The sequence below is a fragment of the Bombina bombina genome, chromosome 8 (assembly GCF_027579735.1).
Source record: "Bombina bombina isolate aBomBom1 chromosome 8, aBomBom1.pri, whole genome shotgun sequence".
Lineage (NCBI taxonomy): Eukaryota > Metazoa > Chordata > Amphibia > Anura > Bombinatoridae > Bombina > Bombina bombina.
Window position 1 is genome coordinate 12,828,050 of NC_069506.1, and position 72,089 is coordinate 12,900,138.

Sequence of the window (72,089 nt, forward strand, 5' to 3'; positions counted from 1 at the left end):
AAGGATCTGTGGGAAAAAGGTAGTTGAGCTGTATAAAACAGGAAAGGGATATAAAAAGATATCCAAGGAATTGAGGATGCAAATCAGCAGTGTTCAAACTCTAATCAAGCAGTGGAAAATGAGGCGTTATGTTTGATAACATACTGCATTCATCTTGCCATCAATTCTGACCAAATTTTCTGTGCCTTTGTAGCTCACACATCCCCAAAACATCAGCGATCCACCTCCGTGTTTCGCAGTAGGAATGGTGTACCTTTCATCATAGGCCTTGTTGACTCTTCTCCAAATGTAGCGTTTATGGTTGTGGCCAAAAAGCTAAATTTTGGTCATTACTCCAAATGGCTTTGTGCCAGAAGGTTTGAGGCTTGTCTCTGTGCTGTTTGGCGTATTGTAAGCGGGATACTTTGTGGCATTTGCGTAGTAATGGCTTTCTACTGGCGACTCAACCATGCAGCCCATCTTTCTTCAAGTGCCTCCTTATTGTGCATCTTGAAACAGCCACAGCACATGTCCTGTATTTCACCTGAAGTTATTTGTGGGTTTGTCTTTGCATCCCAAACAATTTTCCTGGCAGTTGTGGCTGAAATTTTAGTTGGTCTACCTGATCGTGGTTTGGTTTCAACAGAACCCCTCATTTTCCACTTCTTTATTAGAGTTTGAACACTGCTGATTTGCATCCTCAATTCCTTGGATATCTTTTTATATCCCTTTCCTGTTTTATACAGTTAAACTGCCTTTTTCCCACAGATCCTTTGATAATTATTTTTCTTTCCCCATGACTCAGAATCCAGAAACGTCAGAGCAGCACTTGTGTGCATGTTATCAGGCCAAAATCACCAGGGTATGTAAACTTTATCTGGGTCATTTTGGTAGTTTCTGTTGTCATTATGATTTAAAAAAGAGAAAACACAGTTGACTGATAATAAATGGCTTCAGCCAAACACTAACCATGAGTGAAAGAAAAGTTTTTGTGTTATCATTAATATTCTCTGCAAAATGGCCAAGAAATCATAAATTCTGCCAGGATATGTATACTTATGAGCACAACTGTATATATATATAGATATTTACAATAAAAGGTGCATTATCCTGTAAGTGAAGAACATTGGAATGTTAAATATGTACAATACATATACAGTAAAACACATGAATACATATTTACACACACATATATATTATTTTAGACAGTGTTTACATGAATGCAATTTACTTTTACATGCATTTATGTTGTGTTTAATGCAACTTTTGTTTCTTCCCCCACCCTTTACGCAAGCTCAGTAGTCATGCTAACCCAACTATTGTAAATCCCAATTGTGCTCAAGCGAACACGTTTACTTTTAACTCGTAGTATGCCATCTATTTCCGTTGCATGCAAAAAGCTGAGAAAAACCTGATATCTCTCGTGCACTACAATTAGCACTCCACTCGTAATCTAGCCTATGTTAGTTCCGTTTTAACAAGACGAGTATCTGAATCAATGCAGCACAAAAATGAAAGAAAATTAAGGATAAATGTTGAATTCAGATCCAGGGCTCTGTGAAGAAGAAGAGCAGGTTAGCGCGGCTCTCCAGCATGCTTCGGTAATTATTTTAGTCACTACAGGTGAACTGTAACAGTGGAACATGTACATTTGTTTAACTCAATGATCCGCAAACATTTGGTATTCGATTAGTTTAAAACAAGATAAAGACCAACAGCACAGATACCAAAAATTTGAAATACAAAGTATTTTGAATACTCTGAATGAAAGATTCGGATGAACCAAAAAATTCACCTGTGCTCTTGTCTAATAATAATGTAGTTAACTCATTAAAGCTATTATCCTCTATTTCACTATATCTGTCTCCTTGTTTCCTTCAGTTTTGACCCACTTCAATCTGTCCGTGCATACATATGTCTGTAATTTGTTCATTCATTCTACTTCAATCTGTCCGTGCAAACATCGGTCTGTCATTTGTTCATTCACTCCACTTCAATCTGTTCGTGCATACATCTGTCTGTCATTTGTTCATTCATTCACTCCACTTCAATCTGTCCATGCATACATCTGTCTGTAATTTGTTCATTCATTCCACTTCAATCTGTCCGTGCATACATCGGTCTGTCATTTGTTCATTCACTCCACTTCAATCTGTCAGTGCAAAGATCGGTCTGTCATTTGTTCATTCATTCCACTTCAATCTGTCCGTGCAAAGATTGGTCTGTCATTTGTTCATTCACTCCACTTCAATCTGTCCGTGCATACATCTGTCTGTCATTTGTTTGTTCATTCCACTTCAATCTGTCCGTTCATACATCTGTCTGTCATTTGTTCATTCACTCCACTTCATTCTGTACGTGCATACATCTGTCTGTCATTTGTTCATTCACTCCACTTTAATCTGCCGTGCATACATCTGTCTGTCATTTGTTCATTCACTCCACTTCAATCTGTCCGTGCATACATCTGTCTGTCATTTGTTCATTCATTCCACTTCAAGCTGTATGTGCATACATCGGTCTGTCATTTGTTCATTCACTCCACTTCAATCTGTCCGTGCATACATCTGTCTGTCATTTGTTCATTCATTCCACCTCAATCTGTCCGTGCATGCATCGGTCTGTCATTTGTTCATTCACTCCACTTCAATCTGTTCGTGCATACATCTGTCTGTCATTTGTTCATTCACTCCACTTCAATCTGTCCATGCATACATCTGTCTGTAATTTGTTCATTCATTCCACTTCAATCTGTCCGTGCATACATCGGTCTGTCATTTGTTCATTCACTCCACTTCAATCTGTCCGTGCAAAGATCGGTCTGTCATTTGTTCATTCACTCCACTTCAATCTGTCCGTGCATACATCTGTCTGTCATTTGTTTGTTCATTCCACTTCAATCTGTCCGTTCATACATCTGTCTGTCATTTGTTCATTCACTCCACTTCATTCTGTACGTGCATACATCTGTCTGTCATTTGTTCATTCACTCCACTTTAATCTGCCGTGCATACATCTGTCTGTCATTTGTTCATTCACTCCACTTCAATCTGTCCGTGCATACATCTGTCTGTCATTTGTTCATTCATTCCACTTCAAGCTGTATGTGCATACATCGGTCTGTCATTTGTTCATTCACTCCACTTCAATCTGTCCGTGCATACATCTGTCTGTCATTTGTTCATTCATTCCACCTCAATCTGTCTGTGCATACATCGGTCTGTCATTTGTTCATTCACTCCACTTCAAACTGTCTGTGCATACATCTGTCTGTCATTTGTTCATTCACTCCACTTCAATCTGTCCATGCATACATCTGTCTGTCATTTGTTCATTTACTCCACTTCAATCTGTCCGTGCATACATCTGTCTGTCATTTGTTCATTCATTCCACTTCAAGCTGTATGTGCATACATCGGTCTGTCATTTGTTCATTCACTCCACTTTAATCTGCCGTGCATACATCTGTCTGTCATTTGTTCATTCACTCCACTTCAATCTGTCCGTGCATACATCTGTCTGTCATTTGTTCATTCATTCCACTTCAAGCTGTATGTGCATACATCGGTCTGTCATTTGTTCATTCACTCCACTTCAATCTGTCCGTGCATACATCTGTCTGTCATTTGTTCATTCATTCCACCTCAATCTGTCCGTGCATGCATCGGTCTGTCATTTGTTCATTCACTCCACTTCAATCTGTTCGTGCATACATCTGTCTGTCATTTGTTCATTCACTCCACTTCAATCTGTCCATGCATACATCTGTCTGTAATTTGTTCATTCATTCCACTTCAATCTGTCCGTGCATACATCGGTCTGTCATTTGTTCATTCACTCCACTTCAATCTGTCCGTGCAAAGATCGGTCTGTCATTTGTTCATTCACTCCACTTCAATCTGTCCATGCATACATCTGTCTGTCATTTGTTTGTTCATTCCACTTCAATCTGTCCGTTCATACATCTGTCTGTCATTTGTTCATTCACTCCACTTCATTCTGTACGTGCATACATCTGTCTGTCATTTGTTCATTCACTCCACTTTAATCTGCCGTGCATACATCTGTCTGTCATTTGTTCATTCACTCCACTTCAATCTGTCCGTGCATACATCTGTCTGTCATTTGTTCATTCATTCCACTTCAAGCTGTATGTGCATACATCGGTCTGTCATTTGTTCATTCACTCCACTTCAATCTGTCCGTGCATACATCTGTCTGTCATTTGTTCATTCATTCCACCTCAATCTGTCTGTGCATACATCGGTCTGTCATTTGTTCATTCACTCCACTTCAAACTGTCTGTGCATACATCTGTCTGTCATTTGTTCATTCACTCCACTTCAATCTGTCCATGCATACATCTGTCTGTCATTTGTTCATTTACTCCACTTCAATCTGTCCGTGCATACATCTGTCTGTCATTTGTTCATTCATTCCACTTCAAGCTGTATGTGCATACATCGGTCTGTCATTTGTTCATTCACTCCACTTCAATCTGTCCGTGCATACATCTGTCTGTCATTTGTTCATTCATTCCACCTCAATCTGTCCGTGCATACATCGGTCTGTCATTTGTTCATTCACTCCACTTCAAACTGTCTGTGCATACATCTGTCTGTCATTTGTTCATTCACTCCACTTCAATCTGTCCATGCATACATCTGTCTGTCATTTGTTCATTTACTCCACTTCAATCTGTCCATGCATACATCTGTCTGTCATTTGTTCATTTACTCCACTTCAATCTGTCCGTGCATACATCTGTCTGTCATTTGTTCATTCATTCCACTTCAAGCTGTATGTGCGTACATCGGTCTGTCATTTGTTCATTCACTCCACTTCAATCTGTCCGTGCATACATCTGTCTGTCATTTGTTCATTCATTCCACCTCAATCTGTCCGTGCATACATCGGTCTGTCATTTGTTTATTCACTCCACTTCAAACTGTCTGTGCATACATCTGTCTGTCATTTGTTCATTCACTCCACTTCAATCTGTCCATGCATACATCTGTCTGTCATTTGTTCATTTACTCCACTTCAATCTGTCCATGCATACATCTGTCTGTCATTTGTTCATTCACATTTATGTTATTCAAGGAAATAAACCCATTCTGGCCTATGTGATATGCTTTGTCGTACTCAAGGCATTTGATTGTAAGACTATACTACAAAACAGGTTTAATCCAACTATAAAATAATAAGAAGAACAAAGGGGTGCCTCATGTGTAGATCCACCAAACTAATATATGTAACAGTTATTAGTCAAATGGGTACTCACATTGCGCTGTAGCGCCCTTATGTGCTGGTAGGTATTGACTGATATATTGGAAGGTGTATCAGCAAACCCACTCAGGATTCCTCATTCAAAGGTTCTATTTCGATTGAGCACACCTATGTGCTGGTAGGAACAAGCTGATATATTTCCATATGTGTATCAGCTCACCCACTCTGAGCTCTCCAAACAGTCAGTATATAGTGCAGGACAGGCACCAATCGAAATAGCACCTTTGACAGGGGAATCCTGAGTGGATGAGCTGATACACCTTCCAATATATCAGTCTGTACCTACCAGCACATTAGGGTGCTACAGCACAATGTGAGTACCCATTTGACTAATAACTGTTACATATATTAGTTTGGTGGATCTACACATGAGGCGTCCCTTTGTTCTTCTTATCATTTTATAGTATATCTGGATGTATCTGTGAGGAGGCAGTCACCATTTCTTTTGAAGATTTCTTGCCCTTGGACAGACTGTCTCTTCATTGGCTTGGAACTCTCCATTATATCTTATTGATTTGGGACTGTGTTGTGTATGTGCTCATACTTTATTGTTATATAGTTGATGCGCCCCCTCTGGTTTTTGCTATCTTTAATCCAACTACAGTAGCTTTTATCTTCTTGCGTTGCAGCAGAGAAATAACACATTATGATACTTTAAGACAGTCTTAAAGAATCTATGAACCTTGTTTATTGTTGTAATCCTGACGGTTTGTCGCTTAGACAGGGTTCAGTAAAATTTATACTTACTTAATATCATTTTTATTACATACTTAATCACTGCGGAGGCAAGAAATTGAGGTACTGTGAAAGCCTTTATTTCATTTGCTTAATGGAGCATTCTAGAGTCAAGGGAAGAAAGTTCCCTAATAATAATTTATTTTCTTAATCTGATTTATATTTCAGTTTATTGAAAGCATCACACAGTCATTTTGTATTACAAAGGACTAGAAATGTTAACAAACAAAAATTTAAAGCCAGATATAATTAGATGCAGAGAAAAGGAACGATGGATTAAAATAGTAACTACATTTCCTTTTATGAAATCACATTTTTTACATGAGATGTTCTTTCTTGTAGTAAAATCAGATTTTTCATAAACCTGTAATGTTTTCATGGGAATTGCATGAGAAGTGGATCCAATTTCTATTAAAAAGAACAATAAAAAGGTATAAAGTATAAGAATTATCTATATTTTGGAACATAGTCTTTCCCTTTAACACTAACAGAATAAAACTCATTCTGAGATGTTTATAAAAAGTCTTTGTAATATCATACAGCTAGATTTAGAGTTTTGCAGCCAAAGGGGTGCGTTAGCTACGCATGTTTTTTCCCCCCCACACCTTTTAAATAACGCTGGTATTTAGAGTTCTCTGAAGGGCTGCGTTAGGCTCCAAAAAGGGAGCGTACAAGTATATTTATGGCCACTTCAACTCTCAATACCAGCGTTGCTTACGGTAGCGGCTAGTTTGAAAAACATGCTCATGCACAATATCCCCATAGGAAACAATGGGGCAGTTTGGGCTGAAAAAAACCTAACACCTGCAAAAAAGCAGTGTTCAGCTCCTAACGCAGCCCCATTGTTTCCTATAGGGAAACACTTTCTAAGTCTGCATCTAACACTCTAACATGTACCCCGAGTCTAAACACCCCTAACCTTACACTTATTAACCCCTAATCTGCCGCCCCTGCTATCGCTGACACCTGCATATTATTATTAACCCCTAATCTGCCGCTCCCGACACCGCCGCAACCTACATTATCCCTATGTACCCCTAATCTGCTGCCAACAACATCGCAGACACCTATATTATATTTATTAACCCTTAATCTGCCCCCCCCCCAATGTCGCCGCTACCTTACCTACACTTATTAACCCCTAATCTGCCGACCGGACTTTGCCGCCACTATAATAAATGTATTAACCCCTAAACCGCCCTCCCTAACATCTGCGACACCTAACTTCAAGTATTAACCCCTAATATGCCGACCGGACCTTGCCGCTACTCTAATAAATGTATTAACCCCTAAAGCTAAGTCTAACCCTAACACCCCCCTAAGTTAAATATAATTTTATTCTAATGAAATAAATTATTTATTATTAAAAAAATTAATCCTATTTTAAGCTAAATACTTACCTGTAAAATAAACCCTAATATAGCTACAATATAAATAATAATTACATTGTTGCTATTTTAGGATTTATATTTATTTTACATGCAACTTTGTATTTATTTTAATCAGGTACAATAGCTATTAAATAGTTATTTACTATTTAATAGCTACCTAGTTAAAATAATTCCAAAATTACCTGTAAAATAAATCTTAACCTAAGTTACAATTAAACCTAACACTACACTAGTTGAACAGGCAGATGTTAAGGGAGATGTGGAGAATAGAGTAAAGCATTTCATGTCCAAGTGGGAACCCTACCTAATGTATCTCGCTCCGGGCATCAGATGACACCTCTGGACCCCCTTTCTCAACAGCACCTACCTTATGACTGAACAACTGAGGGGCCGATGGCCCCTGACTGAAGGAAACCTCTGACTTCCAACATAGCAACCGACACTTACTCCCCTGACGACAGACGGCTGTGGCCAAGATATGGAGACTGACCACTCGCAGGCTGGCTGCTGGACCCCCGAGACCCCCCCCCTTCCTTCCCCCCCCCTCATCATCATCATCACCATCTGTATTTGCCCACCCCACCCCCACCTTCTTCTCTCTATTAATGGCAGAGGCTTTGAGGTAGGCTGAAGGATTAACCATAGCTGTTCATTGAACTGCACAAGGCATGGAACTTGTAGTCTGTAGCTTGTGGTTTATTCGTACCAGGACTGTTATCTGTACATCAATATTTTGACATGTTTGTTCACGGTTTCGTTTGAAATGAATAGTTACAAGATATTTAGTTTAATTGAACGTAATGATTGCCTGGCATTAGCCTCTATGCAAGGTTCCTAAGGATGGCATCCCAGTAATAAATGGTTAGATGGATTAAAAAAAAACTTTGACAAAAGTAACAGGTGCCACCTACTGTGAAACTAGGTTCTCAAATAGTTGTTTGCTCTCCCTTGCTTCCCCTCTCCCTCCTCCCCCCCCTCCTCTCCTACCCCTTAGACCCCACCCTGCCCCCTATTCCTGCCCTACCCCTCCACTACCTAACTTCTAACCCATCCCCAATCCCAGGTTCCCCCCTCCCCCCCCTCCTTCTCCCCCCTCCCTTCTTTTCTCCTCCCTCTCGCCCCCTCTCCCCCCTTACCCTCCCCATCTTTCCCAGTTGGTATGGTTTATTTAGAAAATGTGAACAGGCCCAGGAGTAGAGAGCTGAGTAATACTTGCAGGCACTCTTCATCACTACTTGCTGCAAGATCAATTATGTAAAAACATCTTTGTACTATGTTTACTGCGGTGATTTGTATTGTCTCTCTCTGTTTGAATCTGTGAAAATAAAGTTATTAAAAAAAAAAAAAACCTAACACTACACTATCAATAAATTAATTAACTAAACTACCTACAATTACCTACAATTAAATCAACTAAACTAAATTACAAAAAAACAAACACTAAATTACAAAAAATAACAAAAGATTACAAGAATTTTAAACTAATTATACCTACTCTAAGCCCCCTAAAAAAATAACAAAGCCCCCAAAATAAAAAAATGCCCTACCCTATTCTAAAATAAAAAGTTAACAGCTCTATTACCTTACCAGCCCTTAAAAGGGCTTTTTGCAGGGCATGCCCCAAAGAAATCAGCTCTTTTGCCTGTAAAAAACATACAATACCCCCCCAACATTACAACCCACATACCCCTAATCTAACCCACCAAAACCCCCCTTAAAAAACCTAACACTAACCCCTGAAGATCTTCCTACCTTGTCTTCACACAGCCGGGTACCATCCGATCCGTCCAGAAGAGGGTCCGAAGTCTTCATCCTATCCAGCCAGAAGAGGTCCTCCAGAGGGTCCGAAGTCTTCATCCTATCCGGCCGGAAGAGGTCCTCCAGAGGGTCCGAAGTCTTCATCCAGACGGCATCTTCTATCTTCTTCCATCCGGAGCGGAGCGTGTCCATCTTGAAGCAGCCGGCGCGGATCCATCCTCTTCTAACGACATCCTAACAGCGAATGAAGGATCCTTTAAATGACGTCATCCAAGATGGCATCCCTCGAATTCCTATTGGAACAGCCAATAGAATGCGAGCTCAATCTGATTGGCTGATTGGATCAGCCAATCGGATTGAACTTGAATCTGATTGACTGATTCAATCAGCCAATCAGATTTTTCCTACCTTAATTCCGATTGGCTGATAGAATCCTATCAGCCAATCAGAATTCAAGGGACACCATCTTGGATGACGTCACTTAAAGGAACCTTCATTCATCGGGAGTCGCCGGAAGAAGAGGATGGATCCGCGTCGGCTGCTTCAAGATGGTCCCGCTCCGCGCTGGATGGATGAAGATAGAAGACGCCGCCTGGATGAAGATGTCTACCGGTCCGGATGTCCTCTTCTTGACGGATAGGATTAAGACTTTGGAGCCTCTTCTGGACCTCTTCTTGCCGGATAGGATGAAGACTTCGGACCCTCTTCTGGACGGATCGGTGATACCCGGCGTGGTGAAGATAAGGTAGGGAGATCTTCTTGGGCTTAGTGTTAGGTTTTTTAAGGGGGGTTTGGGTTAGATTAGGGGTATGTGGGTGGTGGGTTGTAATGTTGGGGGGGTATTGTATGTTTTTTTAAAATGCAAATGAGCTGATGACTTTGGGGCATGCCCTGCAAAAGGCCCTTTTAAGGGCTGGTAAGGTAAAAGAGCTGTTAACTTTTTATTTTAGAATAGGGTAGGGCATGTTATTTTTTTAGGGGGCTTAGAGTAGGTGTAATTAGTTTAAAATTCTTGTAATCTTTTTTTATTTTTTGTAATTTAGTGTTTGTTTTTTTGGTAATTTAGTTTAGTTGATTTAATTGTAGATAATTGTAGGTAGTTTAGTTAATTAATTTATTGATAGTGTAGTGTTAGGATTAATTGTAACTTAGGTTACGATTTATTTTACAGGTAATTTTGTAATTATTTTAACTAGGTAGCTATTAAATAGTAAATAACTATTTAATAGCTATTGTACCTAGTTAAAATAAATACAAAGTTGCCTGTAAAATAAATATAAATCCTAAAATAGCTACAATGTAATTATTATTTATATTGTAGCTATATTAGGGTTTATTTTACAGGTAAGTATTTAGCTTTAAATAGGAATAATTTATTTAATAAGATTTATTTTATTTCGTTAGATTTAAATTATATTTAACTTAGGGGGGTGTTAGGGTTAGGGTTAGACTTAGCTTTAGGGGTTAATACATTTATTAGAGCAGCGGCGAGGTCCGGTCGGCAGATTAGGGGTTAATAAGTGTAGGTAAGGTAGTGGCGACGTTGGGGGCGGCAGATTAGGGGTTAATAAATATAATATAGGGGTCGGCGATGTTAGGGGCAGCAGATTAGGGGTACATAGCTATAATGTAGGTTGCGACGGTGTACGGAGCGGCAGATTAGGGGTTAATAAGTGTAGGTAAGGTAGCGGCGATGTTGGGGGTGGCAGATTAGGGGTTAATACATATAATATAGGGGTCGGCAATGTTAGGGGCAGCAGATTAGGGGTACATAGCTATAATGTAGGTTGCGGCGGTGTACAGAGCGGCAGATTAGGGGTTAATAATAAAATGCGGGGGTCAGCTATAGTGGGGGCGGCAGATTAGGGGTTAATAGGTGTAAGGTTAGGGGGGTTTAGACTCGGGGTACATGTTAGGGTGTTAGGTGCAGACATAGGAAGTGTTTCCCCATAGGAAACAATGGGGCTGCGTTAGGAGCTGAACGCTGCTTTTCTGCAGGTGTTAGGTTTTTTTTCAGCTCAAACTGCCCCATTGTTTCCTAAGGGGGAATCGTGCATGAGCACGTTTTTGAAGCTGGCCGCGTCCGTAGGCAACGCTGGTATTTAGAGTTGAAGTGGCAGTAAATTATGCTCTACGCTCCCTTTTTGGAGCCTAACGCAGCCCTTCAGAGAACTCTAAATACCAGCGTTGTTTAAAAGGTGCGGGGGGGGGGGGGGGAAGTGTAGCTAACGCACCCCTTCTAAAGCAAAACTCTAAATCTAGCCGTTAAATATTGCTCATAAAAAGCCCCCAAAGATTTGTTGAGATTTTTCTCATTGCTAGTGAGTGTTTTTTTATCACCAGGCCTCAAGTGTCAATTGCTGTGCCGTACTGCTTAATATCAGCCTTCAGACCATGTCACCAGAGCTAAACTCTAAACTTCAAAACAGCAAAAGGGATTTAAAGATAGTAAAGAAGGTAAATGACTTTGTGCCAATAAACACAAGAGAGAAAGATGACAAGGGAAGAGACAAAGATTAATTGAATTCAGTAAGATAATGAACGGGTAGATAAATTGGTGATCATTTCTGTTTTGTTGTACTCTCACATTATAATAGGCTACAATATCTCACTGCTCAGTCAGCTCCTCATATCAAGCATGGAGTCTGGTAGTCCTTCCTATTCTGCTTCCTAACCGCTCTAGCGAGAAATGTGCAAACTTACTGGGGCAACTCCACCCAACTTGGCAACAGAATTAATGTGCCCTCTAGCATTGTAGTTTAGGGCTCATAGCAGCCAATGGTTTTTAGAAAGGCCTTGTGTCCTGTGAGATGGCAGAGAATTAACATCATTGGAAAAATGCACTTAAAGGATTATTCTGTTGTCTCTAAAGAAGAGAAATACTAAGTAGATGGGTCCAACTGAGAAAAGAAAATGAGAACTCCTTATTGAGAGAAAGGTAGGAGTGATATATAATAAACTCTAACTCTATCAGATAAGAAAGAATTGCAAACAGGTTGTGGCACCTCCAATAAACCTAATTGGAATATAAGTGTCAGGGTTTTTTCCCTGCTTTGTTTGCCATGTGCTGCTGGCAGCCATTTTACTTACCTCTTACTGAATCTGGTGTCTGATGCTGCTCATTACCTGCACGCCCTCTTATGGCTGGACTGGTGTACATCATCCGTGTGAGACAGGTTGCAGTCTCAGTATTGTGATGTCATCACTTATTATTTAAAGGGCCTCTGTTCAGTATGCTTTGCCCTTGCATTGTCTCAGGCCTGTTTGTGAGTTCCTGTTCCTGTGTATTACCTGGCTGCCTGACGTCCCTTCTGGTTCCTGACTCGGCTCGTCTGAGTACTCGCTTTGGCTTTGAATTCTGTCCTGTTATTTGACTTGTGGACTTTTTATTATTTCTTTGTTATTAATAAAGGTGTGATTACTTTTGCACTTCTCATCTCAGTTTGATTCCTGGCACCCTGATATTACGCAAGGGCCATGAATCCTGATGGTGCTAATAATCCACCTTTACCTATCATCATTTTCAGGATGGATGAACATGATCACCGCTTGGATCAATTTGCACTAGCCCTGCAAACCCTGCTGACTCGCACTGCACATTTGGACCAGAGTGTCCCACAAGTTATGGCTTCTCCTGTTTCCGATGCTGCACCTAGTCCTACCAGGAGCATGTTCGGTTCTGAACTTCTACCTCAGCGATATGAAGGCGATCCTTTTCAGTGCAGAGGGTTTTTGAACCAGGTTGGCATTTACTTTGAGATGTTACCTCAGGCGTTTCCCTCTAACAGAGCTAAGGTGGGATTTCTCATTTCGTTACTCTCTGACACAGATCTTACCTGGGCTAATCCCTTGTGGGAGACTAATAAACCTGTGATTTCAAATTACCCTGAATTTGTGGCCTCCTTTCGAAGGGTTTTTGATGTTCCGGCTCGCTTCTCCTCTGCTGCTAAACGACTCATGTCCATTCCGCAAGGTACGAAATCTGTTGCTCAGTATGCCATTGAGTTCCGTACTCTTGCCGCAGAGGTAGGTTGGAATAATGAAGCCCTTGTTGCCGCCTTCTTTCATGGGCTCTCTGATGCGATTAAAGATGAAGTTGCTGCCAGAGACTTACCAGAGGATCTCGAAGCATTGGTGTCTTTTTTAATCATAATTGACATCAGACTAACTGAGAGGCCCTCTTTCAACGAGCACTTGCGAAAGCCTCCTGTTACGTTGTCATGTTCGTTCCCACTCATGCCTCCCTCTCCTCCCATGCCTCCTGGTCCCGAGTCACCAGGTACTGCTGAGCCGATGCAGTTGGGATTCACGCATCTCTCCACAGTTAAGAGGGCCTTTAGGAGAAGGGAGGGGCTCTGCCTCTATTGTGGGTGACAGGGCCACCTTTTAAAGTCTTGTCCTACACGGCCGGAAAACGCTCGTACCTAAGGTCCTGTCGGGGGCAGACTTTGGGTGGTTTATCCTCGTCCCCGGAACTGCTAAAGGAGAAACCTTTGGTGACGGTTGTCCTTTCCTGGGTGGACTCCTCCATAGTCATCCAGGCTCTTGTTGACTCTGATGCTGCGGGCTATTTTATTGACAGTGCTTTTGTATCAAAGCACTCCATTCCTGTATTGCCTCAGTTTGATCCGCTTGCTATTGAGGCCATTGATGGCAAGCCCCTTCAGCCTGCACATGTTACTCACGAAACCGCTCCGTTATCCATGGCTGTTGGGGCTCTCCATTTTGAAACCCTCCAGTTCCAGATGATAAATTCTCTGCATTTTCCGGTTGTTCTGGGTTATCCCTGGCTCCAAAAGCGCAATCCCAGTCTCGACTGGTGCAGGTCTGAAATTTTGTCATGGTCCCCGCAATGTTTCTCTACTTGTCTTCGGAAACCAGTCAAAGTCTTGTGCACTTCCTCGATATCTCAATTGCCAGAGGAGTACCGAGAGTTCCTAGATGTTTTTGACAAGGTGCGTGCCGGTACGTTGCCTCCTCACTGGTCTTACGATTGTGCCATAGACCTGCAACCCGGAGCCATTCCTCCTCGGGGAAGGTTTTACCCTCTATCTGTTGCTGAGAATTGTGCTATGGAGGAGTATGTTGCTGATGCTCTGTCACGGGGATCATCCGCAAATCCTGCTCTCCTGCAGGGGCTGGCTTCTTCTTTGTGAAGAAAAAGGGTGGCGAGTTAAGACTTTGCATTGATTATAGGGGTCTTAATCGTCTTACCATTAAGAATGCTTACCCTATCCAGCTCATTACGGAAATCTTTGACTGCCTCGAAGGAGCTACAGTCTTTTCTAAACTTGATTTGAGAGGAGCATACAATCTTGTTAGGATTAAGGAGGGCCTCAAATAGAAAACAGCATTTAACACCAGGAGCGGGCATTATGAGTATCTTGTAATGCCCTTTGGGCTATGTAATGCTCCAGCTGTTTTCCAGGAATTTATTTATGATATGAGATATGTTGCAACAGTGTGTTGTGGTGTACTTAGATGATATTCTCATACACTCACCCACTCTTAAGGCTCATCATTATGATGTTACATGGGTACTTCAGAGATTACGTTAGAATGGCCTGTTTTGTAAACTCGAGAAATGTGAGTTCCATCAGACTCAAGTAACCTTCTTAGGTTATGTAATCTCTGTTGCAGGGTTCTCCATGGATCCTGACAAGTTGTCTGCAGTCCTTCAGTGGCCTCGCCCAGTTGGTCTTCACTCTATTCAACAATTTTTGGGCTTTGCCAATTACTATAGGAAGTTTATTAAAAACTTTTCTTCCTTGGTCAAACCTATCACTGACATGACCCGTAAGGATAATGATCCACTGCATTGGTCACCTACTGCCAATAAGGCTTTTGAGAGTCTTTGCTGCCACTCCAGTTCTGGCTCATCCTAACCCTGTCCTGCCTTTCATTCTTGAGGTCAATGCATCTGAGACTGGAGTAGGTGCCCTCTTGTCTGAACGCCCTACACCTGACGGTTCCTTGCATCTGTGCGGTTTCTTCTCTAAGATATTGTCTCTGGCGGAGTGCAATTATGAAATTGGCGACAGGGAATTACTGGCCATAATTTTGGCACTCAAGGAATGGAGGCACCTTCTCGAGGGTACTAGCGTACCAGTGCTCATTCTTACTGACCACAAGAATTTGACTTATCTATTCGAAACAAAACATTTGTCGCCCCGCGAGGCAAGATGGGCGCTATTTTAGTCTTGGTTTAATTATGTGGTCTCCTACATACCTGGTAGTAAGAATGTTAGGGCTGATGCCCTTTCTCAGCGATTTTCGCCTCTGTCCAAGGAGGAGTCTGTACATATTCCAGTTATACCTCCTGACCATATTTTGGCTACCATATGTACTAATTTGACTTCTCCCTTGGGGGAGGAGATCCTGGCTGCACAAACCAATGCACCTCCTGAGAAACCTAGTGGTAAGTGCTTTGTTCCTGAGAATCTTTGAACTACTAAACTATTGCACACTTACCACTATCCTAAAGCCGCAAGTCACCCGGGCAAGAACCAAATGATTTGGTCTGTCACTCGACAATTCTGCTGGCCAGGTCTTCATTTTTTTATTCTGTTCTGCGTATGTTGCATCCTGCTCAGTCTGTGCACAGAATAAGACTCCTCGATGTCTTCCTGTGGTCTTCTTCAACCTATTTCTAATGGTGAGCGTCCTTGGACACATCTTTCCATGAACTTCATTGTCGAGCTCCTTGTTTCCAATGGCAATACTGTTATCCTAATGGTGGTTGACCGTTTTTTTAAAATGTCACATTGTATTTCCTTGAATAAGCTGCCTACCGCTCAAGAACTTGCTTCAATTTTTGCCCGGGAGGTCTTCCATTTGCATGGGTTACCTAAGGAGATAGTCTCGGTCTGGGGTAGCTAGTTTGTCTCCAGATTTTAGTGTTCCTTTTGTGCTCAAATGGGGATCCAGCTTTCATTCTCCTTGGCATATCACCCTCAATCCAATGGGGCTACGGAATGGTCTAATCAAGCTCTGGAACAGTTCCTCCATTGCTATGTCTCTGATCACCACAATAATTGATCTGAACTGTTACCTTGGGCAGAGTTCGCTCATAATAGTGCTATTATTGCTTCCTCACAGTTATCCTCGTTCATGGCGAATTATGGGTTCCAACCGTCCTTGTTGCCCGATTCATTCATGTCTGGTATTCCGGCTTTGGAGGAGCATCTCTGGCAACTTCGTTCCATGTGGGTGCAGATTCAGGATTGCCTTCATTGTTCTATGCAGCACCAAAAGTTCCAGGCTGATCATAGGCGTCTGCCCTTGCCTTCCTACCAGGTTGGTGAAAGGGTTTGGCTGTCCTCCCGCAACTTGAACCTTTGGGTACCTTCCAATAAACTTGCTCCCCGTTATGTTGGTCCTTTTCAAATACTCTGACGGGTCAATTCTGTGGCCTACGCTCTTGACCTTCCTCCTGCAATGCGCATCTCCAATGTTTTTCATGTCTCCCTCTTGAAACCATTGGTTTGTAATTGGTTTACCACTGTGTTGCCTCGTCCTCATCCTATCTCTGTTGACAACCTTGAAGAGTATGAGGTCAGCAGCATTATTGACTCTCGTATGTCCAAGGGCCGGGTACAGTATTTGGTTCACTGGAGGGGCTATGGTCTGGAGGAGCGTTCATGGGTTCCCTCCTCTGATGTTCATGTTCCTGCCCTCCTCCGTGCCTTCCATGCACGTTTCCCCAATAAGCCTTTTGTCCTCCCATGGGGGAGGGGTCATTGAGGGGAGGGTACTGTCATGGTTTTTACCCTGCTTTGTTTGCCATGTGCTGCTGGCAGCCATTTTACTTACCTCTTACTGAATCTGGTGCAGAGTGTCTGATGCTGCTCATTTCCTGCATGGCCTCTTATGGCCGGACTGGTGTACATCATCCATGTGAGACAGGTTGCAGTCTCAGTATTGTGATGTCATCACTTATTATTTAAAGGGCCTCTGTTCAGTATGCTTTGCCATTATGTTGTCTCAGACCTGTTTGTGAGCTCTTGTTCCTGTGTATTACATGGCTGTCTGACGTCCCATCTGACTACTCGCTTTGGCTCCTGACTCGACTTGTCTGACTACCAGCTCTGGCTTTGACTCCCCCAGAGTTTTCCAGGTATTTCTGAAAATCGCTGTGCCCCAATCTGTGGTTCATAGGCACATGGAATAGTGTCTGAAACTGATAATTTAAACCAATACAATAATATTCAATATATGTCAAAAAAATCTGATTACTTAAAATTTGAATAGATAATCAAGAATATACTATTATTAGTTATAATTGTAGGCTATATAGTCTGGCACTCTTTTGTTTAGAAGGTTGTGATTCCTTTTAGTGGAACAGATTATATGCAGAGCAAGATTTAGATTGCATAAACAGACAACACTTCAAAGGTATCAACTTTATGCAGTTAACTTGCTAGTTGAATAAAGTGGTCTAATATCAAAAACTACCCTAGTAATGGCAGTGTTATGTCTCCGACCAATATGGAAATAATCACTTTTCATAAAAACTCTAGTAATAAAAGTTATTCCCTGTTATCTGCAAGACAGACAGACAGACAGGCACAGACAGGCAGACAGACAGACAGACAGACAGACAGACAGACAGATATATAGATAGATAGATAGATAGATAGAAGCACAATATCTCTTTATGCAGAATTGCACAAGAATATGATATTCTAAAAGCCCAAGCTTTGTTCCTTGACGTCTGTTGAAAAGTTATGTTTTCACCTTTTTTCATGTTGAAATCATTGTGGTCTGTTTTTCTTTCATTTCATGTTGGTGTATGAGCCAACATATAAATGTAAAATATAGTCATGAATTTTCATTGCTTCCGCAGTGTGTCTACTTCCTCTCCAGAAAGGAATTCTACAATGGAAATGTTTGTATAGCCTTTATTTAATAGGGATACTTTTGTAATAAAGTTCAGTTAAAATAAACTAATGGCTAGATTACGAGTTGTGCGTTAGGCTTAAAAAGTAGCGCTGGCCGGTCCCAATGCTTCTTTTTAATGCCCGCTGGTATTACGAGCCTTGCAGGTACAGGTGTACCGCTCACTTTTTGGGCCAGACTTGGATATACTGTACCGCAAATCAACTTACGTCAATTGCGTATCCTATTTTTTCAATGGGACTTGCATAGTGCCGGTATTACGAGTCTGCCAAAAAGTGAGCGGTAGACCCTCTCCTGTCAACACTAGTACCGCATTTTAAAGTCAGTAGTTAAGAGTTTTACACTACAACGCTGTAGCATAAAACTCTTAACTAAAGTGCTAAAAAGTACACTAATACCCATAAACTACCTATTAACCCCTAAAACGAGGCCCCTCACATCGCAAACACTAAAATACATTTTTTAACCACTAATCTGCCGAACTGGATATTGCCACCACTATAATAAATATATTAACCCCTTAACTGCTGCACTCCTGCCTCGCAAACATTAGTTAAATATTATTAACCCCTAATCTGCTGGCCCTAACATCGACGCCACCTACCTACATTTATTAACCCCTAATCTGCCTCCCCCAAAATCGCTGCCACTATATTAAATTTATTAACCCCCTAAACCTAAGTCTAACCCTAACCCCCCTAACTTAAATATAATTTAAATAAATCTAAATAAAACATACTATTAATAACTACATTATTCCTATTCAAAAATAAATACTTACCTATAAAATAAACCCTAAGATAGCTACAATATAACTTATAGTTACATTGTAGCTAGCTTAGGGTTTATTTTTATTTTACAGGCAAGTTTGTATTTATTTTAACTAGGTAGAATAGTTATTATATAGTTATTAACTATTTAATAACTACCTAGCTAAAATAAATACAAAAGTACCTGTAAAATAAAACTTAACCTAAGTTACACTAACACCTAACACTACACTATAATTAAATGAATTCCCTAAATTAAATACAATTAAATAAAATTAGCTAAAGTACCAAAAAAACAAAACACTAAATTGCAGAAAATAATAACCAAATTTCAAGATTTTTGAACTAATTACACCTAATCTAATCCCCCTTACAAAATAAAAAAGCCCCCCCAAAATAAAAAAAGCCCTACCCTACACTAAATTACAAATAGTCCTTAAAGGGGCATTTTGCGGGTCATTGCCCCAAAGGAATCAGCTCTTTTACCTGTAAAAAAATTTTACAAATCCTCCCAACATTAAAACCACCACCCACACAACCAACCCTACTCTAAAACCCACCCAATACCCCCTTAAAAAAACCTAACACTAACCCCTTGAAGATCACCTTACCGGGAGAAGTCTTCACCCAACCGGGCCGAAGTCCTCAACGAATCCGGCAGAAGTGGTCCTCCAGACGGGCAGAAGTGGTCCTCCAGACGGGCAAAGTCTTCATCCAGACGGCATCTTCTATCTTCATCCATCTGTAACGGAGCGGGTACATCTTCAAGACATCAGATGCGGAGCATCCTCTTCTTCCGACGGCTATGACTGAATGAAGGTACCTTTAAGTGACGTCATCCAAGATTATGTCCCTTCAATTCTGATTGGCTGATAGAATTCTATCAGTCAATCTGAATTAAGGTAGAAAAAATCCTATTGACTGTATGGATCAGCCAATAGGATTGAGCTGGCATTCTATTGGCTGTTCCAATCAGCCAATAGAATGCCAACTCAATCCTATTGGCTGATTGCATCAGCCAATAGGATTTTTTCTACCTTAATTCCAATTGGCTGATAGAATTCTATCAGCCAATCGGAATTGAAGGGACGTCATCTTGGATGACGTCACTTAAAGGTACCTTCATTAAGTCGTAGTCGTCGGAAGAAGAGGATGCTCCGCGTCGGATGTCTTGAAGATGGACCTGCTCCGCATCAGATGGATGAAGATAGAAGATGCCGTCTGGATGAAGACTTCTGCCCATCTGGAGGACCGCTTCTGCCCATCTGGAGGACCACTTCTGCCGGATTCATTGAGGACTTCGTCCCGGTTGGGTGAAGACTTCTCCCGGTAAGGGGATCTTCAAGGGGTTAGTGTTAGGTTTTTTTTAAGGGGGTATTGGGTGGGTTTTAGAGTGGGGTTGGTTGTGTGGGTGGTGGGTTTTAATGTTGGGGGGGATTTGTAATTTGTTTACAGGTAAAAGAGCTGATTACTTTGGGGCAATGCCTCGCAAAAGGCCCTTTTAATGGCTATTTGTAATTTAGTGTAGGGTAGGGCTTTTTTAATTTGGGGGGGCTTTTTATTTTGTTAGGGGGATTAGATTAGGTGTAATTCGTTTAAAAATCTTGTAATTTGTTTATTATTTTCTGTAATTTAGTGGGCTTTTTTTTTTGTACTTTAGCTAATTTTATTTAATTGTATTTAATTGTATTTAATGTAAGGAATTAATTTAATTATAGTGTAGTGTTAAGTGTAATTATAACTTAGGTTAGGTTTTATTTTACAGGTAAATTTTTCTTTATTTGAGCAAGGTAGTTTATTAAATAGTTAATAACTATTTAATAACTATTCTACCTAGTTAAAATAAATACAAACTTGCCTGTAAAATAAAAATAAACCCTAAGCTATCTACAATGTAACTATTAGTTATATTGTAGCTATCTTAGGGTTTATTTTACAGGTAAGTATTTAGTTTTAAATAGGAATAATTTAGTTAATGATAGTAATTTTATTTAGATTTATTTAAATTATATTTGAGTTAGGGGGGGTTAGGGTTAGGGTTAGTATGTTTATTATAGTGGCAGCGACGTTGGGGGCGGCAGATTAGGGGTTAATAAATGTAGGTAGGTTGTAGTGACATTTGGGGGCGGCATATTAGGGGTTAATAAGTGTAAGAATAGGGGTGTTTAGACTTGGGGTTCATGTCAGGGTGTTAGGTGTAGACATACATTTTATTTCCCCATAGGAATAAATGGGGCTGCGTTAGGAGATAAACGCTGCTTTTTTGCAGGGTTTAGACTTTTTTTCAGCCGGCTCTCCCCGTTGATTCCTATGGGGAAATCATGCACAAGCACGTTACACCAGCTCACCGCTAACGTAAGCAGCGCTGGTATTGGAGTGAGATTTTGAGCAAAATTTTGCTCAACACTCACTTTTTGTCTTTTAACGACTGGTTTGTAAAAACCCGTAATACCAGCGCTGTCTGTAAGTGAGCAGTGAGCAGAAACTGCTCGTTAGCACCGCATAGCCTCTAACGCAAAACTCGTAATCTAGGTGTAAGTTTTTAAGAACTTCATAAAAAGTTCAAAGTGTCAAACTCAAAGAATAGAACGAGTCAGTATTATGCACAGGCAATAAAAGCACAAGTGTTATATAACCGCTAATAATGTGCTTAAAATACAAAAAAACATGAAGTGATTGCAATATAATATTTTTAATTGTTTGTAGTTAAACATGTATTTATTCCCCCCCCCTTGCTTAACTCTAAAATTGGGTGTTTTCCATTTCTGAGAATTGGAAGTGAATATTTCCAGCTGTAACCCTGCTACATATCTGTTAGTATCCCTCATTGGCCTCAGAAGAAGTCATACGATTAACTACAAAAAATAACTAATTGTTATTTAAATTGGACTTAATGAAACAAGGGTGAGAAATTGTTTAGGGGGTCTTATAGACAACAAACTAAAACATATTACTCAATGCCAGACAGCAGCTTCTAAAACTAACAAGATAATAGGATATGTAAAAAAAGGGCATGAATCCTAGGGAAGAAAGCTTAATTATGCCCCCATATAAATCTCTGGCACAACCTTATTGGCAGTGGGGAGTACAGCTTCTGTGGTTGTTAATAAAAAAGGAAAAGACAGAAAGGGTTCAGAAAAAGACGAACATGAATAAGACAAATGGAGGATTTAAGTTAATCAAACTAGGTCTAGAAAGTGACACTTGAGAGGTGATATATGACTTTATAAAATACATACATGCGGCTTATAGATAGCTGACAGGAGGACTGTTTATTCCAAAAAAAATTGATAGTGACATGAGTTCATATTCTAAGGCTAGAAGAAGTGAGATTTAGGGGCCGATTTATCAAATGTCGGGCGGACATGATTCCCTGTAGCCCGATACTGCTAAATTCCGACAGCATACGCTGTTAGCATTTATCATTGCCGCTAGCAGGGGTGTCAATCATCCCAGCCGTATCTATCGGGATGATTGCAGTCTGCCACCTAAAAGGTGGCGGACGAGTTAAGGAGCAGCGGTCTTAAGCCAGAAGGCTCACGCGGAATAAGCCGCATCCGCTGCTTGTTAAATATACTCTATTGTCTCCAGCCATTAAAATCTGTTTGTTTGCTTTAGTATGCTCCTACTGTGTGGGAGTCATTGTGTATATATTTAGTGCGAACCCAAGGTAATGATTGTTTTAAATATATAGATATTGTTATCTAGGTATGGGCACTAGTTTCGGTTTGAATGTGAATATCGAAAATACGGATATTCGTTTCATTTCAGGAAACAAATATCTGAACAAATGCACAGATTTAATTTAAAGACAATGAAGAAATACTGATGAAATTTGTCAGTATTTAATTGTTTCCTTTAAATTACCTTTAGGGGATAAATACCTCTGGCGTGCTGTAAAACAGCTCTAAAGACTGTGACACACTGCAAGCGATGCGGTGCGAGGCAAAGCAGCTACTTTGCTCCGCGTCGCATCGCTTCTGAAGTTCAAATATTTCATCTCTGAGTGCTTAGCTACGCAACCTGACACAGCAGAGTGCTCAGAGATGAAAAGGCAAGACACACTGAGCGTGCACAGCTGCATGTACACGCTGCGCGTCGCTCTGCTTACAGTGTGTCACAGCCTTAATCCTAACACTTCTGGACACAGCCCTGGACTGCTCTAATAGGAGGCATTGCAAGGAGAATAATAGCGCGTGCGTTAACTGAGACTGTACTTTAGCGCAGGTCCGGGATCCGCCTCCCAAAGCCTCCTATTAGTAGAGGATAGGAAGCCCATTTATCAAAGGTTTTGCAGACCTGATCCGACAGTGCGGATCAGGTTCGCAAGACCTCGCTGAATGTGGAGAGCAATACGCTCTCCGTATTCAGCATTGCACCAGCAGCTCACAAGAGCTGCTGGTGCAACGCCGCCCCTTGCAGACTCGCGGCCAATCAGCTGCCAGCAGGGAGGTGTCAATCAACCCGATCGTATTCGATCGGGTTGAATTGTGGCGATTCCTGTCCGACTGTTTAGAGCAGGCAGACAGGGTTATGGAGCAGCGGTCTTTAGACTCGCCAGAAACACGGACCCACAAGCTCCGTACGGAGCTTGATAAATGGGCCTCTGGGTATAAACAAGGCTCTCCAGCACACTAGAAGTATCCCACACTGGCAGCAGCAGATGATCATTAAAGAGAGTGACACACACAGTCTCACTGTCTGTAAAGATCTGGCTTCTGCCTTCATATGGTAAAGGAGCAACAATCATTCTCCGTTACCATATGAAGACAGATGCATGCAGCTCAGGAACAGCAGTGACACTTGAGACTGCTGGAGTTTCCTGAAGCTGTGACATAGATCTGTGTTATGATGTACAATAGGCTTTGTACCGCATGATGTAGATCTACGTCATATTAGTTTAAGGGGTTAATGGTTTCACAATGGATAATACAGCAAAACAAACATGGTACTATTTTATTGAGTTACCTGGGTTTTGGTTTTATATCTATTCATCATTTCCATGTCATTTTGTAAGTAATTGTTACAAATTGTAAATTAGATTTTTTTAAAACTTTATTGAAAGTTTAGAGTCACAATTGAAAATGCAAGTAACAATAACAGAAAAATATGATTTCATAGTTTGTCTTCCCATAATATAAGTAAGGAAGAAAATATTACAAATGCCAAGTTTACAAAACCACTATTGATTATATATGTTTGACCAAGGGCAGACAGTACCCATCTAAATGGATTTTTCACATAAATCCACGATTCAATGAGATTCTGATTGATTGGAATGGGCCCACTAGTTCTGGAAAATCTGGATTATCTATAGTCAACCATAAATATTATATATAATAAATGCATATCCATTCTAATGCTTTTGAATTTAGAACTACAGTTAATTTTAAGTTATTAATAGTTCTTTCATATGGGAATAAGTCTAGATATGTTAAAAGGCTAGAATGGTCAAAAATAAAAAGTGGTCGAGTATCACAACTTAAAGAGATAATCTCCGTTCAGGAAGAGACCCTCTGGTTAGAAAGTGAATATGAGAACACAGAGTCCTAGCAAAAAGGGTTTAATACAGAACGTGGCCAGTAAATATAGGCCAAGTGAAGTATTTCAGGCAAAGTTGGCAGCAAACTGGCAGGGAAAGTACCAAATCACAGTCCAGAAGGTAAAAAAACAGATGATAAACAACCAAAATCACAAGACAGGAGAGTCAGAGAAGAGCCAAGGGTCAAGGAATCAAAACAGTAGTCCAAATCGTAACCCAGAAGAGCAGTAGAAATCCAAGCAAGAAGTCGGTACATAGAAGGAGTTCACAATAGAATAAATCACCCAGGAAAAATCCAATACACAGGAATAGAAAGGAAGGCAGCTAATTAGGTAACTGCCTGCAGCTGGCAGGCAGGTGGAGCTAGAGAGCAGACAGTAGGATTCAGCCATCCATACACAGACCCAGAGTCTTCCAGTGTCTAAGGAGGATAGGTGAACAGCCAGGGACGCGAGGTTCCAGGATCCACTCCAGGTGCGCTCTGACAAACCATGACAACAGGTGCATTTCAATTTGAAAAAGAAGCATTTTTGCAATATATTTCCAATAGCAAGAATGCTTCTAGTAAAAGTTCTTACTTGTTTTTTTTAGCGGCATACGCAGATATCCTATGAAAGTATGTGCACAGTACACAAACGCCTCACCTTCTCAGAGAGCTGTCAGTGGTGTGTACTGCTTCTGAAGACATCATTTCTGTCATAGAAACCACTGCTGACTCGCTGAGCAGGCATGGTGTCTGAATACTGGTGCACAGACCTTCAAAGGATATGTGAGTATGCCACTGAAAAAAAACAGTAATATATTTTACTATAAGCATTTTTGCAAATAAAAGTATATCACAACAAAATGCTTCTATTTCAAATTGAAATGCACCCGTGCACATTTCCTTTTAGACCTTTCTATCCCGTTAAAGATTTTCTCAGTCTGATCTATTGCTTTACATAACCCATGTTTGGCAATAAGCAGCACACTCTGTTGCAGGATCTTTGTAGACACCCTCATTACAAAATCATTAAATCCCCCCCAGAAAGTTTTCATTTCCCTTGGGTAATACCTGTCTAATCCCTTGCCGTTTCCCTATCTAGGAATAAGTTACATTTTCTTCTAGTGATTCCTTAATATTAAGAGAAAATGTTTATTTTTTTTTTGGTTCCTTAAACCTTAAGTAGAGTTTTATATTTTCTAGTTTATAATTTAGCATTTTCATCAGTTTAAACATTTTCAACAATTCGTTACAAAATGACATGAGTATCAACATACATATAAAAACATGGCTAACTTTATAGAATACAGTCATGAGTCTTTAGTTAATCTAATGTTTTTTCCATTGAAGAGATTTACAATTTAGAATTACGGTTCAATTCAATTAATCAATAACTCTTCCAAAGGGAACAGTAGCTGGATAAGAAAAAATGAATGTTTCACTCTGATTTGCTTTACATAACTCAGTTAAAAATATTTTTGGCAGTGGTGCAGCATATTCTAATATAGTCTACAATATATTACAATATGCTTTTGTATCTATTTTAAAAATACAAGTAGGGTAAAAATTCACCATACCTGCTTTATTTGACTGTCCTTTAAGGTGTTGATTTTGTAGGGCTCAAGAGAAACCAATTTAGCTGCAGTGATATTTACAGAAAAATCTCTATCTTCTTCAAACTTAAGAAAACCTGACCTCTGTTTCATCCAGTATTGCACTTTTTAAATGGAAAAATGTACAAAGCCCAGTCTTATTTTATTCATTAAACATGTCAGTGAATTGATTACTACGACCTTCAAACTGTCCTTGACGTTTCTCACACTCATATTCCATTCACATACATTATACATTCCACCCACCTATGAAAAAGATTGACATTTTTTAGGTATCTGTCGCTACTGAGAAAACATCTATTGTGCTGAATTTTCTCTGCAGCTGTTCACATCTGTTTGCCCAGATTGAACAAACATTGGAGGGCTTATAGATATGTCCATTTCCCCATGTTTCTCCCTCTCGGCAGCTACAGTTTCAGTTTCATGCAAACAGCCTGTGCACCATATGAGATATAGATATGCCCTGCAGAACGCTGTGCATTGTTTGCTAGGTCATTAACATATTCATTATTCTCTTTGGCCGTCCTGCACTGGCCAGATTGCTAGAACTTGCTCAGCATGGTCTTTCTGAAAATGCTTCATGGGTGTAAATATCTTAAAAGCTCTCTAGGTGTAAAATGCATTAGTTAGTAACACATTTTCCTACCAGAAAATAAAATTTAAAAAGATTGCTTCATTTTTTTCTCTTCCGTTACAAGATATTTGTTTGAGTTTGATTTAAAAAAAATATAAAAATATTCACTTAAAATATATGTATCTTTTGGTGTGTCATTTGTTGGTATTTTGATATAGCGTATCATGTCCGCCGCACATCGATCAATACCGACAGCGTACGCTGTCGGCATTTATCATTGCACCAGCAGTTCTTGTGAACTGCTGGTACAATACCGCCCCCTGCAGATTCACGGACAATCGGCCGCTAGCAGGGAGTGTCAATCAACCCGATCGTATTCGATCAGGCTTATTGATGTCCAGAGGTGGCGGACAAGTTAAGGAGGTCTTAGGACCGCTGCTTCTTAACTTCCGCTTCAGGCGGAACTGAAGCGGAGAGGGTCGGAAGCAGCATCCGCTACCTCATAAATCGACCCCTTGAAGTCAGTCCATTCCTTTAGAAAATGAAGGTGTTGATCACAGTCTAGTTGATAATTATCGTCATGTTAATGGATGGCGATAAACAGCTTTAATGTTGATTTTATCACAATAAGATATTTTCATTGTTTATCAGCAGAACTTCTTTATCGGTTTGGTACAAAATGCCCTATACCGAACATTTGCCAGTCTTGTTTTTCTGGCCATAATTATTGGGACAGTTTACACCAGAATGTTAATAGTTTAAAAAGACAAATAATCCCTTTATTACCCATTCCCTAGTTTTGCACAACCAACACTGTTATATTAATACACTTTTTACCAGACTGCCCCTTATTTCAGTTCTTATGACAGAATTACATTTTAGCCAATCAGTAATGATTCCTAGATAACTCCACAGGCCTGAGCACAAAGGTTATCTATATGGCACGCATGAACTAATGCCCTCTAGTGGTGAAAACTGTCAAAATGCATTCAGATAAGAGGCAGACTTCAAGGTCTAAGAAATTAGCATATGAGTCTACCTAGGTTTAGCTTTCAACTAAGAATACCAAGAGAACAAAGCAAAATAGGGGATAAAATTAAATTGGGAAGTTGTTTAAAATGACATGCCCTATCTGAATCATGAAAGTTTATTTTGGACTAGACTGTCCCTTTAAAATTCTCAATATTTCATCACACATTAATGGGGCTATTTTTCACTTATTGAATTTAGCAAATTAAAGGACTTGATAAATCCCTGATTATACTTTTTGATTTCTTACTTACTAGTAGACATGTGCATTCATTTCATTAAGAATGCATAATCATGATGAAAATATAGATATTTGTTTCATTTTAATAAATGAACATCCAAACTAATGCAAAAACTAATTTATACTAAGGAATTTCCTTTAAATTAGCTTTAAAATGTAAAATACTTGCCTATAGCGTGCTGTGAAACCTCTCTAATCCCGACCCTTCTTCGCAGAGTCGCGCTAATAGGGGGCTTAGAGCAGCGCATCCCAGATCCTGCGCTAAAGGAGAAGGTCTTTTAGTGATGCTCTGGGTCCCATCATACTAAGCCTCCTATTAATGTGGCCCTAGGCTTTGTGAAGAAGGGCCGGGATTAGCGTGGCTCCCTCAGCCCATTAGTGCTAGGTATAAAACTGCAGTTGACACTTTTTCACTTGCAGTAAAGGAACATTTAATGAAAACAAATTTTAATGTTACTGAATATTCAGTATTCAATTAGTTTTAAATTAAACCAATACCAAATAGTGCAGCCTATGAATATTAAAAAACATATATTTTACAGAATATTTGTTGCAAATGATTTGTCTAAAATGAATTATTTGCTGCTGCACAAGTCTATTTACTAGTACACAATTAGTTTTGTGCACGGGTAAAGAACACTGAAATTGCCCACCACCATATTGGACAACAATGTCACATATCTACCAAAAACAAGCACAAAAGATTGTGATCACCCCATATTCTATTTTGTAAACAAGGACTTATTCATATGTGACTTGATCATGCACAACCATGTTAATATTAAAAAAAAAACAAGTGAGCTTATAGACAAGGGACAACACTTGATACAGACTCAAAATGTTTTCCAATAAACATGGCCATAATATTGTAAATAAGCATTCATCGTATTTCCCATTACTGTTATAGTTTGGTTCTGGTTTCCTGCTGATATATGGAATTAAATTATAACTGGCTAAAATCTTGAACGTGGACAACCAGTGAGCAATATATTGCATACCTCAGGCCTGGATCAACCAGATTAAAAACGTTAAATTATCTCTGTAGTGCCTGTGGTTTGTACAAAATAAATTAATCTTATGCACAAAATGCAGACATTCCTTATGACAATACAACAAGGATTGTACTTGTAATATTCTCTTAATTCAATAGACCATTATTCTAGACTTGCCTAATACCGATGTGTAAATAATTAGAAAAAATTCTTCTCACTCGTAATCTCATTTACCATTCTTTATCTTCTCAGTTATTGTACTTATTTTCATGCTTTGGTAACTTCGCTCATTTAAACATAGTGAAGCAGTTGTCAAAATCTGAGCCAATAATATGTCATGAATATTGTATTAAATAGCCTTTATTCTCTAACATTCCCCATAGAACTGTATATGTAACATCTTTGCTGTTTTTATATATATAATAGTCTAAATGTGTGATGATATACAATTTAAATACAATCTAAAAATAATTTAATGGTAATATCAATATTTGTATTATTTATGAAATGTATTTTCTCATTAAGATTTAAGTAATGGAAACTGCTAAATAATAATTGTTATTATAAAGCAAGGGCCAGATTACAAGTGGAGTGGTATTTATCCCTTCAGCTCGCACGCTAACTCCGCTAGAAATAAGTTTGTTGCGTTTGTTGGGTAGTGCTACTATTACAAGTTGAAAGTAAATCATTTTCTCTTGCACGCTAACCCGATACACTCAAAAAGCAGGTTAGAATATCGCAAATGCGTTCCCCCATAGAAGTCAATGGAGCAAAACAAGTGGGAAAAAAATCTAACATCCTACTTGCACGCATACCTGATTGCATATTCTCAAATGCGCTAACCCGACATGGAAATATAAATATTTCACATTCCAATGTTCTTTACTTAGCAGAATATGTTCTATTTATTCCTAAATACATATTTCTTCATATATCTGATGTTTTTTTTTTACTAAAATAAATATCTTTACCTATATATAGATGATTATATATAGTTATAGATATATATTTATAAAAATGCAGCATATAGTCTGCTATGTGCAGAACATTGGAATGTAAAATATTTACACTAAATAAACAGTATAACATGTTATTAAATAAAAATATTGCAATGCACGTATACATTGTCTATATATGTAAACATATGTATTTATGCATTTATATGTGTCTGTAAATACTTAGGGGCCTATTTATTAAAGGTCTTGCGGACCTGATCCAACAGTGCGGATCAGGTCCGCAAGACCTCGCTGAATGCGGAGAGCAATACGCTCTCCGAATTTAACATTACACCAGCGAGGTGTCAATCAACCCAATCATACTCAATCGGGTTGATTTCCGGCGATTCCTGTCTGCCTCATCAGAGCAGGCGGACAGGGTTATGGAGCAGCTGTCTAAAGACCGCTGCTTCATAACTGCTGTTTCTGGCGAGTCTGAAGACTCGCCAGAAACACGGGCCCACAAGCTCCGTTCGGAGCTTGATAAATGGGCCCCTTAAAGTGAAGGTCAACGTTGATGAATGAAAGCCCCATTTTTAAAAATACTATTAAAAACCGGGGGACTTTCATTTATAAAAGTTTATAAAGCAGCCGTTTTGTTTAAAAACCTTACCTCTCTTCTCTTCACAGCCGGAGCAGCTTTCCCTGCTCGCAGATCCTCTCTTCATACATCAGCAATGACGAATCCGGCTTCCTCCAATAACGGCTTCCCCCCCAGAGCAAACATTGCCTGAGGCCATGCCGTTATTGGAGGAAGCCGAATTCTTCATAGCTGACGTAGGAAGAGAAGTTTTAAGGGCGGGGGAAGCTGATCCGGCTGTGAAGAGGAGAGAGGTAAGTTGTAAACTTTGTAAACTTTGATGAATGAAAGTGGCCCTGTTTTTAATAGTATTTTTAAAAACCGGGCTTTCATTCATCAAAGTTGACCTTCACTTTAAATACAAATATACATAAATACATATGTACACACATATAAATGAATATATATATATATATATGTATATATACTGTATATATACATTTATACATATACCTATTTTGACATAAATATGTATGTATCTCTATGAGACCTCATATCTTTGATCCCTTAAAACTTTTTTGGTGCAATATTTTTTTTGAGTAATTATTATTAAATGTATTTTTAAAATGTTTTGTGACACTTTTTTGTTTCACTAAACAGTTAACCACAGCTCTGAGGACGCGCTATCATGACGCACGTTAACTTAAATTGAGCTCAAGCGATCACTTTTACTTTCATCTTGTAATATGAACGCTACATCCCATGTGTGCAAACAGCCACGATAAACACCTTTTCGCTTGCACGGAACTGTTATTACTTCACTTGTAAACTGTCTCTTAACGGTTTTTAGTGTTAAATGTCCCTTTAAAAGAGATGTAACAGAGCTCAGACTGAAATATCCCAAACAGCACATTAAATAATTACTAAAATGGTGTAATAGAATTCTTCTGTATGCAATATCTTCATGAAACATAAAACACTCCGACCTAGTTATCAAAGCCTCAAGCCTCAAGCCCGGCAAATGTTGAAATTTGTGACGCAACATACGATCCGGTGGTCTCAATCCGACGCAGATCGATGCTTATGTCATTACAGATGTTCCAAATACACATTCGACTCTATTTGACACTTTTCCCCATTTATCAAGTAGTTAACAGATACGCTTGTGGCTATTCTGGTGCATCGTACCTGGTTTTCAATCTGCCACCCTTGAGGCCGCGGATGCCATAGAAATCAATGGGAGTCTAAAAGCACCGAAATCTTATGTTCGATGCTGCAAGACAATGAAATATACCCCATTGATTTAAATGGTAGAAAACAAGTAACGTTTCCACCTAACACCCTAACATAAACCCAGAGTCTAAACACCCCTAATCTGCCACCCCGACATTGCCGCAATCTAAATAAAATGTATTAAACCCTATTCTGCCGCCACTAAATAAACATATTAACCCCTAAACGTCTGGCCTCCCACATCACCACCACTAACTAAACCTATTAACCCATAAACCGTCAGCCCCTCACATCGCTAAAAACTAAATTAAGCTATTAACCCCTAAACCTAACAACCCCTTAACTCTAAATTAAAATTACAACATCCTTATCTTAATATAAATTAAAACTTACCTGTAGAATTAAAATATTACCTGTAGAATTAATATTAAAATATAACTATTAATTAACCTACCCAAACTATTATACTACAATTAAATTAAACTACCAATTAAATAAACTAAATTGCATATTAAAAAAACCTAACCCTACTAAAATTATTTAAATATACTATTAAACATTATTAAAAGTACTAAATTACAGAACCCCCCCCCAAAAAAACACTGTTACAAAAAAAAGATACTAAATTTTTGTTGGGGAGCGCGGGATAGGGGTTAATAACTTTATTTAGGTTGCGGCGGTGGCGGGATAGGGGTTAAACATTTTAGTATAGTGGCAGGGTTTAGTGAAATTGTATAAATAAAGTTGGGAAAAACACAAATAGCAGCGTCATCGATGACTGCTAGTTAACAACAGTCCGATGCTCATCTCCCCGTAATTGGTGCTCGTGTTTTTGACGGCTTTATTTATAAATATGGAGATCGTATTCAGATCTGTTTGGTGATGTTAAGCCGAGGGTATTGACACCCGCAAATGCAATATAGTTGAAGCTTTGATACATATCCCCCTATTACTTTACGTTTTTGTCAGTCAATGTCTCTTTGAATCCGTAGCCATTATTTACGTCCTCTTGGGTAGAAAAGTGCTATATGAATAGTACAGTACCATCATTATTATTGTTATTTCAGTAGCAAATGTCAGCAGTTTCCCATAATATTACACCACCTTTCTCTTCACTGAACGTCTTTTGGTTTACTTTATTCTAAACCTAGTCATTATTTTATTGTGTCAAAAAGAATGATATTATTCCTGCTTGTAATTGTGGTAACCAAGTTCCAGGCACCGTGCATAAATCCATTCATAACGCTAATAGCCTGCAATTCACTTGTTTTCATATGAGATGTGACTACAAATATATGGTAAATAAACATAGACTAGAGCTGTCATCACTAATGTTCCCTTGATGTGATGGATTTGTGATGTCTGCCGGGTAACAGTCTTATTATAGTAGATATATATATATATTTTTTAAAGTCATTAATACATTTATTTTATCTTATGATCAATATGTGATAATAAAAGGATAGTTAGTGATAATTATTGCTTCTGTAGTAAAAAACTATTTTAGGAGTTTGGGAACTTATTTCACAGAATTCAAGGGCCCATTTATGAAGCTGCGGATGCAGTTCAAGGCTCGTGCATTTCAAGCTCCCGCGTGTGGGCCTGAAACACTAGTTAAGTAGCTGCTGTATCTGCCACTTCAAAACTTGCAAAGTTAAAACATCCGATTCAGATAGCGCAGTTGGTTATGGTAGAGCAAGGTGTGTGGCTGCAGAAGTAAATGCTTACGCAGTGTTAAATGCAAGTAACAGATATATTTTTTTTTGTGCTCTCTCGCTGTTTCCCTCTTTTTGTGCTCTCTCTTTCCCCTCTTGTTTGTGCTCTCTCTCCCCCCACTCTTTTGTGCTCTCTCTCCACCCTCTTGTTTGTGCTCTCTCTCTCCCCACTCTTTTGTGCTCTCTCTTCCCCTCTTGTTGTGCTCTCTCTCCCCCCACTCTTTTGTGCTCTCTCTCCCCCCTCTTGTTTGTGCTCTCTCCCCCCACTCTTTTGTGCTCTCTCCCCCCTCTCTTTTGTGCTCTCTCTTCCCCTCTCTTTTGTGTTCTTTCTCCCCCATCTCTTTTGTGCTCTTTCTGCCCCCTCTCTTTTGTGCTCTTTCTCCCCCCCTCTCTTTTGTGCTCTTTCTGCTCCCTCTGTTTTATGCTCTTTCTGCCCCCTCTCTTTTGTGCTCTCTTTCGCCCCTCTCTTTTGCTCTGTCTACCGCCTCTTTTACACAATCTCTCTACAGGCCATGCCCGCTCCGCCTGGTCACGCCCACGTTACGGCCGCCACGCCAGGCCCTGTCCACTCTGCCTGGCCCCGTCCACTTCCTCTGGACAGCAGATCAGGTTAGTTTGTGTAAGGCCAGGTGTGTTTGTCCTCGCGCTGTCTCTACTACTCATGACAGCTTTGGACAAACACACTTGGCCTTTAATATTATAGGATGTATGTGTGTGTGTGTGTATATGTGTGTGTATGTATGTCTGTGTGTGTGTGTGTGTATATGTGTGTGTATGTATGGGTGTGTGTGTGTATATACAGTATGTGTGTGTATGTATGTATGTAGTCAGAGATATTGTTCAGATGAGGACCAAGGTCCCAATCCTAAAAAGATCCCTGGGCTGCTAAGATTCTATAAGAATGTTTGCCGACCCTTCTATTTCCCTGATGGAATGATATAAAGGGGCCGATTTATTAACCCTCTGTCCGATACGATCAGCGGATTATCAGACATCGCTGAATGCGGAGTGCAATACGCAATATGTATTCAGTATTGCACCAGAAGTTCTTGTGTCAATCAATCCGATCGTATTCGATCAGGTTGATTTCTGGCGATGTCTGTCTGCCTCCTCAGAGCAGGCAGACAGGTTATGGAGCAGCGGTCTTTAGACCGCTGCTTCATATTTGGTGTTTCTGGAGACTTCTGTTGGCTTCACTGAGGACTTCTGCCGCTTCGCTGAGGATGGATGTCTGGTCTTCAAAAACTGTAAGTGGATCTTCGGGGTTAGTGTTAGGTTTTTTTAAGGGTTTATTGGGTGGGTTTTAATTTTAGCTTAGGGACTTTGGGCGGAAAAAGAGCTAAATGCCCTTTTAAGGGCAATGCCCATACAAATGCCCTTTTCAGGGCAATGGGGAACTTAGTTTTTGGGGGGTTGGTTGTATGGGTGGTGGGTTTTACTGTTGGAGGGGTGTTTGTATTTTATTTTACAAGTAAAAGAAGTGATTTCTTTGGGGCAATGCCCCACAAAAGGCCTTTTTAAGGGCCTTTGGTAGTTTATTGTAGGCTAGGTTTTTTTTTATTTTGGGGGGCATTTTTTATTTTGATAGGGCTATTAGATTAGGTGTAATTAGTTTAAATATTTGTTAATTTATTTTTTATTTTGTGTAACTTATTTTTTATTTTTTGTAACTTAGTTGTTATTTTTTGTAACTTAGTTCTTATTTTTTTGTAACTTAGTAATTCTTTATTGTAGATTTAAATAACTTGAGTAGGGTTAGGTTTTTAAATATATAATATAGTTAATTTAATTTGTAGTTCAATGTAATTGTAGTATAATACTTAGGTAGGTTAATTAGTAGTTTAATATAGTTTAATGTAATTGTAGTATAATACTTAGGGTAGGTGAATTAGTAGTTTAATATAGTTTAATGTAATTTTAGTTTAATAGTTAGGGTAGGTTAATGAATAGTTAAATATAGTTTAATTTAATTCTAAAGGTAATATTTAATGTAAATTAGTGGGTGGTTTAGGGGTTAATAGCTTAATTTAGTTTATGGAGATGTGGGGGGTTAATAGGTTTAGTAAGTGGTAGTGATATGGGAGGCCAGGGGTTTAAGGGTTAATACATTTATTTAGATGCAGCGGTGTCGGGAAGCGGCAGGGGTTAATACATTTATTTAGTTGCGGTGGGCTCCGGGAGAGGAGGATAGGGGTTAATACATTTATTTAGTTGCAGCAGTGTCGGGGAGCAGCGGAATAGGGGTTAATAATTTTATGTAGGTTGCGGCAATGTCGGGGGTGACAGATTAGGGGTGTTTAGATTCGGGGGTTATGTTAGGGGATTAGGTGTAAACTTAACTTTTATTCTACCATATAAATTAATGGGATATCTGGCAGCATCGAACATAGCTTTAAGACTCCCATTGATTCCTATGGCATCTGCGGCCTCTAGGGCGGCGGATTGAAAAGCAGGTACGCTGGGCCGGAATAGCCGCGAGCGTACCTGTTTCATAACTTGCAAAAGTTGTCAGATAGTGCCGAATTTGTATTTGGAACATCTGTAATGACGTAAGCATCGATCTGTGTCGGATTTAGACCGGCGGATCGTATGTTACATCACAAATTTCAACTTTTGCCAGTCTGTAGGCTTTGATAACTAGGGCGAATCAGGCTCTCCACAATTACGCTGCAGAATTCCAGCTTATTTGCGGATGACAGTTTGATAAATAGGCCTCTATTTCTGCAGGCCTTGTCGCTGTTGGTAAGACCCGATCTTACACCCCTGAAAGCTTCTTGCGACAAGGGAAGTACAAAGAACATTACTGACATTTAAGAGATTAATAAACTTTGCACTATATCTCTTTGTAGTTTATTTGATTATAAAGCTTTCCATTCATTAGAAAACATGCAATGGACTGCATTTTTTTTATTATTATTATTTTGTCATTTTAAAAAGTTGATTCTACAAATTTCATCTCATGTTCTCTTGTTTTTGTTGGTATTTGTTTTTTTCTTTATAAATACTGTATATACAACCGCTACACATTTGTCTAGTCTGACTTCCTTTGTGTTTGGGATATGAGCCCTACCGAGCACGTCACCAATGAGAAAGCCCTCTCCTGTAGAGTAACAGATGATAAAATCATGGTTCTGAAGTCAGAACAGCGTGTGCTGAAGTTTCTGTAAGACACGTAATAATACTGTCTTTCAAATACTCTCCAGGGACTAATGGTCTAAGTTCTATGTTACAGGTCAACAATTCTTGCTCTGATTCAATTCTCCCATCCCAAACAAGACAACAACAATTCCTTTTAAGTTTGTGCATGCCAGCATTCTTGTTGTCATCTCTCTGCTTGACAATTAAACTTAGGCCAGACCTTGATAAAATGTTGTGCTGACCTGGGATTGTTCATTTTGATTTATTATAGTTACTCAAAAGAAGTTTGAGGTAAACATGTTCCCTTAAAGGGACAATACTCATATGCTAAATCACTTGAAACTGATGCAGTATAACTGTACAAAGCTGACAGGAAAATATCACCTGAGCATCTCTATGTAAAGAAGAAAGATATTTTACCTCACAATTTCCTAAGCTCAGCAGAGTAAGTCCTGGGTAAAAAGTTATCTTTCAGTTACTGCCCAGCTGTAGGTAAAAAAATAAAAAAAATAATGAAGAAATGAACAGTAGCAAATCAGCATCAGCTGAACTCTTTTACTGTGATCTCATGAGATTTGACTTAACTCTCATGAGATTTCATTGTAAACTTCCTTACACTGAATAGGGAAATGAGATGAGATAAGATAAGATGTGCATGAGGTTCAATCCATTAGCTGTCCTTGGACAGACATACTGATTTGCTACTTAGAAGTCCTTTACAATGGGATGTGGTTACTGAGAAACTTGAGGTAAAATATCTTTCTTTTTTACATAGAGATGTTCAGGTGATATTTTCTAGTCAGCTTTTTACAGCTATACAGCATCACTTTCAAGTGTTTAAACATTTGGGTATCATGGCCCTTTAATGGTTAGTTAGTTGTTTTGATGGTAACAGCAGGAGAGAGAGAGAGAGAGAGAGAGAGAGAGAGCGAGGGGAGAGAGAGAAAGAGAAAGAAAGAGAGAGAGAGAAGGAGGGAGGGTGAGAGAGAGAAAAAAGGGAGGGAGGGTGAGAGAGAGAGGGAAAGAGAGAGAAAGAGAGAGAGAGAGTGAGAGAAAGAGAGAGAGAGAGAGAGAAAGAGAGAGAGAGGGAAAGAGAGAGCAAGAGAGAGGGAGAGAGAAAGAGAAAGAAAGAAAGAGAGAGAGAAATAAAGAACGAAAGAAAGAAAGAGAGAGAGAAAGAAAGAGAGAGAGAGAGAGAGAGAAAGAAAGAAAGAAAGAAAGAGAGAGAGAGAGAGAGAGAGAGAGAGAGAGAGAGAGAGAAAGAGAGAGAGGCTGAGGCCCTTATGTTCAAAAACTGACAGTCATGGAGAGAAATCTCACAAAGAGCCTGATGATCTAAACCTTGCAATTTCAGATGTGTTTTTTCTCGCTGACCCTCGCAGGGACTGCCCCAGTGGAATTACCTTAAAAAAATGGAATACTCTGCAAGTGGCGAGAAGTCTCCTATTGAACGTAACAGAGCTCGCTGGAAAGACAAACTTCACTGTGTAGAGTAAGTTAGCAGTGAGCAGGGGTCGCACATTAAAAATAAAATCCTGCACCAATATAAATCACATTTTGCTGCTTTCTGTGAATAGCATTTTACATTTGTCTGTTTTTCATTTTGAGACAAGCTTGCCACCTTTTAGCTTGTGAGACAAAACTGTGAGATCCGTAGTGCAAAAATCTTTACAGAATCACTCTAAGATTAAAGAGACAATTTCATACACCCCCATGGAATGCCCATGCTCAGCCCATTTTACAAAAAAAATATATACTTTGTATTTTGTACTTAAAAGTACAGATTTCTAAGGGATTTTTGCACATCCAGTGAACTTAAATTACAATTTACGCTGTGCATATTTACATACAAATTTTAAATTTTTTGATCCAATGGCCTCTATTTAACAAAGTCTGGCGGACCTGATCCGACAGTGCGCATCAGGTCCGCCAGACCTCGCTGAATACGGAGAGCAATACGCTCTCCGTATTCAGCATTGCACCAGCAGCTCACAAGAGCTGCTGGTGCAACGCCGCCCCCTGCAGACTCGCTCGATCGCACTCGATCGGGTTGAATTCCGGCAATGTCTGTCCGCCTGCTCAGAGCAGGCGGACAGGTTATGGGGCAGCGGTCTTTGGGACCGCTGCTTTATAACTGCTGTTTCTGGCAAACCTGCAGGCTCGCCAGAAACACGGGACATCAAGCTCCATTCGGAGCTTGATAGATAGGCCCCAATATGATGGTTGGTAAAGACTTTTCTTACGATTTTTGATGCACCATAACAATACAATTGTTTTCCCAGCTTATTTTTGTGTGAATGATTTTTTTTATTAATTTCGTAGTAGTGCAATGCTGTTCCTTCAACAACAGATAACAAGAGAATAAAGTAAATTAGAAAGTTGGTTAAAACTGTTTGTTCTATCCAAAATTTGGGTTTTCCAGTCCCATTAATAATCTTGCCAGTCCAGAGACCCTTAGATCATCCGGCCCAATATATTGTTTTTTTGTCATTAAATTGTAATGTTTGTGTATTTCCTTCACAGCTAGAACCTGCACAGCAGGATAAAAGCTCTCAAGCTAATATTTCTCTTCCCACAGACTCACACCTAACATCAGATTTGCAAAGCCTAACATCAGACTCCAGAGATTTGAAAACAACATTTTACAAGGCAATACACCTGACTGGTCTCTCTCCAATCAAGACATGGGGGCCTATCTAACATGCTCCGAATGGAACTTGATGAGTCGTGTTTCTGGCGAGTCTTCAGACTCGCCAGAAACAGCAGTTATGAAGAAGCGGTCTAAAGACCGCTGCTCCATAACCCTGTTCGCCTGCTCTGAGCAGGCGGCCAGGGATCGGCGGAATTCAACCCGATCGAATACGATCGGGTTGATTGACACCTCCTTGCTGGCGGCTGATTGGCCGCGAGTCTGCAGGGGGCGGGGTTGCACCAGCAGCTCTTGTGAGCTGCTGGTGCAATGCTGAATATGGAGAGCGTATTGCTCTCCGCATTCAGCGAGGTCTTGCGGACCTGATCCGCACTGTCCGCAAGACCTTTCATAAATAGAGGCCACTGAGTGCAACTATTTCTTATTTCTGTTGGGCTATCATGGAATAATTTTTAAATATCATTGTAATATTCCAATCTTTTATTCTCCAAACTTTGTTTCCAAACCTTTTCACCCACCCTGCTGTGCTTCAAACCACTCCTCCCCCCCTAAACATTCTCACCAGGCATTGTCTACCCTTTTTCTCTTTCCACAGACTCACACCTAACATCAGATTTGCAAAGCCTAAAATCTCACTCCAGAGATTTGCACGCACTAGCCCTCCAGTTCCTTCCCACCACTAACACACCCTAGTGTTTACCTTAATATATACACACACCTTTTAACAGTTATTATGTGCAGCTGTCACTAATAATCCAGGATAAAGAACCACTTCAGACTCACAGCCTTTGTACTGACATTTTACCACATTCTTTTACACTTTTCAAAATCTATTTTGCTCAGTCACCAAACACTTTTTTCCCTATATCATCACTCACTCTCAGTTTACCCTGCCTTATATCAGACTTATCTCCCTTCTCCCTCACCTTCTGTGTCCATTCCCTCTCCTTTAGATTGTAAGCTTGAGAGCCCCTCTACCTGTATGCCACTTTGTATTTAAAGTGAACGACTACTGATTGTGCCCAAGGGCAGGGCACTCCTCTCCTTTTGTATAACTCAATTATTGCACCTACAACTGTTATTTACCCCTACTGTACTTGTTTGTGTATTACTGTATCCCTGTAATGTTTTTATTCTTTGTATAGCGCTGCGTAATCTGCTGGTGCTTTATAAATAAATGATAATAATAATATTTGCTTTTCTATAATTTTTTTAAGGGACCTCACAATACTGATGAGACTTATTAGAAAATGTCACCAGAGCTTTACATCATCAGGTCCTAGAGAGAGAAGAAACTCTGATGTCTTGTGCAATCAGTTGAGCAGAAACACAAGTGATTGCTCGTGCAATAATAAATTCTAGTGGCTGCTGCTGCAGAAGACCTGAAGGTCTGCAGGTTTTCTTTCTGTGAACCTGTCTACAAGCTGTATTATAAGCGGTGGCCTATGCCATTAGTTTTTGTGAGATAAGTGTGATTTTAATAGGTTATTGTTTGCAATAATAGAGAGAAAATAAAGAATTATCAAAGTCAGCCCATACATTCACATTTACTGCAGGTAATCAGATATGGACAATGAAGGAGTTTCTGGCTAGTGTAGGCCATCATATTATATAATGGGTGTCATATTGCCATAATGTATCATGGGTGTCATATTGCATCAAGGGATGGCATATTGTATCATGGGTAACATATTGTATTAAAGGGCCATAATACCCAAATGTTTAAACACTTGAAAGTGATGCAGAATAGCTGTAAAAAGCTGACTAGAAAATATCACCTGAATATCACCTGAACATCTCTATGTGAAAAAGAAAGATATTTTACCTAAAAACTTTCTCAGTAGCCACATCCCATTGTAAAGGACTTCTAAGCAGCAAATCAGTATGTCTGTCCAGAGACAGCGGAAGGAGCGAGCTTACGTGCACACTCATCTTATTTCCCTATTCAGTGTAAGGAAGTTTACAATCAAATCTCATGAGAGTTAAGTCAAATCTCATGAGATCACAGTAAAAGAGTTCATGACCTCAGCACTGTTGATGCTGATTGGCTGCTGTTCATTTCTTCATTTAATTTTTTTACCTGCAGCTGGGCAGTAACTGAAGTAAAACTTTTTACCCAGGACTTACTCTGCTGAGCTGAGGAAATTGTGAGGTAAAATATCTTCCTTTTTTACATAGAGATGCTCAGGTGATATTTTCCTGTCAGCTTTTTACAGTTATACTGCATTAGTTTCAAGTGATTTAGCATATGAGTATTATGTCCCTTTAAGGGAAGTTATTTTGTATCATGGGAGTCATATCATTTCAGGGGACGTCATATTATATCATTGTCATATTGAATCATGGGTGTAATATTGAATTAAGGGACATCATATTGTACAATGAAAAAAAACCCCAGATAGATAGGTGAAATGTACGTTGGAGTCACAGAGGCACACTTACAATATATGTCACAAGGAGGGGCAGTATTACTGAAACCTGTACAAGTTGCATTGGCACTTCTTACAGTTGCTTAGGAAGGAGGTTTGAATTTGTTTTTCTCTAAAAGCCATTGAGACCCCAAAGTCACTGACTACTATTGCTTTTAAATTGAGCAAGAACTTTTCTTTTGAATTCATCAGTATTTTTGTCAATTGTCAATACATATTGGAACCCCCATAAATCATCACAGTCTTGGATCCATTTGTACTGAGCGCATCACTTAGAGCTATAGTACCTCTTCATCATGTGAGTAATTTTCCTATTGTTCTTTAAGGGGCATTCTCATATAGTTTAACACTATGAAAGTTTCTTTCCATTCTCTTTGAGATACAAAGAAGATCTTCTGTGGAAATTGTTCCATATCCATATACCTTTTAGTGCACGATATTGTATGGTTTCATAAATATATATTGTACCAAAATACCATCAGCTATATGTAGAAATATGTATTTATGAATAAATAGAATATATTAGCGCTGCGGAATCTGTTGGCGCTCTACAAATAACCGATAATAGTAATAATAATAATAATATATTCTTCTATGTGAAGAACATTGGATTGTGAAATATTCATGTTTTCATGTCTGGTTAGCGACATGGGAATATGCAATCAGGTTTGCGTGTGAGTAGGGTGTTAGCATGCAAGCAAAAAAAGTTTACTTTCTACTCATAATATGAGTGCAACCCAACCAGCACAAAAAGCTTAGTTCTAGTGCAGTTAATGCTCAAGCGGGAGTGTTAAATAGTACTGCACCCAGAATCTGGCCCATTCTGTATTATGGCTGTTATATTGTATTATGGGTGCCATATTGTACCATAGGTATCATTTTGTATCACGAGTGTTATATTGTATTATGTGTGCCATATTATAGCATGGCTATCAAATTGTTTTACGACTGTTATATTGTATTATGGGTGCAATATTATAGCATGGCTATCAAATTGTTTTACGACTGTTATATTGTATTATGGGTGCCATATTATAGCATGGCTATCAAATTGTTTTATGACTGTTATATTGTATTATGGGTGCAATATTATAGCATGGATATCATATTTTATGATGACTGTCTTATTGTATTATGGCTGTCATATTGTATTATCAGCGGTAATATTGCATTATTTTTGTAATTTAGTATTTGTTATTTTTCGTAATTTTAGAATTATTTTTTTTAGTAGTGTTAGTTTTTTAGTGTAATTTAGTTTATTTAATTTGTAGTTATTTTAATGTAGTTTATTTTAAGATAGGAATATTGTAATTTTAATTTACAGTTAGGGGGTTGTTAGGTTTAGGGGCTAATAGTTTAATTTAGTTTTTTGTGATGTGGGGGGCTGGCGGTTTAGGGGTTAATAGGTTTATTTAGTGGCAGTGATATGGGAGGTCAGAGGTTTAAGGGGTTAATAACTTTATTTAGTGGCGGCAAAGTTGAGAAACGGCAGAATAGGGGTTAATAGCTTTATTATAGTATTGGCGATGTTGGGGTGCGGGGGAATAGAGGTTAATATCTTTATTAGTGGCAGCGATGTCGGGAGCAGCAGATTAGGGGTTAATAACTTTATTTTGGTGTTGGTGAGGTCAGGGGCAGCAGATTAGGGGTGTTTAGACTTGGGGGCCTATTTATCATATGTCTGTCGGACCTGATCCAACACTGCGGATCAGGTCTGACAGACATTGCTGAATGCGTAGAGCAATTCGCTCTCCATATTCAGCATTGCACCAGCAGCTCTTGTGAGCTGCTGGTGCAACGCCGCCCCCTGCAGACTCGCGGCCAATGGGCCGCCAGCAGGAGGGTGTCAATCAACCCAATCGTACTTGATCGGATTGATTTCCGGCGATTCCTGTCCGCCACATCAGAGCAGGAGGACAGGTTATGGAGCAGCTGTATGGACCGCTGCTCCATAACTTGTGTTTTTGGCGAGTCTGAAGACTCGCCAGAAACACGGTCCTTCAAGCTACATTCGGAGCTTGATAGATAGGCCCCTTGGGGTTTATGTTAGGGTGTTTAAAAGTAACTTTTTTTCCCCCATAGACATCAATGGGGTTGCGTTACAGCGATTGCCATTCCACGCTTCGGGTGTTAGTTTTTTTCTAACACCTTCTTCCCATTGATGTCTATGGGGAAAGCATGCACGAGCATGTCAAAGCAAGCCTTGACATTTGTGCGGTATGGAGTTCAACGTCACAAGGCGGCTTTTCAGATACTTGTAATGGCAGCATTATGGAGGGTGAAATAATGCAACTTTTGTTGCATTTGTTTTGCACCCTCTATAGCGCAAAACTCGTAATCTAGGTGATTGTAAATAAATTTGCAATTTGAGTACAGTGCAATATTGCACAACAACAGTATAAAAACACTAAGGCCTAGATTTGGAGTTTGGCGGTAAAAGGGCTGTTAACGCTCCGCGGGCTTTTTTCTGGCCGCACCATAAATTTAACTCTGGTATCGAGAGTTCAAACAAATGCTGCGTTAGGCTCCAAAAAAGGAGCGTAGAGCATTTGTACTGCAAATGCAACTCTCGATACCAGAGTTGCTTACGGACGCGGCCAGCCTCAAAAACGTGCTCGTGCACGATTCTCCCATAGGAAACAATGGGACTGTTTGAGCTGAAAAAAAACCTAACACCTGCAAAAAAGCAGCGTTCAGCTCCTAACGCAGCCCCATTGTTTCCTATGGGGAAACACTTCCTACGTCTGCACCTAACACTCTAACATGTACCCCGAGTCTAAACACCCCTAACCTTACACTTATTAACCCCTAATCTGCCGCCCCCGCTATCGCTGACCCCTGCATATTTTTTTTAACCCCTAATCTGCCGCTCCGTAAACCGCCGCAACCTACGTTATCCCTATGTACCCCTAATCTGCTGCCCTAACATCGCCGACCCCTATATTATATTTATTAACCCCTAATCTGCCCCCCTCAACGTCGCCGACACCTGCCTACACTTATTAACCCCTAATCTGCCGAGCGGACCTGAGCGCTACTATAATAAAGTTATTAACCCCTAACCCGCCTCACTAACCCTATAATAAATAGTATTAACCCCTAATCTGCCCTCCCTAACATCGCCGACACCTACCTTCAATTATTAACCCCTAATCTGCCGAGCGGAGCTCACCGCTATTCTAATAAATGTATTAACCCCTAAAGCTAAGTCTAACCCTAACACTAACACCCCCCTAACTTAAATATAATTTACATCTAACGAAATAAATTAACTCTTATTAAATAAATGATTCCTATTTAAAGCTAAATACTTACCTGTAAAATAAATCCTAATATAGCTACAATATAAATTATAATTATATTATAGCTATTTTAGGATTAATATTTATTTTACAGGCAACTTTGTAATTATTTTAACCAGGTACAATAGCTATTAAATAGTTAAGAACTATTTAATAGTTACCTAGTTAAAATAATAACAAATTTACCTGTAAAATAAATCCTAACCTAAGATATAATTAAACCTAACACTACCCTATCAATAAAATAATTAAATAAACTACCTACAATTACCTACAATTAACCTAACACTACACTATCAATAAATTAATTAAACACAATTCCTACAAATAAATACAATTAAATAAACTAGCTAAAGTACAAAAATTAAAAAAGAACTAAGTTACAAAAAATAAAAAAAATTTACAAACATAAGAAAAATATTACAACAATTTTAAACTAATTACACCTACTCTAAGCCCCCTAATAAAATAACAAAGCCCCCCAAAATAAAAAATTCCCTACCCTATTCTAAATTAAAAAAGTTACAAGCTCTTTTACCTTACCAGCCCTGAACAGGGCCCTTTGCGGGGCATGCCCCAAGAATTTCATCTCTTTTGCCTGTAAAAGAATAAATACAATACCCCCCCCCCAACATTACAACCCACCACCCACATACCCCTAATCTAACCCAAACCCCCCTTAAATAAACCTAACACTAAGCCCCTGAAGATCTTCCTACCTTGTCTTCACCATCCAGGTATCACCGATCCGTCCTGGCTCCAACATCTTCATCCAACCCAAGCGGGGGTTGGCGATCCATCATCCGGTGCTGAAGAGGTCCAGAAGAGGCTCCAAAGTCTTCCTCCTATCCGGCAAGAAGAGGACATCCGGACCGGCAAACATCTTCTCCAAGCGGCATCTTCGATCTTCTTCCATCCGGTGCGGAGCGGGTCCATCTTGAAGCAGGCGACACGGATCCATCCTCTTCTTCCGTTGTCTCCCGACTAATGACAGTTCCTTTAAGGGACGTCATCCAAGATGGCGTCCCTCGAATTCCGATTGGCTGATAGGATTCTATCAGCCAATCGGAATTAAGGTAGGAATTTTCTGATTGGCTGATGGAATCAGCCAATCAGAATCAAGTTCAATCCGATTGGCTGATCCAATCAGCCAATCAGATTGAGCTCGCATTCTATTGGCTGTTCCGATCAGCCAATAGAATGCGAGCTCAATCTGATTGGCTGATTGGATCAGCCAATCGGATTGAACTTGATTCTGATTGGCTGATTCCATCAGCCAATCAGAAAATTCCTACCTTAATTCCGATTGGCTGATAGAATCCTATCAGCCAATCGGAATTCGAGGGACGCCATCTTGGATGACGTCCCTTAAAGGAACCGTCATTAGTCGGGAGACAACGGAAGAAGAGGATGGATCCGCGTCGCCTGCTTCAAGATGGACCCGCTCCGCACCGGATGGAAGAAGATCGAAGATGCCGCTTGGAGAAGATGTTTGCCGGTCCGGATGTCCTCTTCTTGCCGGATAGGAGGAAGACTTTGGAGCCTCTTCTGGACCTCTTCAGCACCGGATGATGGATCGCCAACCCCCGCTTGGGTTGGATGAAGATGTTGGAGCCAGGACGGATCGGTGATACCTGGATGGTGAAGACAAGGTAGGAAGATCTTCAGGGGCTTAGTGTTAGGTTTATTTAAGGGGGGTTTGGGTTAGATTAGGGGTATGTGGGTGGTGGGTTGTAATGTTGGGGGGGGGTATTGTATTTATTCTTTTACAGGCAAAAGAGCTGAAATTCTTGGGGCATGCCCCGCAAAGGGCCCTGTTCAGGGCTGGTAAGGTAAAAGAGCTTGTAACTTTTTTAATTTAGAATAGGGTAGGGAATTTTTTATTTTGGGGGGCTTTGTTATTTTATTAGGGGGCTTAGAGTAGGTGTAATTAGTTTAAAATTGTTGTAATATTTTTCTTATGTTTGTAAATATTTTTTTATTTTTTGTAACTTAGTTCTTTTTTATTTTTTGTACTTTAGCTAGTTTATTTAATTGTATTTATTTGTAGGAATTGTGTTTAATTAATTTATTGATAGTGTAGTGTTAGGTTAATTGTAGGTAATTGTAGGTAGTTTATTTAATTAATTTATTGATAGGGTAGTGTTAGGTTTAATTATATCTTAGGTTAGGATTTATTTTACAGGTAAATTTGTTATTATTTTAACTAGGTAACTATTAAATAGTTCTTAACTATTTAATAGCTATTGTACCTGGTTAAAATAATTACAAAGTTGCCTGTAAAATAAATAATAATCCTAAAATAGCTATAATATAATTATAATTTATATTGTAGCTATATTAGGATTTATTTTACAGGTAAGTATTTAGCTTTAAATAGGAATCATTTATTTAATAAGAGTTAATTTATTTCGTTAGATGTAAATTATATTTAAGTTAGGGGGGTGTTAGTGTTAGACTTAGCTTTAGGGGTTAATACATTTATTAGAATAGCGGTGAGCTCCGCTCAGCAGATTAGGGGTTTATAATTGAAGGTAGGTGTCGGCGATGTTAGGGAGGGCAGATTAGGGGGTTAATACTATTTATTATAGGGTTAGTGAGGCGGGTTAGGGGTTAATAACTTTATTATAGTAGTGCTCAGGTCCGCTCGGCAGATTAGGGGTTAATAAGTGTAGGCAGGTGTCGGCGACGTTGAGGGGGGCAGATTAGGGGTTAATAAATATAATATAGGGGTCGGCGGTGTTAGGGGTAGCAGATTAGGGGTACATAGGGATAACGTAGGTGGCGGCGCTTTGCGGTCGGAAGATTAGGGGTTAATTATTTTAAGTGGCTGGCGGCGACGTTGTGGGGGGCAGGTTAGGGGTTAATAAATGTAATACAGGGGTCGGCGGGGTTAGGGGCAGCAGATTAGGGGTACATAAGTATAACGTAGGTGGCGGTCGGCAGATTAGGGGTTAAAAATTTTAATCGAGTGGCGGCGATGTGGGGGGAGCTCGGTTTAGGGGTACATAGGTAGTTTATGGGTGTTAGTGTACTTTAGGGTACAGTAGTTAAGAGCTTTATGAACCGGCGTTAGCCAGAAAGCTCTTAACTCCTGCTATTTTCAGGCGGCTGGAGTTTTGTCGTTAGAGCTCTAACGCTCACTTCAGAAACGACTCTAAATACCAGCGTTAGAAAGATCCCATTGAAAAGATAGGATACGCAATTGACGTAAGGGGATCTGCGGTATGGAAAAGTCGCGGCTGAAAAGTGAGCGTTAGACCCTTTAATCACTGACTCCAAATACCAGCGGGCGGCCAAAACCAGCGTTAGGAGCCTCTAACGCTGGTTTTGACGGCTACCGCCGAACTCCAAATCTAGGCCTCAGGTTTAAAACAATAATATATATAAAATAGTACACAGTAAAAGTATCAACACAGTAGAAAAAGTATACTTGCACTAAAAATAAGGTAGTGATGGTTGACTTTGCCTCTAAATAAACTTTGTGCAACAACAACTTCAGACCATGTACAGGATACCTGCCGGCACCTTCTATTAACCACTACGCGTTTCAACTATGGCTCCTCTTCATGTTTCACTGCTGGGCCACTCACAAAACTGGCTTTATAGTGAACACTGCTTAGGAGTACATTCATTGCACATATGTCAACTTCAACCTGTGATACAATTGATAAACCCGGGGAATCTTCATTGTGTTTGTATTTAATTGTTTCCATTTTATTTTATTAATTAAGAAATCACAATATTAACAAGGCAAATACTATTTTTTTGGGTGGTAACAATTTTGTGCTTGCTGTTTTCAGGGCTGTTTAAAGAAATGGTTTTGTATAAGAACCCTCACATATGTATTTTTCATATGTGTTCCTTCTTAAAGCGGCAATATGGTCAGCCTAACAAGAAGTGTTTAGTGATTATGATAATACTGGCTGACGTCAACTATTGAAAAATATTGAAATTCTTATCTATTCAAAACAAGTTATTTTTTTAGCCCAGAAAGCTATTTTCTTTCTTTCTTTCTTTCTTTCTTTCTTTCTTTCTTTCTTTCTTTCTTTCTTTCTTTCTTTCTTTCTTAATAAATAATTACATTACATTCACAAGAATAGTAAAAAAAGAGACTTCCAGGAAGCTAGCAGGAGATTGCTTTCAGAGCTCTGTACTGGTTGATATAATCTTTAAATTATCAGCAGCTAAATACCCATGCGATTATGAGATGATCTTTCTATATTAGGGAGAAACCGCCAAGCTGAATATTTTTAAATTTGCAGCCCCATGTGGTTTTAGTGCTAACAGTTTTAGCAAACAATATATTCCAATGATGTAGTGTGTCTTGGTTTAATCTGAAATTAATTGGAGCCGCACGACATTATAAAAAGCATGCTGCTATGCATGATAGGAACTGTGATGAAATATGCTGTCACTAACTTCAGAGCAAATAAAAATGTCTGTTTTTCTCATAATGTTAAAAGTAAGAAATAATGAACCAGAACTGCACAGAGCACAATAATCAGATTTATATAGCAGTGTGTGTGTCGTACCCAGTGGTGATGTTTGTGAGCAATGCAAGCTCGTTAATACTAGGTACTACTCTTTATTCCTTGTACATTCTGTCTGTAAAGATAACATAATCAAACAACATACTATACTTAGAGGATTGAATAAGGGAGAGAGAGCAAATACCTCATAGAAAATGTCATATGTGAATTGATTTGCCCTCTTCCTATGATGATGATGTCCCTTAATGCAATATGACACTTATGATATTATGTCCCTTGATACAATATGACACACAATATGATATTATGATGTCCCTTAATACAATATGACACTTATGATATGATGTGATGTTCCTTAATGCAATATGACACTTATGATATGATGTGATGTTCCTTAATGCAATATGACACTTATGATATGATGTGATGTTCCTTAATTCAATATGACACTTATGATATGATGTCTCTTGATACAATATGACACTTATGATATGATATGATGTCCCTTGATACAATATGACACTTATTTTATGATGTCCCTTGATACAATATGACACTTATTTTATGATGTCCCTTAATACAATATGACACTTATGATATGATGGTCCTTGATACAATATGATACATGATATGATGATGATGTTCCTTAATACAATATGACACTTATGATATGATGATGATGATGTTCCTTAATACAATATGAGACTTATGATATGATATGATGTCCCTTGATACAATATGACACACAATATGATATGATGTCCCTTGATACAATATGACACATGATATGATGTCCCTTGATACAATATGACACTTATTTTATGATGTCCCTTAATACAATATGACACTTATGATATGATGGTCCTTGATACAATATGACACACGATATGATATGATGTCCCTTGATACAATATGACACATGATATGATGTGATGTTCCTTAATACAATATGACACTTATTTTATGATGTCCCTTAATACAATATGACACTTATGATATGATGGTCCTTGATACAATATGACACATGATATGATGTGATGTCCCTTAATACAATATGACACTTATTTTATGATGTCCCTTAATACAATATGACACTTATGATATGATAGTCCTTGATACAATATGACACACGACATGATATGATGTCCCTTGATACAATATGACACATGATATGATGTCCCTTGATACAATATGACACTTATTTTATGATGTCCCTTAATACAATATGACACTTATGATATGATGGTCCTTGATACAATATTATACATGATATGATATGATGTCCCTTAATACAATATGAAACTTATGACCTTATATGATGTCCCTTAATACAATATGACACTTAGGACATGATATGATGTCCCTTGATAAAATATGACACTTATGATACAATATGACACTCATGATGTAATATACTGTCCATTGATACAATATGACACTTAAGATAAACTATGATTTCTCTTGATACAAAATGACACTCATGATAAAATATGATTTCCCTTGATACAATATGACAATGATGATACAATAGGATACTCATAATACAATATGATGTCCCTTGATAAAGTATGGGACCTATAATATAATATGACATTGATTATACAATATGACACTTATTTTATGATGTCCCTTAATACAATATGACACTTATGATATGATGGTCCTTGATACAATATGATACATGATATGATATGATGTCCCTTAATACAATATGAAACTTATGACCTTATATGATGTCCCTTAATACAATATGACACTTAGGACATGATATGATGTCCCTTGATAAAATATGACACTTATGATACAATATGACACTCATGATGTAATATACTGTCCATTGATACAATATGACACTTAAGATAAACTATGATTTCTCTTGATACAAAATGACACTCATGATAAAATATGATTTCCCTTGATACAATATGACAATTATGATACAATAGGATACTCATAATACAATATGATGTCCCTTGATAAAGTATGGGACTCATGATATAATATGTCACTCATGATACAACATTACATCCATGGTACAATATGACACTTCTGATTCAGTATAAATCCCATGATTTAGTATGACACTCATGAAACAATATGGCAGCTATAATACAATACAACATCCATAATCTAATATGATAGCCATAATTCAATATGACATTCATAATCCAATATGACACCCATAACACAATGTTATAGCCATAATCCAATATGACATCCATAATCCAATATGACACCCATAACACACACAATATGATAGCTATTATACAAAATGCCATCCATTATTCAATATTACACCGAGAATACAATATGACATCCATAATCGAATAGGATAGCCATAATCCAATATGACATTACAGACTATTCGTTTTACGATGAACAGTAGTATGAATCTCATTCCCTTGTTTGTATATGTTAAGGTCTAGGAATGTGGCTTGATCTTTGCTTACATTATATGTAAGAAATAGATTTAAATCATTTCTATTTAGAATATTTATAAAGTCAGATACTGATTGTTCATCACCCTTACATAGGATGAAAATACTAGGGCAACATGTCTCTCCATCCATTCGGATAATAAAATAATAAATATTTAACTAGTGTTTGCGATGCGGGAGTACGGCGGTTTAAGGGTTAATATGTTTATTATAGTGGTGGCGATCTCTGGAGCGGCAGATAAGGGGTTAATAATTTTATTTTAGTGTTTGCGATGTAGGAGGGCCTCAGTTTAGGGGTTAATAGGTAGTTTATGGGTGTTAGTGTACTTTGTAGCACTTTAGTTATGAGTTGTATGTTACGGCTTTGTAGCATAAAAGCCATAACTACTGACTTTCAGTTTATGGTATGGATCTTGTAGTTATGGGCTGTACTGCTCACTTTTTGGCTGGACAGGCAAACTCGTAATACGAGTGCGAGGGAATAGGGGTTAATAACTTTATTATAGTGGTGGCGATGTCGGGGAATGGCGGAATAGGGGTTAATAACTTTTATTAGTGGCAGCAATGTCAGAAGCGGCAAATTAGGGGTTAATAAGTTTAATATAGTGTTTGCGATGTGGGAGGGCGGCGGAATAGGGGTTAATAGGTAGTTTATGGGTATTAGTGTACTTTGTAACATTTTAGTTATGAATTTTGTGTAACAGTTTTGTTGTGCAAAACTCATAACTACTGGTCTCAGATGGCGGTATGGATCATGTAGGTATAGGCTGTACTGCAAATATTTTAGCCGGACCGCACAACCTGTAATACCAGCGCTATGGAAATCCCATGCAAAAACTGCATTTTTTTGAGTGCGGGATTGACGTTGTGTTACAGGCTTAAATGCTTGTGGTATAGCTATACCGACAAGACTCGTAATAGTTTAAACCCGTAATGATTTGTGCATTTGTATTTTCCTTTTTTTTAAAAAAAATAAATAAATTTAAAAAAAATAACAGATCCCATTATTTCTGTGTAGATTGCATGGTTTTTAAAGCGCTTTCCCATCTTTCCCTTTGAAAAATTAAATATATAAACATATGATTATTTTTTTTGTAAAATATATATATATATATATATATATTATTAATTTTCATTTTTTTCAGTTTTTATTAAGGAATTGTACAATACAATTAATATTTTGTCATCAACAAAAATAACAATAAAGAAAGGTACAAGTTGTGTCTTGAAGACATCATTGCATATATTAGGTTACATTCCTTCTTTTAGTCCTTAACATCTACATTTCGGACCTCTCTTGTGTCCTTGAATATTATATACATAAAGATATTGAGATAATATATTATTAGTACATAGCGATGCTGTATATGGTATAGAATAGATAATAGTGGAAGTGCCAAAACCAAACCTTTAAGACTGATGCGAATTTGTTATGTACAGAGCTTTACTCACACATGTTTTATATAGGAAGAGGTGATATGTGTACTGTGTTAAAAGGGGTGTGTTATGAAAATTTTAAAATATATAAAGTACCCCTGACCAAGGATAAAGGATCAAAATGTTATAATAAGCATTATTGACTATAAGGCGTGTAATTGCAACTAAGGAGATTTTCCATATCCCAGGAATTTAAGTGTATGGGGTCAATTTACTAATGTGCGAGTGGACATGATACAATGTAGCATATCATATCCGCTGCACATCGATAAATGCCGACAGCCAATCGGCCTCTAGCAGGGGGTGTCAATCAATCTGATCGTATCTGATCGGGTTGATATCTGTCCACCGCCTTAAGAGCAGGCAGACAGGTTATGGAGCAGTGGTCTTTAGTTTCCGGCGAGCCTTCGGAGCTTAATAAATTGACCCCTATATGAGTTGCCTTCAGCCATAGAGCCACCTCAGCCTCATACTGCATTTATGCTGTTCCCTTTCCCCTACCTTGTTCTGATTTTTCCTCTCACGCAACTCCGGCCGCTAGCCATGTGGAGAGGGGTAGTGTGGTGCTGGGTACTTATAAATGAGGGTCAGCGGTACATTATGGGATCAGTGATTCTTATTTGTATTAGGGCAGCATATGAATGTAAGTTTCACGTTCAATGCAATTTAAACTGGAGACATTGTCTAGCCTATTCCCCGATTAGGGTACAATTTAGAGGTAACATACATAAGAACATTTAAGGTAGAAAACAGTGGTAGCATTAACTATATGGACTGGACTAAAAATAGCTAATCTAAAACATTAGAACCGGTAGAAAAATCTCAACAGTGTCTATGCCGCTTCTGTGGAGCGAGTGGTGAAGTAAAATGCTTTTATTCTGTTCCTCTATCATAGAAACATTACATATAACTTATTGCTCACCTAGAATATTAGTAACAGTCATATTTGCAAGAGTAAAAGATACCTGCGACATTAAGGGAAAAGAGTTAAATGTTTTAAACTAGGTATACATATATATAAAACACTCTCAAAATTGTTAAACATTTATGGGAGTCAAGTTGGTAGCTACGGCATGGATTTCTTGTGAGTAGCGATAATGAAGGATTGTTTTTATTCAGATTAATTAACCACAAGCTTTTGCTCTCAGTCTAGGTTGTGTCCCGTTAGTGTTGTACAGGATTGTACAGATTTTTTTTTGTATATCACAGCAGCAGAGCAGCACTGGCCAGTATCTACAAGCAGTTTTCTCTAGTGTCCCTTCATTGAAACTCAGGAGCCTTGTAGGATCGGAGCTTTCATAGAGGTTCTTAAGCTGTGTCAGCTTTTTGGTATTTGGCCTCTGGATCTGTGATATAAGTTAAGAAGGGTACCTGGAATATTGCTGTAGCGTCCTGAGACCCCCCCCCCCCAAACTCCCATTTGGCCAAGTTTGATCGTGTGTATCCTCCTGTATATAGAAAGACTCCCTGGGTGTCAAGTAGCTCCTTAATTGTTGATTGTGCCTGTAACAGATTTCTTTTATCTTTAGTTACCTCTGTGAGTCTGTGTGTTGTTCCCGCTTCTCTCTTTATATATATTTTATTTTGCATCGTTAATATAAAACTATTTTTCTTAATGTAATAGTTACTAAAAGTGTATGTTTGTGCACATCCCACAAGCATGAGATTTAAAAAATATGTTTTATATATATTTCAAGGAAGTTATACAATTTCTAAATTTAAACCCCATTGAGCTACATCTGCACATTGATTTAAGAGATGAAACAACTTGCAGTTATTACACTTTTCTGTGATCTTGCAAGAAATTAACATATCAGCCAAGTGTGGAAACTTCCTGAATATGTTAAAACCAACAGTTCACTGCAATTGATTTTCCAAAGCCCACCATTACCACCACCACGATCATCATCACCACCACCAAAATTATCATCATCACCACCATAATCATCACTACCATCACCACCACAATCATCATCACCACAATCATCCCCACCACCACAATCATCATCACCACCACCAAAATTATCATCATCGCCACCATAATCATCACCACCACCAAAATTATCATCATCGCCACCATAATCATCACCACCACCAAAATTATCATCATCGCCACCATAATCATCATCACCACCACAATCATCATCACCACCACCACAATCATCATCACCACCACCACCACCACAATCATCAACACCACCACCACCACAATTATCACTACCACCAAAATCACTGCCACAACAAGTTGCTCTACTTGTAGCTGCCAATCCTGATTTGTTACTAGAGTAGACAGGGTTTATCACAGTTATTATGTTAAAAAGTGTGTTTTATTTTGAAGTATGATATCCCCACTGCTGATGTAATCTAAGGACAAATATGAAACAGCATTAGACTTGCTCACTTCCAATTCTTAGAATTGGAAATCCTACAATTTTATGAGATAAAGTACATGAAAAAGGGGCAAACTATGTAATGAAAGTATATTGAAATTATATATGATATATTTTATATTCTTATCTATAATAAGTATTTCATGTTTCTTTAATACTTTCAGTAATTATTTTAAATGAAGCCACTTGGCTTTCAGCACATATCAGAAACCAAAGGGTTAAACTAATCACTTGAAGTGGCGTTTACAACTGTGTAAGATCCTTGTGGTGAAGCAAAGAAGAATTTGCTTGATCAATTCATCTGTGAATTCATTTTCTCGCCCCCACAAACTGACAGCTTCCTGTGGCCTGCATGCTCAGTAATTTTGCTTATGTATTCTCAGTGACTGGATTAGAGGTCAGAGTTTTATGTTTACTGATGCGACTATGACTTTTTTCCAGTATGAAGGTTTGTTACACCCTTTGGGGTAGATTTACCAATGTCTGTCCGACAAGATACGCTGTAGCGTATCATGTCCGACAGATATCGCAGAATGCTGACAGCATATGCTGTCGGCATTTATCATTACACACGCAGTTCACCAGAACTGCTTGCGCAATGCAGCCCCCTGCAGATTCATGGCCAATCGGCCGCTAGCAGCGGTTGTCAATCAGCCCGATCGTATAGGATCAGGCGGATTGAAGACCGCAGCCTCAGAGGTAGAGAACAAGTTAAAGAACAGTGGTCTTTAGACCGCTGCTTCATAACTGCTGTTTCCGGCGACCCTGAAGGCTCACGCGGAAACAAGGGGAACAAGGGCTATTCGGCCTTTGTTAAATCTACCCCTTTGTCTCATTGTCTAAACCTGCAGAAACAGAAGCATAGGGATGCTCAGCTTATCCCGCTCATGACATTGTTATGAACACTAAGTACTGAACTGTGTCAGTCAAGAGAAGCAGCACAGGGACAAACATGGGCACCCATGGGGGGGGTTCTAGGTTATAAAATCTGGGGGAGTGAATAGCTGACCATAAAGCTAAAAATTAAATTGTGTAGAAGGGCCCAGATGGGACATAATCTACTACATATTCCTACATGTATTCATTGGTTGATTTCAGTGCCCCTTCTCCCTCCTTGCTCTGGGCATAGCAGGTAGCTGGCACCTTGAATGTTTTGGTTTGCTACAGTAATAAATAGAAATGTATAGCACCCACTAAAGGCCACTGCTCTATACCTAGTCAAATAATGGACACACTGTAAAGAAACTTTATCTAACAAAACTGTCTGTCTGACTGTCTATCTATCTACCACCTCTCTCTCTTTCTCTCTCTATCTAACTCTCTACCTTTCTGTTGTCTGTCATGTCCGTCCAACTGTCTATCCATCTGTCTGTCAGTCTATCTATCTATCTATCTATCTATCTATCTATCTATCATTATCTATCTATCTATCTATCTAGCTATTATCTATCATCTATCTATCTATCTATCTATCATTATCTATCTATCTATCTATCTAGCTATTATCTATCATCTATCTATCTATCTATCTATCTATCTATCTATCATTATCTATCTATCTATCTATCTATCTATTTATCTATCTAGCTATTATCTATCATCTATCTATCTATCTATCTATCTATCTATCTCTATCTATCTATCTATCTATTTATCTGTCTGTCTGTCTGTCTGTGTATCTGCCTGTCTTTCTGTCTCCTGATCTTTTTCTGTCATCTGTTTTTTCCTTATTGCACTCCTTTATTAAGTTTGATACTATGGCCTCTAGTTATCATGGTCTGGCGGACATGATCCAACACTTAGGACAGGTCCACCAGACCTCGCTGAATACGGAGAGCAATACGCTCTCCGTATTCAGCATTGCACCAGCAGCTCACAAGAGCCGTCAGCAGGAGGGTGTCAATCAACCCGATCGTATTCGATCGGGTTGATTTCCGGCGATGTCTGTCCACCCCCTCAGAGCAGGTGGACAGGTTATGGAGCAGCGGTCTTTGTGACCGCTGCTTCATAACTGCTGTTTCTGGCGAGTCTGAAGACTCACCAGAAACACAGGCCCACAAGCTCCGTTCGGAGCTTGATACATATGCCCCTATGTGCTTACAAATGTTAGATTCCATCAAGAGCCATACTAATTCAGCAAATAAAGCTAAGCCTGCTGCCTCTCTGAGTTATACTTTTATTGATCTGAAGAGATTTGCTGCCATTAAACAAATTTACAGTTGGACGGATATTTCTTTTTTCATGTGGCTCTCAGTAGCACTTTTTAAAAACATAGGGGCCGATTTATCATTGGTCTGTCAGACATGATCCGCTCAGAATATCATGTCCGACAGACATCGATGAATGCCGACAGCATACACTGTCAGCATTTATCTTCTGGTGAACTTCTTGTGCAATGCCGTCCACCCTCTTTTCGCACTCTCCCCCCCCCCTCTCTTTTGCTCTCTCTCCCCCCTCTCTTTTGCGCTCTCTATCCCTTCTCTTTTGCTCTCTCTCTCTCCCCATCTCTTTTGCGCTCTCTATCCCCCTCTCTTTTGAGCTCTCTCTCTCCCCCATCTCTTTTGTGCTCTCTCTCCCCCTCTCTTTTGAGATCTCTCTCCCCCCTCTCTCTCTCACCCTATCCTCTCTCCCCTCATCTCTCTCTACCCCCTCTCCTCTCTCTCCCTCTCCCCCTCTCCTCTCTCTCCCCCCTCTCCTCTCTCTCCCTCTCCCTTCTCTCTCTCCCCCCTCTCCTCTCTCTCCCCCTCTCTCTCTCTCCCCCCCCTCTCTCTCTATCTCTCCCCCCTCTCTCTATCCCTCCACCCTCTCTATCTCTCTCCCCTCTCTATCTCCCGACCGTGCCCGGCCACGCCCCCTTCACACTTGACCATTCCCCCTTCACAACCTCTCTACCCCCTCCTCTCTCTCCCCTCCTCTCTATCTCTCTCCCCTCTCTATCTCTCTCCCCTCTCTATCTCCCGACCGTGCCCAGCCATGCCCCCTTCATGCTTGACCACGCCCCTTCCCAGCCATTCCTGCCCGCCGAGAGATAGAGAGGGGAGAGAGATAGAGAGGAGGGGACAGAGAGGAGGGGGGAGAGAGAGAGGAGGGGGGAAAGAGAGAGAGGAGAGGGGGAGAGAGAGAGGAGAGGGAGAGAGAGGAGAGGGGGAAGAGAGAGAGAGAGGAGAGGGGGGAGAGAGAGAGGGGGGAGAGAGAGAGGGGAGAGGGAGAGAGAGGAGAGGGGGGAGAGAGAGAGAAGAGAGGGGGAGAGGGAGAGAGAGAGGAGAGGGGGGAGAGAGAGATGAGGGGAGAGAGGATAGGTGGAGAGAGAGAGGGGGGAGAGAGAGAGAGGGGGGAGAGAGAGAGAGGAGAGGGGGGAGAGAGAGAAGGGAGAGGGAGAGAGAGGAGAGGGGGGAGAGAGGAGAGGGGGAGAGGGAGAAGGAGAGAGAGGAGAGGGGGGAGAGACAGATGAGGGGAGAGAGGATAGGGGGAGATAGAGAGGGGGGGAGAGAGAGAGCTCAAAAGAGAAGGGGAGAGAGAGCACAAAAGAGATGGGGGAGAGGGAGAGCTCAAAAGAGAGGGGGATAGAGAGCGCAAAAGAGATGGGGGAGAGAGAGAGAGAGCAAAAGAGAGGGGGATAGAGAGCGCAAAAGAGATGGGGGAGAGAGAGCAAAAGAGAGGGGGGAGAGAGTGCGAAAAGAGGGTGGAGAGAGCAGGCAGGAATGGCTGTGAAGGGGCGTGGTCAAGCATGAAGGGGGCGTGGCTGGGCACGGTCGGGAGATAGAGAGGGGAGAGAGATAGAGAGGGGAGAGAGATAGAGAGGAGGGGAGAGAGAGGAGGGGGTAGAGAGAAAGGAGAGGGGGGAGAGAGAGAGAGGAGAGGGGGAGAGAGAGAGAGGAGAGGGAGAGAGGGTGATAGAGAGAGGAGGGGAGAGAGAGAGGAGGGGAGAGAGAGAGAGAGGATAGGGGAGAGAGAGGATAGGGGGAGAGAGAGAGAGGATAGGGAGAGAGAGGATAGCGGGAGAGAGAGAGGATAGGGGGAGAGAGGGTGGATAGAGAGAGCTCAAAAGAGAGGGGGAGAGAGAGCGCAAAAGAGATGGGGGAGAGAGAGAGCTCAAAAGAGAGGGGGATAGAGAGCGCAAAAGAGATGGGGGAGAGAGAGAGCAAAAGAGAGGGGAATAGAGAGCGCAAAAGAGATGGGGGAGAGCAAAAGAGAGGGGGGAGAGAGCGCGAAGAGAGGGGGAGAGAGCGCAAAAGAGAGGGGAGAGAGAGAGCACAAAAGAGAGGGGCGAGAGAGAGAGCAAAAGAGGGGGGAGACAGAGAGCACAAAAGAGAGCAGGAGAGAGAGCACAATGGAGATGGGGAGAGAGAGAGCTCAAAAGAGAGTGGGATAGAGAGCGCAAAAGAGAGGGGGAGAGAAAGAGAGCACAAAAGAGAGGGGGGAGAGAGAGAACAAAAGAGGGGGGAGAGAGAGAGCACAAAATAGAGGGGGGAGAGAGCAAACGAGAGGGGGGAGAGAGTGCAAAAGAGAGGGAGGAGAGAGCGCAAAAGAGAGGGGAGAGAGCACAAAAGAGGGATGAGAGAGAGTAAAATAGGGGGAGAGAGAGAGGAGGGGAGAGAGAGAGGAGAGGGGGGAAAGAGAGAGTGGGGGGGAGAGAGAGAGGAGGGGGGAGAGAGAGAGGAGAGGGGGAGAGAGAGAGGAGGGGGGGAGATACAGGTGGGGGAGAGAGAGAGAGATGGGAGGGGAGAGAGGAGGGGGAGAGAGAGAGAGGAGGAGGGAGAGAGAGAGGGGGGGGAGAGAGAGAGGGGGGGGAGAGAGGAGGGGGAGAGAGAGGAGGGGGAGAGAGAGAGGGGGTAGAGATAGAGAGAGGAGGGGGGAGAGAGAGAGAGGAGGGGGGAGATAGAGAGGGGAGGGAGAGAGAGAGGAGGGGGAGAGAGAGGGGAGGGAGAGAGAGGGGGGGATAGAGAGGGGGGAGAGAGAGGAGGGGGAGAGAGAGAGAGAGAGAGAGAGAGAGGGGACGGAGAGAGAGAGAGGAGGGGGAGAGAGAGAAGGGGGAGAGAGAGAGAGCTCAAAGGTGTATATACTGTATATATATATATACACACACTATTTTATATTAATATATGCATTTTATATAAAAATCTGCATCAAGTAACTTTCATTTTGAGTTTAATACCCCTTTAAATGTCAACAACAACATCTGTAATACACGGATGACCCTTTAATCATTTCCACAGTGTTAACGTGCACATCTGCTAGATAGGTCATTTATCTATGTTTACAAGACATGGGCCAACACACTTATCAGGTTGTTGCAGCTTTTGATAGATTTCCATTTATTTTGGAGACAGATTCATTATTTGTTTTGGAGATCACAAGAGGGGGAAGGATATTTTGGTAGAAATTGCTCTTGCTGCATAGATTTGAGAAAAGTCAAATTGCACGATCAATCACATTGCCCAGAATGTAGAAGATGGGACTTCTGTAAGATCTGTGTTATTAGAAAGCAGATTTTAAACTGCTGCTTTATTCTCCACTTTGAGATTGGAACTGCGGTGACGACAATAATTCTAGAGAATTTAACGAGATGGCAAGTATCTCACATTTAATGAAAAAAAAGTGCAGGGTGTCAACTGGTAGGAACGGCTTGTTAGAAATGAGATCATGGAAATATCCTTCAATGCAAATCTTTCTTCTGAAATTTAGCAATATAAATAAATGTGTTTATGTCAGGTATAAAATCATGTAATGAAATCACACAATGTATTGAGCTGTGGAGATAAACATTCCCATTATATTGAACACCAACATCAGCTCTTAAATGCCATTGATGTAACATTATTATCAAGTTAACATATATCACCTATGATAATAGCTAAATGCACAAGATATCAGGGATGATGAGGCTAATGGCTTAGACAGAGAGATTAAGGGTGGAGTCTATGCTAATTGGGGGGTGGGTCATATTGTGTCACAAAGGTTATTCCAGGCATGGGTGAAGCTGGGTGGGAAGTTGGGCGGAGCTAGGCAGGTAGTGGAAATATTGATGAGATTATCCTCAGCAAAATGGGACTTTTATAAAGTGACTTGTAGCTACAGAAAAGACAGCGACAGAGCACAAAAATTGTGACAATGCCATAAAAGGTGCAGGAGCTCTGCAACCACACAGGGTTAAGAGTTTGAACTTAGGGTTATTGGGATCTATAAAAAATTAAAAAACACATTTAAATGACTTGTTTAGGGTTTTACAAGGTCTGCAAAAGTAAGGACATTCCAGTTCTTTACAAAACCATGTTTTTGCATTCTATTTTTTTGTCACTTCACACTAAAAATAAGGTTAAATATTTTGCATTAAACCCAATAAATTTTGAGCATAAAGTATTTTTTTCATGTGATTTATAATTTGACTTTTTTTAGCAAGTTGTAAGCCCATTCTAACGTGTTGGAGATGTTGCATCTTAAAGGGACAGGAAATCCCAACATTTTCTTTTGTGGTTCGAATAGAAAATACAATTTTAATCAACTTTCCACTTTATTTCTTCCATCAAATTTGCTTCATTCTCGTGCTATACTTTGTTGAAGGAACACTGGCAACTAACTAAACATATCTAGTTATCCAATCACAAGAGACAAATGTGTGTAGGTACCGAACAGCAGCTAGCTCCCACTAGTGTAGGATATGTGCGGGGGGGGGGGGGGGGAGGGTTCAGTAAGAGATACAAAAGAGCAAGTACATTTGAAAATAGAAGTGAATTTATAAGTGTATTATAATTAAATGCTCTGGCCCCTATTTATGAAAGTCTGGCGGACCTGATCCGACAATGCGGATCAGGTCCGCCAGACCTCACTGAATACGAAGAGCAATATGCCGCCAGCAGGGGGTGTCAATCAACATGATTTCCGGCGATGTCTGTCCGTCTGCTCAGAGCAGGCGGACAGATTATGGAGCAGCGGTCTTTGTGACTGCTGCGTCATCATAACTGCTGTTTCTGGCGAGCCTGCAGGCTCGCCAGAAACACGGGGCATCAAGCCATTCGGAGCTTGATAGATAGGCCCCTCTATCTGAATCTTGCAAGTTTAATTTTGACTTTTCTATCCCTTTAAGCACTGTATTTCAGCAATCCTACCAATATTTCCTAGATGCCATTTGAGGCAGGAGGCTTTGACTGAGTCAGGGAGACCCATTTATTCTGTAGTTGGAATCATGATGGGCAAGTGCAGAGTCTCATGTTTTTTTTTAACAAGGGTGTGACAGCAGCTTTGGCAGGGTCAGCCTGCGATGGGAGGGGTTAGGAAACTCCAGGAGTGTATGCAGTTCCTGTTTTCAAATGGAGTCTGTGACTTTTTAGCAAAGATATATTTCTCTTTAAAAACTGCTAACATCTGCTATGCTGAAGAATTAAAAGGGGCAGATTTACCATAGGTCAAGCGGACATAATTTGCTGTAGCGTATCATGTCCGCTCAACTTTGCATACGCTGTCGGCATTTAACATTGAAGAAAAAATGGGGTTTATTTAGCAGCGCTAAAAAAAAAAGCTAGGAAATGATGATACCAATCTAATTTATGTTTTATACAATCTATTTTATTTAAAAATTCTTATAACACATAAAAACAACAGCAAATGCTTTTCCTAATTAATAAAGGGACGTCTCCCTTATACAACACTTATAAAAACAGACTAGAACCATATAATCCTAGAATTTCAGGTATAAAGGAATTAATTCTATAGATAACATATGGCAAGCAACAAATTTCTAAGATAAATGGTGAATTAAATATTTAAAAGGCACAAATGTATCAATCCTAATAGCTTTACAGTTCTTCAGTAACAAATTCAGTTATAAAGTTACACAGTTACTTTCCTTGGACATATAATTGGCTCAGGTGTGCTGGATAGTTAAAAAGGCAAAAAACAGCCAATATTCTGATTTAGGTGCCAAAGCAATCGTGGTTAATGGAAATGGTTAATTTAACAGATGAATACCTTGATGTCTTTAAAGTTCAGTTTGCGTGTTTTAAAAAACGTAGTGCAAATTAGTGTAGAGGTACCTTAATCTGTCCTGGTTGCAACCGCTGATTATCTTCACTGTGAGGGATTCACAGACTGTTTGTTCCTGGTGCTTCTGATAAGTCACCTGACCTTCTCTTTGATTCAGAGGTCAGGGGTGATGATCCGTTCTGGTGATGTAGTTATCCTTTTTTTTGTTTTCCTTTCTTCTTATAGCCCAAATATTGTTTTCATCTGGGTTCCCTCAGACTTCTTAAGGTTTGAAGAAATCTTTGGTCAGTGTTTAGCAGTAACACCGTATTCCCTGAAGTTACCAAAGGTAGATTTTAGCTTGCAGGGTCAGGAGAAAAGTTTAAAGTTGCAGGGTCACACAGCTTTGTGACAGTAGTAAATGAAGTTTAGTAGAGTGTAGCAGGTCCCATTCAACGCGTTTCACCCTTCTGGGCTTTATCAAGAATCAATCAGCATTTAACATTGCACAAGCATTTCTAGTGAATTGCTTGTGCAATGCCGCTCCCTGCTCACTAGCAGCCAATCGGTCTGCCGCTAGCAGGGGGTGTAAATCATCATGATCGTATCGTATCTGGATGATTTCAGTCCACCACCTAAAAGGTGGCAGAGAAGTTAAGTTAACTTACGTTTCAGACGGACCTAAAACTATTGGCGTTGAATGCAGCATCCGCTGCTTAATAAATCTACCCCAATGAATGAATTGCAGTGAATCAATAGGTAATAATAGATCCCAGATAACTAAATGTAAAGCAACATTACATGACAAATTTTATTCCACATAAACAGTAAATTGATGCAGATATTCTATTTTGCTGTATTCTTAAAAGAGCGATGGCACTTTAAATAAAGCATCAGTTAAGTATGTTATATACATTTTTTTATAATACAGGGCAAAGGGATATATTTTAATCATTCCCTTTTAGATAGAACAGATAATGTATTACAAGTAACATTTCCCTTTAATAACAATTCATAGGGCCCCATTTATTAAAAAGACGAAGCTGTTCGCACGCCTTTGCACGTTGACCCGTATATATCAATACGCACTCCAATCAGCGTGTAATGCCGCCCCTTCATTCGCGCGACCAAGTGCTCAGTGATTTCTCTCTGCCACTAGTGTAAGAAAGAGTGATCTAATGACTGGTGCTTCTTATTAAATTGCAGGAACCAGGCTCACATATGCAAGCCTACCCCGCAAGGGCTTCGTTGCAGCTCTCGCTGCTTCGTACATGGAGCCCATAATGACAATATTGTTTATTTCTCTCACTGTCCTCATTCCAATTCTCTGTTTTACCCTCTTATGGACTCTGTTCCCCCTTTATCTCTCCTCTCACCACTCTCTTATATATATATTTATTACAGTATTGATAACAATTATGAATAATAATTGTCAATAATTTCTTACAATATTTCATATTTAATATTTCAACAATACGCCTATACATAACTAATGCTACATGTGCGCTAACCCAACACTGCGTTAGACTTATATCGTTAAAGTTGATTAATCATATTTTTAATTCCAATGTTCTTCATATAGATTTTTTTATTATATATATATAACTCTCAATGTGAATCCGCCCTCCGTGGGTCAACCATCTGTAGGTTCCGTGTAGATAAATATCCTTCTCAAATAACAGCAACCAGACAGGATTTCTTCAAAAAAAGGGTCAAGTTTATTGACGTTTCGGGGAGTAAACGTCAATAAAGGACCCTTTTTTTGAAAAATTCCTCTCTGGTTGCTGTTATTTGATAAGGATATATATATATATATATATATATATCTGTATGTGATATGTATATACAGTATAACTATACCTATATATCTATAGAAATAGATATAAAGGTATAGGTATATACAGCTATTTATAGAAATATTTATTTAAAAAAAAATACAATTTTTTCTTATGTAAAGAACATTGGAATGTAAAATATTTACAGTAAATACACAGAAAACACATTATTACATATTATTATATAATTATTTACACACACACATATATATAAGGCCTTTGCAGTCAAATTGGTCATATATACCATACACCATTGAACCCTTATAAATATTTTTATTAGTATTGATATAAGTAAGTCTTATCAGATAATATTTGTATGAGTGTAACAATTTATTTTAATGCATTTATGTTGTGTCTGGTGCAACCTTTATGCTAGCTCTTCAGTCACGCTATCCTGACGTGCATTCATTTCAATTGTACTTTTTATGTGTATAACGAGTGCAAACTAATGCGCCTGCGATATTCTTATATCGTGCTCATTAGCTTTAGCGTGCCATTTATAATCAAGCCTTTAATGATCATTTTTTTGAATAGGCTATTTCTATATTCAAATGCTGACATTCAAACAATGAAACTGATGTGTGCATTATCTATTACACACACAGGTATTCATTTCATATATACATTTTTTTCTAGACATTAAAATCCCTTGCCAGTGATTGAAGCATGGTTAGAATTGTTAGATTTGCTTTCATCTATCCTTCTTGACCTCACAACACATTTATTGCCTTGGCACTTTATTGACACTTGTGGCATTTCTAAAAGGGCGCTGGCATGAAAAACTATAAAAGTGTATCATCTGCTCTTTACATCCTATTAGCTCATTAAAATAATTGTCTTAATCTGATTGTAATCATGATTAATAGGGCAAGTGCTGAAAGAAATGAATGCTCAATGTGAAGCAACTGAGAATTTCTTAGTATCTAGGATATGCTGTAGGTTGGTGAGCCAGTGTCTAATGAGGCTTGTGTAATTAGATATGAAACCGTACAGGAGGAATGAAAATATGAGGTGCTACATAGTCCATTTCACTGCAAAGGCAGCCAACACTGCATTGTACACAACTTCAGCCAACTGATTAATCCTTCACTAAGGAGTACAGGAACATTTTATTCTTTTTTTAAATACATACGGCTAGATTACGAGTTTTGCGTTATGAGTGGAAAAGCTTCATAACTATATTTTTTCACTACCGCTGGTATTACGAGTCTTGCAGGTATAGGTGTACCGCACACTTTTTTGGCTGTAACGCAACTTAAATACCGCAGCTTTTAAAAAAATCCTTTTTCAATGGGACTTCCATAGGGACGGTATTACGAGTTTGCCTGGGAGGCCAAAAAGTGAGCGGTACAGCCAGTGGCGTCACTAGGGTTGGTGTCACCCGGTGCGGTAAGTTATGGTGTCACCCCCCCCCAGAAAGCAGAAACACACAAAAACACAGGCACACACACATACAAACACTCAGACACACTTAAAAACATACTCAAATGCACACACAAACACTCGGAAACACACTCAGACACACACACAAAAACACACACACACACAAAAACTCAGACACACACATACAAAATATGTAAACTGCACTGCATTCATTATAAAGCTCATGCTTTAGAGCTGCTCACTGGCTCAGCAGAGCATCAAATGAAAGAAAAACAGAGCACTCTAAAATAAATCACTGAAGAAAAGGTTTAGGCGTGCAAACTATGAAAATTCTGCTCTCTGACTCTGTTCCAAGTCTGTCAGTGCACAGCCCCATGCCGCATGCCTACCGCTTCTTATGGCCAATCACCTCTGCACTCTGCTCACCCCCAGACCCCCACCCGCCCTCCTACCTGTTCAGTGTGCACTTAGTGTACCGTAACCGTAAAGGTCTGGTGGGCATCATACATGGCTCCTTCACTTTAGAGACAGTGTCAAACAGTCATGTGGTCAGGTGCCAGGCATCCCCTCACGATTTCCCAGTTCCCGTTTAGGGAGACAGCACAGCAGTGAGTGACTCCACTGCTCCACATGTCACTGAGCAGTAAGCACAGATAGGCAGGCAGGTTTAGGCTAGCAGCGCAACTTTGCAAGCCCCATGGCACGCCCACAACATTCATAGAGAAATTGGGCAGGGAAGAAGCAAAGTACAAACAAGCAAAAGCAGCTGGGAAAACTATTTGTTGAATTTGCAGCACTGGCTCAAGGGGCAAAAAAAATTGTGTGTCTACAACTTCCCCAGTCCCACTAATGTTCACAAATGCCAGCCCCTCTAATAAAAAATTTTTTTGGTGTCACCCCCTGGAGGGTGTCACCCAGGTGCGGCCCGCACCCCCCGCACCCCCCTAGTGACGCCACTGCGTACAGCCTAAAACTACAAGATCCATAATGTAAACTGAAAGTCACTAGTTATGGGTTTTATGTTACAAAGCTGTACCATAAAACTCATAACTAAAGTGCTACAAAGTACACTAACACCCATAAACGATCTATTAACCGCTAAACCGAGGCCCTCCCGCATCGCAAAACCCTGAAATAAAATTATTAACCCCTAATATGCCGCTCCGGACATCGCCGCTACTATAATAAACATATTAACCACTAAACCTCCGCACTGTTGCATCGTAAACACTAGTTAAATATAATTAACTCCTAATCTGCTTTCCCTAACATTGCCGCAACCTACATTACTGTTATTAAACCCTATTCTGCTGTTCCCAAAATCCCCATCACTATTCTTATTAACCCCTAAACCTAACCCTAAGTCTAACCCTAACCCTAACGTAACCCTAACCCTGATTGGATCAGCCAATAGGATTGAAGCTTAATTCTATTGGCTGATTGCATCAGCCAATAGGATTTTTTCAACTTTAATTCCGATTGGCTGATAGAATTCTATCAGCCAATCGGAATTCAAGGGACGCCATCTTGGATGATGTCCCTTAAAGGAACCTTCATTCTTCAGTAGCCGTCGACAGAAGAGGATGCTCCGCGCCGGATGTCTTGAAGATGGAGCCGCTCCGCGTCAGAAGGATGAAGATAGAAGATGCTGTCTGGATGAAGACTTTTGCCCGCATGGAGGACGACTTCTTGCCGCTTGGATGAAGACTTCTCCCGGCTTGATAAAGATGGATGTCTGGTCTTCAAAAACTGCAAGTGGATCTTTGGGGGTTAGTGTTAGGTTTTTTAAGGGTTTATTGGGTGGGTTTTATTTTTAGATTAGGGGTTTAGGCAATGTAAAAGAGCTAAATGCCCTTTTAAGGGCAATGCCCACACAAATGCCATTTTCAGGGCAATGGTTGTGTGGGTGGTGGGTTTTACTGTTGGGGGGGTTGGTTGTGTGAGTGGTGGGTTTTACTGTTGGGGGGGTTGTTTGTATTTTTTTTACAGGTAAAAGAGCTGATTTCTTTGGGGCAATGCACCCCTTTTAAGGGCTATTGGCAGTTTAATTTAGGCTAAGGTTTTTTTATTTGGGATGGGCTTTTTTATTTTGATAGGGCTATTAGATTAAGTGTAATTAGTTTAAATATTTGATAATTTCTTTTTTATTTTGTGTAATTTAGTGGGTTTTTTTTGTAATTTAGTTAATTGTATTAAATTAATGTAATTTATTTAATTGTAGTGTAAGGTTAGGTGTTAGTGTAACTTAGCTTAGGTTTTATTTTACAGGTAACTAAAGGTAACTTTAGTACAGTGGCGGCGATGTTGGGGGCGGCAGATTAGGGGTTAATAAGTGTAGGTAGGTGGCGGCGATGTTGGGGGCGGCAGATTAGGGGTTAATAAATGTAGGTAGGTGGCGGCGATGTCGGGGACGGCATATTAGGGGTTAATAAGTGTAATGTAGGTGTTGGTGATGTCGGGGGTGGCAGATTAGGGGTTAATAAGTGTAATGTAGGTGGCGGCGATGTCAGGGCGGCAGATTAGGGGTTAATAAGTGTAATGTAGGTTTCGGCGATGTCGGGGGCGGCAGATTAGGGGATGTTTAGACTCAGGGTTCATGTTAGGGTGTTAGGTGTAAACATAACTTTTCTTTCCCCATAGGAGACAATGGGACTTTGTTACAGAGCTTTGTGCTCCTTTATTGCAGGTGTTAGGCTATAGGGAGGTGAGCGGTGGATATAACTTGCAAGCTAGCAGCGATCCGATCATAATGCAAAACTCATAATCTAGCCGATAGTGTGAACTGAGTGAAAGTAATGCCAACTATTTAAAGTGAGGGTAAACTCTCCCCTTTGTAAAAACAGATCCAGAATGTTTGTGATATTTTAGATGGAGTTTAATTTATCAGTTTTAATGAAGTTGAGCTTTAACTTACTTTTTAATGTAGATATGAAATACAAATACCCAGCACTCCACCGCCCACTTCAAAAGTCAATTTTTCTGTGAGCTAATGGTTTTAATTGTTCTCCAATAAGCGATCTCGCCTTAAGGCACTTTTTTGTAGCTAGAGCGCTGATTGGACAACAGTTCAAAACTTTCGTTTACAGAAAAATTTACATTTGAAGCAGGTGAGGGAGTGCAGGGTATTTGTATTTCATATCTATATTAAAATTAAATTATAATGCATCTTCATTACAACTGATTAATTAAACATCATCTAAAATATCACTCCGGGTCTGTTTTTATAAAGGGAGAGTTTACCATCACTATAATTCAGCCTAGTCACTTTAGGGAAATATATCAAATTAATGGTAAATAAAAGTGCAAAAACAAAATGCTATAATATGTAAAAGCATTTTATTATTGTACTGCTGCATATAACAGAGTTTAATTCCTGCAATGGGTTTAAGGGGACATAAAACAATAAAATTGTCATTTATGATTCAGATAGAACATACAATTTTAAAAAACTTTCCAATGTACCGCTATTATCAATTTTTCTTTGTTTTCTTCTTTTCCTTTGTTGAAAAGCAGGAGTAAGTTCAGGAGTGTGCACGTGTCTGCAGCACTATATAGCAGTTTTGCAACAATGCTATACATTAGCAAGAGCACTAGATGGCAGCAGTTTATAATAATGTTATACATTAGCAAGAGCACTAGATGGCAGCAGTTTTATAATAATGTTATACATTAGCAAGAGCACTAGATGGCAGCAGTTTATAATAACGTTATACATTAGCAAGAGCACTAGATGGCAGCTGTTTTATAACAATGTTATACATTAGCAAGAGCACTAGATGGCAGCAGTTTTATAATAATGTTATACATTAGCAAGAGCACTAGATGGCAGCAGTTTTATAACAATGTTAAACATTAGCAAGAGCACTAGATGGCAGCAGTTTATAATAATGTTATACATTAGCAAGAGCACTAGATGGCAGCAGTTTTATAATAATGTTATACATTAGCAAGAGCACTAGATGGCAGCAGTTTTATAATAATGTTATACATAAGCAATAGCACTAGATGGCAGCAGTTTTATAATAATGTTATACATAAGCAAGAGCACTAGATGGCAGCAGTTTTATAATAATGTTATACATTAGCAAGAGCACTAGATGGCAGCAGTTTTATAATAATGTTATACATTAGCAAGAGCACTAGATGGCAGCTGTTTTATAACAATGTTATACATTAGGAAGAGCACTAGATGGCAGCAGTTTTATAATAATGTTATACATTAGCAAGAGCACTAGATGGAAGCAGTTTTATAATAATTTTATACATTAGCAAGAACACTAGATGGCAGCAGTTTATAATAATGGTATACATTAGCAAGAGCACTAGATGGCAGCAGTTTATAATAATGTTATACATTAGCAAGAACACTAGATGGCAGCTGTTTTATAACAATGTTATACATTAGCAAGAGCACTAGATGGCAGCACTATTTCCTGTAATGTAGTACCTCAGACATGTGCACACTACCTAACTAGATTTCTTTTCAACAAAGAATAACATGAGAACAAAGCACATTTTGAACTTTTTTTTTAAAATTGTATTCTCTATCTTAAACATGAAAAAAAAAATATTGTGTTTTATGTCCCTTTAAACATACAACTAAAGTCAGTTCTAGAGCAACAATGCACATCTGCTGAGCTAATGACATGAGTCATAGGTGTGTAGCCACCAATCAGAAGCTATCTCCTAGTGGTGCATTGCTGCTTTTCAACAATGGATGACAATGAAGAAAATTAGATGAGAAGTAAATTGGAAAGTTGTTTAAAACTGCTGCTCCGTCTGAATCATGAGAGCTTTATTTTGACTTTACTTTTTTAGAATAGGTTTTTTTAGTCTTTTTTTTGGGGGGGGGGGGTTACTTGTATTGTAGAATGGGCTTGTATTTTGTTTAGGGCTATGCCGTTCTAATGGCTAATGCAATCGTTTATTTTAGTGTTAGTATAGGGTTTGTTTTATTTAGGGGTGGGCTTTTGTTCTTAAGTGGGGCTTTTGTTCTTAACTGGGGCTTTTGTTTTAAAATAGATATAACAGGTTTTTTTTTTGGTAAAAAAAAACTGTAATGTTCGTTTTTTTATTTTTAATGTAATGTTAGTTTTGTTGGTAATTTAGGGGGTGTTAGTTTAGGGGTGTTAGGGGGTTAGGGGGATTAGGGGTTGTGGTTTGTGATGGGGTTGTGGTGATTTAGGGGTTAATAGTATAGAGAGATAGTTTGCCACCTACATTGCAAACTATCTCTTAGGGGTTGTGGTTTGCGATGGGGGTTGTGGCGGTTTAGGGGGTTATAGTGTAGAGGGGACTTTGCAATAGGCTATGTTGTGGTTTAGGGGTTATAGGGTAGAGGGATAGTTTACGATGTGGGGTGTGGCAGTTTAGAGGTT